Source organism: Rhinolophus hipposideros (genome assembly GCF_964194185.1).
Source record: "Rhinolophus hipposideros genome assembly, chromosome: 24".
In the NCBI taxonomy this organism is placed as follows: domain Eukaryota; kingdom Metazoa; phylum Chordata; class Mammalia; order Chiroptera; family Rhinolophidae; genus Rhinolophus; species Rhinolophus hipposideros.
This window is the reverse complement of record NC_138070.1, coordinates 24,992,484-25,064,572: the sequence shown is the minus strand read 5'-3', so window position 1 is coordinate 25,064,572 and position 72,089 is coordinate 24,992,484. Positions and strand designations below refer to the sequence as shown.

General features: G+C 38.9%; 3 protein-coding genes across 4 annotated transcripts in view; 1 reads left to right on the top strand and 2 right to left on the bottom strand.

Moving 5' to 3' along the window:
- Positions 1 to 23,053: 23,053 nt before the first annotated feature.
- Positions 23,054 to 29,854, top strand: ACRV1 (acrosomal vesicle protein 1; the record flags this gene model as incomplete). Its single annotated transcript, XM_081037118.1, has 4 exons — positions 23,054 to 23,102; positions 26,509 to 27,228; positions 28,852 to 28,971; positions 29,730 to 29,854. 4 exons carry the CDS (start codon positions 23,054 to 23,056, stop codon positions 29,852 to 29,854), a joined length of 1,014 nt encoding a protein of 337 aa, XP_080893244.1.
- A 10,945-nt stretch (positions 29,855 to 40,799) lies between these two features.
- CHEK1 (checkpoint kinase 1) lies at positions 40,800 to 69,167 on the bottom strand. 2 transcript variants are annotated; one of them, XM_081037348.1, is made up of 14 exons: positions 68,850 to 69,167; positions 68,175 to 68,259; positions 67,468 to 67,541; positions 67,143 to 67,366; positions 65,896 to 65,960; positions 65,738 to 65,807; positions 60,212 to 60,400; positions 59,677 to 59,781; positions 57,954 to 58,049; positions 53,589 to 53,697; positions 53,226 to 53,403; positions 52,836 to 52,967; positions 45,693 to 45,794; positions 40,800 to 44,461 (listed from the first exon to the last, which is right to left on the bottom strand). In XM_081037348.1, exons 4-14 carry the CDS (start codon positions 67,306 to 67,308, stop codon positions 44,366 to 44,368), a joined length of 1,308 nt encoding a protein of 435 aa, XP_080893474.1. In that variant the 5' UTR covers positions 67,309 to 67,366; positions 67,468 to 67,541; positions 68,175 to 68,259; positions 68,850 to 69,167; the 3' UTR covers positions 40,800 to 44,365. The 2 variants fall into 2 exon arrangements, with proteins under 2 accessions (XP_080893474.1, XP_080893473.1); XM_081037347.1 differs by lacking the exon at positions 67,468 to 67,541 and having other exon boundaries at positions 68,850 to 69,146.
- A 977-nt stretch (positions 69,168 to 70,144) lies between these two features.
- The window catches only part of STT3A (STT3 oligosaccharyltransferase complex catalytic subunit A), a 27,014-nt gene continuing 25,069 nt past the window's right edge, over positions 70,145 to 72,089 (bottom strand). The window contains exon 18 of the mRNA XM_081037176.1: positions 70,145 to 72,089. This exon is cut by the window's right edge and continues 486 nt beyond it. The gene's annotated coding sequence lies outside the window, so the exon portion shown is untranslated.

The window sequence follows — 72,089 nt, the reverse complement described above, 5'->3', positions numbered from 1 at the left end:
ATGGCAATTTACATCATCTCTGTATAACGTAATTTCCTTTATGAAGGAGAGATTTTCTCTACTAAGGAGAGATGATGATAATTGAACTTAAGTCATAGAATGGCGGTAATGAAAATGTCTGTGTGTGTGTGTGTGTGTGTATACTGAATGAATGTCAGGGTTTTTTTTAGCACAATATGCCATACAGACTGATAGACCCCTGCTCTGATGAGTCTTAGTGGGGCCAGGGAAAGTCCTGGAGTAGGATTCCTGACTCCTCCCAACCCTTCCTGTGGAGGAGAGACTGTTCCATGACGTGACCGCTGCCTGAACACTGCTGGACCCTCGCACTAGATCTGGTTAGACCCGGGATAGAATAGAGACTGCTTCCTGTAACCCCCTCAGAGACTATCTGACCCTACCTGCTGGTTCCTGGGACAGGCCCTTGTCCTTTTCCAGGCAAGCATCTAAGGCTTTTTCTTCCTATCTGGGGTAGGTCCCACCCCAGTACCCCCATCCACCCTGCCCTGTCCTGTATAACCCCTTTGCACCTGCCACTCAGTGGGTAGGATGTCTGTTTCACTGCCACTTGAGATAAGTCTCATATGTAAGTTCCCTTAATAAACTCATAATGTAATGCTGGAGTTGTCAGCCTCTTTCTTTGGTCTCTCACCCCGAGAAATTTAATGTAACCCCTCCCCTGAAGGAGATGATCTGTGAGAGAGCCTGAGAGGGCAGGCTGGAGCAGGATCCAAGCTGGTCTAAGATAAATCAGGAGTCTGAGGCTTTGTCTGTGGCTTTGTCCTGGCCATCAAAGAACAGTTGACATTTGATAGACAACATTCTATGTATGATCCGCTCTTGTAAAATATGTGTATAAAAAATTATGTATATGTATTTGTATTTATCTCCATGTATGCATGCATGCTTATGAGAAGTCCTGTACTATATACATAAAATTTAAAATGTTAATCTCTAAGAATTGGTTTAGTGGGGTTTTTTTTGATAATTATTTTAAGTTTGAAAATAGTTTTAGACTTACAGAAAAGTTATAAAGATATTACCGTTTCTCACCCAATTTCCTCTACTGCTAGCTGTTCACATTACGTTGGTACTTTTGTCATAACTAATGAAAAATATTGATTCATTATTATTAACTAAATTTTATATTGTACGAGTATTCAGATTTCCTTCTCTTCGTGCCGATTTTTTGTGTGTGTTTTTCTCTTCCAAGATACGGCATTTCGTTCACTCATCATGTCTGTTTGCTTCCTCTGGACTATGACAATTTCTTAGAATGTCCCTGATTTTTGTGATGTTGATCATTTTGAAGATTACTGTGCAGATGTTTTACAGAATGGGCCTCAGTTTGGGTTTGTGCAATGATTTTCTCATGATTAGACTAGGGTCATGGAGATGGGGGAGGAGGACCACAGTGATGAAGTGTCATTCTCATCACATCAGATCAGAGGTATGTGCTCAACCTGCCTTATCACTGTAGGTGTTGAGCTTGATTGCCTGGCTGATGTTCTGTTTGCCGGGTGACTTCACTGTAAAGTGAGTTTTCCCCTTTCCATGTCATACTTTTTGAAAGTAAATCATTAGGTGTAGCCATTAAGTCTGTTTTTTAATTTTTCTGTTACCTTATTAGTATTTTTTAAAAATTATGCAGTAGTTAGGGTTTACAGTGCTGATGAGAGTGTGGCTAATAAGGCAGTATTTAAGATAGAGAAGGCCCCTCACTGGCCCTGCCTCCATTACCCTAGCCCATCCATAGTTCTCTTCAGTACAGCAAGGCCTAACTAGACAACCTTAACGTGAGCTGGAATACTTGAGGTGGGTTTTATCACTACAGATGCTAACAGGGTTGTTCCTGAGTTTTAGAGTTTAATGACAAGGCTCTGGCTTAGACTCTGCAGTGCAATGGCTAATCCAACTGCCCTTACCTCTTATCTCCTATCTCACCTCAAGTTTAGGGAGGATATCCATGAAAAATATTTACGTTTGACATTCTGAAAATAAAGGTATATGTTTAAAAGATATTTTCATGAGTCCCCCAAAATTTTAATTCAATAAAAATCACGCAAAATGAATTCATTGTGCGTCACTACAAGAAAACAAAATATTCAAAAAAAGGAAAACAAAACATTCCTCTTACTTTGTTTTAATTTATAAATGTAAGATTATATTAAATAAGTAATTTAAGATGATGATAATATTTTCCATTTTAGCATCATGACTGATTAAGGAAACAGAATGGAGGAGAAAGATAAGGACAGAAGAAGTGTAATATAAAAGGGAAAAGAAAGAGAGGTCAAAAGAACACGAAAAATACACATAGAAGTGGTGATAAAAGTTTTAAAATACACATTGAGAAAGATAATATGATGGTAAGAGATATTCCTACAGTCATAATAAGAGAGGCATCGTACACTAAAGAGAAGACATAAAATTTCCTTTGCCTAAAAACATATTAAACTCTCTGTTCTTACAAGAGATATTATTCCACTTTCTCAATTCTTCCCTAACTTTGTGAAAGACTTGCCCACACTCACTACTCCCTCCTGTCATAGTCCACTCATTCCCCAACCCACAGTAATGTGGCTTCTGTGCCCCTTCTCCATTGATCCTGCTCTGCCAATAACCTCCACGTCGTCACAGAAAACAAATACTGACACACTTCTGTAACCATCACCCTTGAATCTTTTTGTAGAAGGACCTTCACACATTTTGTATTTTGATGGTCTCTCGTGTTTATGATTCATTCACTCTTGTTCCCTTCTTCTCTCATTGGACAACCTCTTTAAGTCTCAGAATGTAAGCTTCCAGGACATTCTGAATATGTATGCAACATCTAAAGCTGATGATCCCATTTTTGCCTCAGGCCTTAGAACCTCTTGGATTTTGAAGCTTCTCTATCCATCAGCCAGTTGGACACATTTTCCCAAGTTTTCCAGTGACCCCTCAAAACCCTGATGTATAAAATGGGACGCATCCCCTTTCTGGGCATATTCCAGTCACATCTGAGTTGGTGGGATTAGAAACCAGGCAGCCAGTCAGCCAGAGACATGTGGTGATTTTGAGGGAACAGGAAATGCAAGGAGACAAGGACTGATGGTTATTTGCAGATGTGCGTGAAGCAGAGACCTGAAACAAGGGTAAACTGAGAGTGTTTGGTGTCATGGGGAAGGAGCCAGTGACCAGGAGAGAAGTGAAGAGGGAAACATGGAGGAGATAGGAGGCCACTGCATGCTCTTTGGTAGCACACGTAGAAGGAGACAGGACCAGAGATGCCAGGGGCAGGAGAAGGAGAGTGGACACCACCACGGACAAAGGAATGAGCAGTTAGTGAGACTTCCACTGCAGTGATTTTCCTCTATATATATTGCAGAAATCTTGACCTTTGCAGCAAAAGCTTGAAACCTTCAGGCCCCCATGAAACAACTTCCAAGCCTTACACAGATTAGAACAGTCCAACTCAGTGTGGTTGTAGTGCCACCCATCTGGAAGAGAAGGATATTCATAATCATTGCCAGAGAACAATACATGGGGCTCCCGTACGAGGACCTTCCCCAACCACACCAGGCCTCATCTCCAGACATGCCCACCTCCCAGCAAGGGCTCCATCAAACAGGAAAGGCGCTGCACAGTGTCCAAAGTCAGGCGCCAGCTCGAGGCAGTAGAGCCTGGCTCAACAGCATTACCTCTCTCATTGAAAAAGTAGAGATCCCTGGTTCTGCACCCAGGGCCTTCCTCCATGGTGCAATTGCCATTGCCTTCCATACATTTCCCGTTCTTAAAAATCTTGCAGACCATACACAATGTAGCTGGAGCTGCAGAGAAACATGAAGGAGGAGCCCAGGGTTGAAGGGGCTGAGACCAAGGTGTGATAAGACACATTAGGACCCAGGAATTTAGGGACAAAGCATGACTCTAAATATTTCTACCACACATAATGTACTCTACCACTAGATTACATCCATCGGATAGTTACGGAAATGGGGTCTTTGACATGGGGATCAAAACCATTAAGAATAAATAATTTTGTGTACACTCTATGAGTGAATTACATGATGTATGAATTATATGTCAATAAAGCTGTTCTAAAACAATAACTTTGAACAAAAATATGAGCTGTTAACTGCCAGATGATATGGGAGATACTGGGCGGTGAGAGATAAGGGGAAAAGGTATGGGTTCTAACCAGGCAAGTGAAATTTCCAACTTTGTTCCTAGACAACACTGTTTCTTTAATTTTTGTTGCCTTAGAGCCTGGCTGAATTCCCCTAGTATTAGCTCTATACTCACATGCTCATAAAATCTGAGAGAGGTTCACAAAATAAATCGTCTCCCCTTAACTATGGAGCCATGTGCAGACCACAATGAGGGAATCTATTCATAGCCATGCCTGGGCCAGGATCTCTGGGGAAATGGATGGGGTATATGGACTACACAGCTTGAAGATGAGGAGGCACATTTTAGTCCCCAAAGATTTCCTAGCATAGCACCAGAAGATATCAAAACGACACACAGATCTAAGTGAAACGAATGCTATGAAAATATTGGTTCCAAATAAGCCCTTCAGTGACCTATTCCTGGTAGAGCACAGCCCCTAGGCTGCTTCTTTACAGAAAGTCTTGAGCAACCAGTGGCTCTGCCTCATAGGGCCATCTCAGCCAGCCCCAAAGCCCTAAATTGATAGGAGCCCCCAGCCTCAATCTGCCTCGAAAGAGAGATTTATTTGACATCTTGGGCAGGGACCTGATCCCTTCCTGTGGGACAGCAGAGAGAGACTCCAAACCCTGGCTGCTCAGATCATCTCAGAACCTCACCCTTGACCTCATTCCCTCCCAAGCTGGTCAGATCATCAGCCTGGGACTGTTCTCCCCTCCCTCCACGTGCTCACCCCTGCCCAGCTACCCAGGGCCTCACCCACTTCCTGGAAGAACTCGAAAGGGAAGACTCCCAGAAGCAGGAGCAGGAGCAGGAGCTTATCCATCTCCGTCTAGGATGGTGGGGGGATGCAGAGGGGGCTGAAGCAGGGGAGCAGAGTGCCCACGAAAAGCTAGGACAGGCTGTTCTAGCATGCAGAGGAGAGAAGCCTGGAGACCTGGATTCAGCTGCTCCTGGGCTGTGGGCAGAAGCTTCCTTTTACACACTTGTCAGTGGGTGTTTCACTGCCACCGGGGCCCAGGAAATGTTCCCATGGAACGACGCACTCCCACCCCATACTTCTGAAGATGGAGGATGTCCCCAGTGCCCCTTCCTGTTCCCTGGAGGCTGCCTCCTGATAAGGGGGTACACGATGCTTGACAGGATCAGCTGGACCCCTCAAAGTTCTACTCTCCAGACAGCCCACTTCCTAGGCCCAAGAACAGGGCCTCTAATGTGGGCAGGGCTGTGCTAACATGCCCACGTCCTCTGGGTCCAGTGCTGCTGTGACCACCTCCCCTCCAGTCCTGTGGCACAAGCCAGTCCACCAGCTGGGCTGACATCCTGCCTCCGGGCTCAGAATGCTTTCATCGCAGGCGCAGTCTGTGCCTCTTCTTCTCCTTCCCTGTCCCTGTGTTTGTGCGCGTAGTTAGGACAAGGCCTTCTTAATACTGAATCAGCGTTGACAACAGTGTGGGTAGTAACAATAGCAAGCATTTAGTTAGTATTTTATCTAAACAAGTATCCACAGCTGCTATCATGCGTAGCTTAATTTGGACATAACTTCACCTATCTTAAACACACCAAATATACAGCAAAAACTATTCAAACAAATAAGTAACAAAAGCACTATAGAGAACAAGCTTATTTTTCATGTTAAGAAACTATTCCCACTGCATTACTCTTATTTCTCTGGACCTTCAAAGGAAGCAAATGATTTTTTCTGATTTTTAAAAGAAATAGTCTTTCGATTCAGAGGACTACCTCCACCCCAATATCTCTGAAAATACAAGCCTGTAGTGTCCTGATTTCACACAACACAGTTAATAAAAATAGCCCAGCCCCTACCAGAGTGTTTATGCTTGGACATCCCGTCAAGGGAAGGAGAAAGGTCCTGGAGCAAGATCCCAGTATGCAGACTAGGGACTGGAGATAACGTTCTGGGGTGGGGAGACAGTCTCCCTTTCCTCTGTCTCCTTCTCCATTTACTCACCCCTTTCATGACCGAGACCTTGACAGTCACGTTCACCAGTAAACCAGAAGCACTGGGCACAATGCATGGTCAGGACAGGGACTCAGTAAATGTCTCCAGCTAAACAAAGAATAATGGGACAAATAAATGCATGCACGAGGTTCGGCCAGCCAGAAAGCATCTAGGGGAGGGAAAGGGCCAAGAACCCTCAGTCATCCTCAGACTGAGAACAGAGCTGCGGGGCTGCACCCCACACTAGAGAGCAGAGCTATCGTGCACGAGAGCTCCCCTTCACCACCTCCAGAAGACAAAGATCACGCACAGTAAACTCTGGAGGAGTGTGGCGTGCATGAATAAATCATTCCTTTTTTTTGTCCAGTCCCCAAGCTGAGTAACTTCGCTGAGTAAGCCATGGCCGCCTTTATGTTCAGCCTGCCTCCCTAACAGGGCCGTAGAATTCTAGGGGTGGTCACAGTTCCCCAAGGATGACATAACCCCCATCCTAATTGTGCAAGAAAAGTGGGGGAGGAAGGGTAAAATGAAGGAAACAGGAGATAAGCAAATTGAAGCTGCCAAAGAACAACTTTGTTCTTATTTTACTGATGATACGCTGTGCTGTGCAAACTTGAAGAATGTAATAATAATGATAACGCATCAGACATAATGTGATATTGGAAAGGGATGGTTCTCAGGACGGAACTTAGGAAAAGAGAGTGAATACCGATCTGGTCAACGCTTCCTGTGGGAATGTATGCTCCGCGAACATCCTGACGGTGTTTCCTAAGGAAAGCAGAGTGGTGGATTTTTTACTATGGAGTCTTCCAGCATGATGTACCTGTTCTATCGGTTGCTTACACCACACAAACCTTCTTTGAAAGATGTATGGGATGTGGCCTCACTAGAAAATGTCTGTGACAGCTATCGAATTACAGTAAAATAAAACTGAGATGCCGTATGACTGAAATAACTCCACTTGTATATCTGATAGCATACATGAATCATTTAGAGTCGTAAGTTCAAACTATACCCGCAAAGGCCGTGCTCACCTCACAGAAGAGTATACAGCCCCAGATTCCTGGTTGGTCTACCTTCATCCGCTCTTCCTTGTAAAGCTTAATAACCATTTTGTAAAGTATCTACATCAGGTTGTACAGGAAGATAATTGTCATTTTAAATGGTGGAGTTGTGCCGGATTCTACATGCATATCCCTGAATGATATGTGGTGGAAATTTTCTGGCTTTTCAGAAGAGGCTGGGGAAATCCATCAGGAATTGAGAGCTTGGAAGATGTAATATATTAAATTTGTCCTGGGCCCATAAAGGGCTCTCTCCAGACTCCTAGGAGAAATATAACAGTTCTAATTCATGACTTTAGTCCAAGCTTACTTATTAAATAAGCTTTTATTTAATAAGCTTATTTAAGTTAGCTTATTTTTTTTTACTCCTAAAATGCCCCAGTCTAGAGAATAAAGTATGTAGTCAGTCTACTTAGAGTTTGTCAGGTAAAATCTCCCTTTCAGAGCGGGAACCTCCTTCTCTGCAACATCAAGACAGTGGGCGTCCAGAATCAGCAGAAGTTTCTGGACCCACACCATCCCCATTGGATCTTCCAGTAATGCGTCTAGGCCTAGACCCAGCAAGGAAGTGCTCAGACTCAGATATCAGACAGATCTAAGTTTGAAGCCTGGTTCAAACATTTTAAGATTTTGAGGCCATGGCAATTTACATCATCTCTGTATAACGTAATTTCCTTTATGAAGGAGAGATTTCCTCTACTAAGGAGAGATGATGATAATTGAACTTAAGTCATAGAATGGCAGTAATGAAAGAAATGTATATATTGTTAGGTTTTTAGCACAATATTCAACTGAGAGTAAGAATATAATAAGTATGGGTTCAATTATTCATATTATTCTTCTGCTTCAATGTTAATAATCATGAATGTCAGATCAGAAAATTTGGAATTTAAACTGGGACTAGGAAATATCACAGGTTTATATTTAGTGACAACTATTCTCTGCCTAATCCGCAGTCCTACCTTCACCCAACACACACACATTGACAAACCCATCCTATCACTTGTTTATTTTAAACAAATAAAATCCTTTATATCTCCCTTTTAAACAAAGAATGACACATCCTCCATGAAAAAGTGCCTGTGGGTGTGTGCGCTCTAACACCATACACCAAGCGATGCAGGAGAAGTCTTGGCTACTTGTACATTCAGCAATAGACAGACAGACCTCGGTATGGGCTGCACATACCTGCCCAGATCCCTTTTGCCATGGTCAGGGAAAAGCCTGGAAAGTATTGACCTGAGCAGATTCCCATGCATAAGAAAGAATTTGCAGAAGTCCAGCCTTCCCTAGGGAGATTCTAGCATGGCATTGGAGCAAAAATAAATAAATAAAAATACAAATTTGGTCTCAGCAGAGTCAATAGTAAGGAAAACAAAGACAACGTTTCCAGTGTTCCCCTTCAAAGAAACACTTCTGGGACTGACCTATCTGGCAGTGTGACCTTTCCCAGAAGGAAAAGGAGATTGGTGAGTGAGTGCCCGGCTACCTCAGTTGTATGAGATATGACTGGAGAAATCCATTTTTCATCAGCAGCACTCAGAATACTGAGGCAGGACCCCCATGAATAGGGGGAGGGAAGATATTCGGAAAGTGGTAGATAAGAATTTCAAAGGGTCATAAAGGGATTGTGCTCAGCAAAATCTGCCCATGAGGCCCTGGGGGTACTGCACCCAGGGATCTCTCAACTGAAGTCTGGGGGCACCCCAACACCCAAGTGATAAACCCACATATACACCTACTCAGTGGCCAGCTCTTTGTGCCTGCTTCTGTGTCTGCCCAAGAGAGAACTCTGGTGGATGAGAAGCATTCAGAAAACAGGCCAGAAGAAGCTACAAACTTGAGCTTTAAGCGCCACCTTCTGGAAACCAAAGCCAGCTTGATGAGTTTAAGAACCAAAAATTAAAAAAGATTAAGAATTCTGCCTCAAGAGAGATCAAGAAACGTGGAGCAGGTATAGCAATAAAAAGAGAGAGGAAACTTCAGGTAATAACGACACCATCGAACAGAATGAAGTTAATTAGCAAAGAATGAGAGGTGTCTGCTACTTCAAACGTCAAAACAGCAACGCTAAACGACAAGAAACATGAAAAATCAAGGACACATGCCAGCCATCACAAAAAAGTAATAATTCCCCAATAACCAAGTTCAAAGGCACAGAATTCTGTGATCCAGCTGATAAAGAATTTAAAAATTCTGTTTTGAAGAACTCAACAAGCTACAAGAAAACTCAGAAAGACAATTCAATAAAATGTCAAAAAGAATACATGATCAAAATGAGATTTTTATCAAAGAGATAGAAATAATAAAAAAGAACAAAACAGACATTCTGGAGCTGAAGAACTCAATGAATGAAACAAATAAACAAAAAAAGCAATAGAGAGCATCTGCAATACAATGGAGAAATTATAAGACAGAATAAGTGAGTTAGAGGGTAGAAACTTTGAAATAACCCAGTTAAAGGGGAAAAAAAATTAAAAAATGAAAAAGAGCATAGGAAGACTATGTGATTTATATGATTCCATCAAAAGGACAGATATTAAGATAATTGAGGTTCCAGAAGAAAGGGAGGAGAAAGCAAATAATTTATTTAAAGAAATAATAGCTGAGAGTTTCCCAAACCTGGGGGAAGAATTGGAGTTCCAGATACATGAAACTAATAGTTCACCCTATATCTCATGCAAAAAGACTTTTTTTCAAGATACATTATCATGAAACTGTCAAAAATCAAGTATAAAGAAAGAATTCTAAAAGCAAGTAGGGAAAAAAATTGATAGTAACATACAAAGGAACCTCCATTAGGCTCTCAGTCGATTTCTTAGCAGAAATCCTACAGGCCAGGAGAGTTGAATGACATATTCAAAGTGCTCAAAGAAGAAAATTGCTAAGCAAGATACTCTGGCAGACAAAGTTATCCTTCAGATATTAAAACACACACACACACACACGCACACACACACACACACACACAATACATTCCTAGACAAGCAAAAGCTAAAGGAATACATCGCCACTAGACCTGCCTTGCAAGTAATGCTGAAAGGAGTTCTTCAGACTAAAATGAAGGATACTAATAATCAACATGAAAACATGTAAAAGCATGCAACCTCTCTGCCTCAAGTGTAACACAGGCAAAACAAAACCTACCCAGCGTCATCATTATGAAGATAACATAAGGCCCAGACAGACAGGAGGGGAGAGAGGACGATGCAATATCCCAGGACAGGTTTTCAAGGAGGGAGAGCAGAGCACAAATGCTTCAGGGGACTTAGGGGAGGGGGCTGACAATATTGGGTTCCATGTCCCGAACTTCCTGTGCTTTGTGGACCCATGAGGCTCAGGGCCGTGCAGCCTCTTGGAAGGCAGCCAGCCTCGATGGGGTCTGACCAGCTACACTTCCAGGTCCTATAAACAATGCTTTGAAGCTGTGTTGCTCATTCATAACTTAAAAAATAAAAGTATGCCAAACAGTAAATCCCTCAGAACCAGTTGGGATTTAGCTTTCCATACCTTCCCAAACTAAGCCAATGACCCAGAAGCTTCCTTAGGAGTCTATGTAAGTCCTCAATGACTCAGCAATCATGGGCTCAGCCAAGGGAGAATTCAAACCCTCTTCCTGCCCTTTGTCCCTGTAATGCTCCCACCCTCTGGCTGCAGCAGTCCCTGTGAGAGGAGGGGATCCCTGCTGGGCGTTCAGGTTGGGAAGTAGCTCCATCACGCAAGTCCTGGCTTATCCTCAGGGCTTGTTCCCCAGAGCACGTGAAGCCATTCTGTTACCTCTTTGGAGCATTTGGTAGTTGTCATGCAGGGTCTCAGCTCCTGCTCCCCACACAAGAACGCAAAATACGGTGAGGCCAAAAAGGAACACAGAGCCATAGATAGGGGAGTCATACCATTATATTCCCGCTGGCGGCTGGATGGGAGACACAGGAAGCAGGAGACACAGGAAGCAGGAGATCCGCAACCTGCCGTCCACTTCTGTGTCAACCAACCTCACTTGCTAGCTACAATCTGCCGTCCGCTTCTCTGCCAATCAACCCCTCAGCGTAGCCACAGCAGTTGTATTAGTGGCTAATGGCTAACCAGTAACAGCTGATGGCCACCCAGTCACCAGATGGCCATCTGATTACAGCTGATGGCCATCTAATAACCAAGCCAGCACCTTTCCACGTGAGGCCAAGAGCCTAAAAACTGCTCTCTGGGACTCTGTCCCCACAGTAGTTGTTCTCCTTTGAACAAGTTCCACTTTCTCCAGACCCTGACTGTTAATACAAGGACAGAGAAGGGCCTCTTTTTGGCTTGGTCTTTTTACCAACTTCATACAGGGGACCTAACTTTTCTGTTATTTCTCTGCAGTCTTAGACAGCACTGGCCTCACCTTGTGCTCACTCTTGGATTTCCCAACCCTGCCATTGAAACAGTTATCCCCTCACCACCTACCTACCCATCATGGACATATGCACATCTGCAGCCGGGAGGCCTCCATCAGCCTCTCCTTTAATGCAGAGTCCTTGGTCCTGTGAGGTCATTTTTTTACCAGGATATGATGTTGAACTTCAGCTCTTTGTCTTCTTAAAGGAATGAATTCAATCAAGAGACAGTTTTTCCAGCATGAACAGCAGAAGTTTAATAGTAAAAGAGAGTACACTCTGAGAGGGAAGCCGCCTTGCCTTACGTTGCGTGAAGGCTTTTATTTCTATGGATAAACTTACCTCCCCCTCTCTGATCTCTTACTTCTTTCTTCCCCTGTGGTTCCTAATCCTCCTTCTCTGGCATTTAGTAATGCATTTATTTGACTTAGTAGATGTGTAAACACATCCCTTTGGTTTTGGGGGCATGTGCAAACACATCCATTTGGGGGGGTGTGAAAACCTGGAATCCTATTGGGCAGTAAGGTTTTGGTGGTCCTGACAAACGGATGTGTTCCCTGCTACGCAGGATGTCTTCCTCTCTTAACAATGTATTTCTTTGATTTAGAGGCATGTGTAAACACATCCCTTTGGGGTACGTGTAAGCCTGGACTCCTGCTGGGTAGGTGCAAGGGGTCTTGACCTGAGTAGGAGCTTCAGCAAGGGCCTTCTAACTGGGGTTAAGTTTCTCCTTCTCCTGCCCATTTCTACCTATCTACCTACCCTGTCAATGTCGTGCCCCGCAAGGCGCCATCCCACCTCCGTCTCAGGCTTCTCTGTCTCCTTCAGGATCACCAACAGAACGTTTCTGCTTGGGCCCCTCTCAGATCTGTGTGAGTCCAGTGACCGGGCCTAGGAACACAGAAACCAACTCCACAAGGGAAGATCGCCCCACCATTGTCCCTCTGAGCTGTCCATACCCAGTAGGAACAGGGTGCAAGCCAGCGAGGAGCTGGGCTTCTGCTGCCTCCATGTCAGGTGCACGCTATGACCAACTATCACTGTCTACCGGTGGGTCCTTCCTCAGCGAGACACTCAGAGCCTCAGGCACTTTCTTGTCGGCCCCTCCTCTGGGCTGCAGTGGGCTCAACATCCCAAAGAACAGCTGGAACTTCTGGAAGCAGCTGACTTGGATGTGATGGGTGGCAGAATACTGACCCCAAAATATGCCACTTGGGCATGTGGATTATTTTGAGTTATAGGCAATCAAGGCCTAAGACCCAGGAAGGGTTTGTTTTTTACCTCTCCCTTAACTGCCTACAATAATTTAGGTGGTGTCTGTACCAGGAGGAGATCGATTACCAGATTCGACATTTTTAGGTCAGAAAGTGTTATTGTAAATGTTTGCTCTTCCTGTGAATTGTCTTCCTCCCCTTTGTAGTCCCAGGCCCCTCTCCCTTCTCTCTAGCTCAGGACAGTGTATGAACCTCAACTACCTGACTGTCTAGGAGCCTCATATCTTTGGGGCTCCCATACATATAAAATTAAATTTCTTTTTCCTCTGTTAATCTGTCTTATGTCAATTTAATTATTAGACCAGCTAAAAGAAGCAGAAGGGAATAAATGGAAAGTTTTCCTCCCCTACCTACCATCTTGGCGTCTAGCCTGGGACTCTTCGCTGGCTAGACACTGCTTGCTCTGGGGCTATTGCAGCTAGGAGACACTGGGAGTCTGACAAGAGCCAGCAGAAGGTAAAAATTCTTACTGTATCAATCTCTCAGATCTCTGTATACAGCGTCTGGGGGAGTAAGAGTAGTGAGAGTCCTTTTCTTTTCTAAACTATTTAAATTAGCAGGAGAAAATATTCGTGTGAATAGCTCCTTGGTTATAGTGACTTTGGTAAAGATTTGTTATGCGTACTGTTTTCTGTTGATCCCTTTCCTCCAAGAGATGGTCATGTGTTTTCCTTCATCTGTCTTGTTTGTTTGTTTGTTTGTTTGTTTGTTTGTTTGTTTGTCATAACGAGGAAAACCATAGGGTAGAATGCAGGCATGTTTGAGTCAGCCTCACTGACTAGTGAGTTCACAGTCCTCACCAGACTGTCGTCTGTTTAGACAAACTCTGCTGTGGGTCCCCTATTTAAAAACCAAATGAGATCATATGGTTCTCTGCTTTTTCTGTCTGACTTATTTCACTTAGCATTATACTCTCAAGGTCCATCCATGTTGTCACAAATGTTCCTATATCATCTTTTCTTACCGCCGAATAGTATTCCATGGTGTATATATACCACAACTTCTTTATCCATTCATCTATCGAAGGACATTTTGGTTGTTTCCATGTCTTGGCCACCATAAACAAAGCTGCAATGAACATTGGAGCACACATGTCTTTATGTGTAAATGTTTTCGGATTTTTTTGGTAGATACCCAGGACATGTGGTATATAAACCAAAAACAACAAAAGAACAAGACAAACAAATGAGAAAGAAAAACTCATAGACACAGACAATAGTTTAGTGGTTACCAGAGGGTAAAGGGGTGGAGGGGTGGGAGATGAGGGTAAGGGGGATCAAATATATAGTGATGGAAGGAGAACTGACTCTGGGTGGTGAACACACAATGGGATTTATAGACGATGTAATACAGAATTGTACACCTGAAATCTATGTAAATCTACTAACAATTGTCACCCCAATAAATTTAATAAAAATAAATAAATAAATAAATAAATAAATAAATAAATAAATAAACAAATGAGGTTTTCCTTTCATTCTGTTCTATGTCTTGAGAGCTTGGCTTTGTGACCAGAGAGAATATTCTCTCTGGTGTCTGCCATCTGAAAGGTGTATATACCAGAATCCATCTGGAGGCCAGACGAATTGGCTGGGATTCTGAGACCCGAGGTCATAGGCAACAATCTCTTTGTCTGGACATGCCAGCAGCTCTTAGGGAGTTCGTCTTAAGGAGCTTTAGTCATCTCTACCTCTATTGCTTTGTTAGTACTGGAGAAGTCCCATTTTCGTCACACCTGCACAGTGTCACATGTTAGTGGGTCTGTGACTGAAAGACTGGAGACACCATTTTTCGTATACAATTCTTACTGTCTGTGACAACGAAGGTCTTTGCTTTCTTGGGCTAACTCTTGGAGTGAACTTTCTGGATCTTGTAAGGGATGTGATTTTTACACTAAATAAGGCACACTAAGAGATTAACAACAATAACTAATAATAAAACAGAACAATTATAACAATAAACTGTAAAAAATACACGAATATTCTCTTTCTGTCTCTCAAAATATCTTATTGTACTATACTCGCCCTTCTTCTTGTGATGACGTGAGATAATATAATGCCTATTTGATGATATGAACTGAGGTAGATATTCTGGAGAAAAAGATGCTTCATGTCCCGGAAAGGACAGAGCAAGACAGGCATGAGATTTTATCACACTACTCAGGACAATGCACAATTTAAAACTTATGAATTGTTTATTTCGGGAATTTTCCATCTAATCTTTCCAGACTATGGTTGACCACAGGTAACTGGAACTACAGAAAGAAAAACCGTGGATAAGGAAAAGACTACTGTACCTGATTGCCTGACTGAAATTAGTTTAACTGAACTGACCTATTGTCAGGGCAGAGACTGGACGGGTTCAGTGAGATAGAGAAATCTACCAACTCAACTTCTGGACTGTGAAACATCTTGGGGAAATTTCAAAGTCAGGATTGAGGCGGAGCAGAATTCATGATTGCTAAATATGCCACTTTGGCACATGGATTATTTTGAGCTGAAGGCAATCCAAACCTAACAGACTCCAAAAGAGGTTTTTGTTCTGTTTTGTTTTTTACCTCTCCCTCAAGAATTTAGGATAAGGGGCATGTATGTACCAAGAGAGTTATTACCAGAGACAACTTTTTACATCAGAAAGAGTTATCTGCATACATTTGCTCTTCCCATCTTCCTGTGAATTGTCTTCCTTCCCTTTGAACTCCCAGATCCCTACCCCTTTCTCTATAAACCTCAATTGTCTCACTGTCAAGGAACTTCATTTCTTTGGGGTTCCTGTAGGCACAAAATTAAAATTTGTTTCTCTCCTGTTAATCTGTTTTATATCAATTTAATCATTCGACCAGCTAAAGAAAATAGGAGGAAACAAAGGAAAAAATTTCCTCCCCTATAGATGATATTTATCTTTGGTGGGTTCCCTGGGAAGAAGAATCACTCAGCAGTCTGCACTGTGCATGAGTCCAGGCTTGGCATGTCTCTGAGTGTGGGGGAGGGAGGACAGTGGACACTCACTAATGAGTATATATGTGCTCCCCTGGCTACCCACATAATCCAAAGGCCTCAGGGCTAATCCAAAAAAAGGACACATCTTATTATGCTTCTTACTTCCCCGGGTATGGTTTGAGTTGCATACAAAGTCAGGAGAAAGTTTCTACCCTGTCCCCATGCTTTTCCACATACCCATCATATTAACCTGTTTAACAGAAAAGACTTTCAATGTCTAGTCTGAGGATAGGACCAGGCATGGCCTGGGGTAATGTGAGGCCTTAGTTTCCCAAACATTCAAGTGAGACATGAAAAGACAAAGATCTAAGAAACCAGCAGGGAACTCATACTCAAACTAAATCTAACTTCCCTGATGCATGATTTTTGAGGGCTCTCTGAAGGCTCACCTGTGATAGTAAGTATAAGGGTAGTTGGTATGGTTTTGCCATGACTATATGCTTGTGGTCAAGAATGCCACATTTTCTATTTTCTTCACTCAACTTTAATCTGACTCCGAGCCTGATTGGCAGATAATTCAATCTCTGTCATTACGGGGGCTTTTCCCACTCTCATCTCCTGAAAAAAGTGTGTCCAAAAGAGAAACACACCAATGGAAACCTGTCAATATTTTTCCAAATGTAAGGTGGAGATGTCCATGCTACAGCTCCTTGGTCCATTTTTGTTTCATGCTTGGGTCTGTGGGGGCATAAAAAAAAATTTCCTTTCATTTTCTAAGTTCTTTAGCTAAGCTAATAATCAAATTAATGTAACACAGATTAACAGGTAAAATGTCCAAAATTTATTATAGATGTACGTTCAGGGGTATCATAAGAAACAAGACCTGAAGACACAATGGGCAGTTAAGGTTTATATACTATTTTCGATAAAGGAGAAGGAGACAGGGGACCGGGACTTCAAAGAACAAGTAGGCAATTCACAGGTAGATGAGAAAGAGCAAACATATGGTAAGCACCTTTTTGCTGGGCCACCCAGAAACAACGGACACAGAAGGAAGTTTTTTTTTTTATTTTATTTCAATTTATTAGTTTCAGGTGTACAAGACAAGGTAATACTTAGACGTTCATCATTTATATCCCTCACACTGGGAACCCCTCTCCCCCCATCCACTATCCCTCCGACCTCACACCGAGCCATCACATTATATATATAAAATTATAGTTGGCATTCATTAATGTTTAGCTTCTGGTGTACAATGCCATGATCAGGCAGCTTTAACAAACAGGCTTTGCTAGATTTCTTCCCATACACCACATTTAGTTTATATTATAATGTTAACATGAAGCTTCCTTCTGTGAACCTGAGGAGAAATATGTCTGTCAAAATGGACTCTTTATGGTTAACTGGGCCCAAATTAATAACCAGGCCCTAATGTCCATTCTTGACAGAAGCCTCTTACACTCTGCATTTTGGGAAAAGCCACAGACTGAGCTCCTGTACTATGTCCCCACCTGTTCATGCTGCTTGAGTCAACCACTGTAGGGAAGCCCTGGTTTTGTCTTTTGACTAATAGATCGCGACCTGCCTCGTCCAATCAGAACTACACAAATTGTATCTTAATTTGCATATTATATCGAGCAAGCAGAACTTCATGATTTGGACCAATCAGAACTGCACTACTTGGAAACTTCATTTGCATAAAATTGAACACTTGGGTGGGAATTTGCTCTATAAAAGATGGCTTCCCCTTTGCCTTGGTGGAGCACAATTTAGGTTGCTTCCTGAATCTATGTCTCCTGGGCTACAGTTCCTTGTGTTCAAATAAATACTTTTTATTCTTTATTACGTCTAAAATTAACTTTCGTTTACTCTTTGTTTAAGCAAGTTTTTTCTATCTGAATTCTTTTAGGCGGGAAGGAGGAGGGTCAAAGGTTTTTTTCTGAGTCTTTTGTTTCTTAATAACCAGTGTTGGGACAGAGTCCCAGAGAGCAGTTTCCAGGCTCTCAGCCTCATGTGGAAAGGTACTGGTTTGGTTATATAACCCACTCGGTTATGTAACTAGTTGACCATCAGCCGTAATCAATTAGACATCAGCTGCTATTGTTCTGTATGCTATATAACTGCCATGGCTACGTTAGCAAACATGGATGTTGCAGACCTTGCAGACCCTACTTCCTGTGTCTCAGCCGGCTGCCTTCGAGACTGTGGTGCAGGAAGGCTCTTTGTTAGGGTACTGGCAGATGTTTGCTTCATGTGTCTCGACCAGCCGCCATCAAGAATATAGTGGTATGAACCCCTATCCATGGCTCCATTGTTGTTCCTTTTCGTCCTCACCGTATCCTGCGTTCACCTGCTGGGAGCTGAGCCCCTGCGTGACAACCAACTTAAAATCAATATCCCAAAAGGCATACTTTGGGGTGGCAAAGCTTTGGTCCCTCAGGGCCTGGTTCCTGACGAGTCTGAAATCCATGGAGATGAGGGGCCACTTTCTTAAGTGTACCACCAGCCATACCGCTGTGAGGTCCCTTGCTCCTTCAGGCACTGTCAAAATCTAGAATGGCACCTAGGACTCCCAGCTAGTTCCCTTCCCCTTCTGGGAGAAATGCATTTATTGTCCCAAATATTTATAGAGTAGATGCCATGTGCCAGGTTAATAATGTTCTTGATATTCTGGGATACTTAGTGAATTAAACAGAGAAAAAAACAATTTGTAACCCTTGTTTTTTTTTAATTGGAGTGACAGATACATTAAATATAATAAATAAATAAGTAGTTTTTTGACAAGGTGATAAGAATTATGGGGGGAAAGCAGCCCCTGCTAAAGGGATTGGTGAACGCGGAAGTATAGATGCATTTTTAAATAGGTGGCAGCTTAGGTCTCTTTGAGGAGGAAATATTTGCAGGATTGACTCATCCAGTGGGAATCTGTAGTAGTCTTTCCCTGCATTCCCATAGACAAGGGTTAGGTCACGTATCATGTTTTACCTTCTGTAGTTTGTTACGACAGCTCTTAATATTAATTCCTTTATCAAAATAATTACTTCACAGGCATCAGACTTTGATATCCAGGGTTCAGCCATCAATCTCTCATAATCTGGAGGGTAAGCACTATGAACTGGGAGCTGGGAGAGTCCTCGAGATTTTTTGTAGAGAGAATCAGAGAGGAGTTCTAAGAGAATGTATGTAGGTAGGGTCTCTGACTCTCTCATGTATGTGGGGTTCCCATATACATGTATGCATTGAATTTGGTTATTTTCTCTTCCTAATCTACCTCAAGTCTATTTGATTATTAGACCAGCCAGAAGTACCTTGAGGGTAGAGAAAAGTTTGTTCCTCCTTCAAATCTGGAAGGAACAGGATCAATAGAAAATAACAGTACTCTAAACAAGTCTTTACCAGAGTCACGTTTACCCAACAAACTAGGTTTACAAATATTTTCTCCTGCCAATCTAAATTTAGAAGAGAGCAAAAGATTCTCACTACTTCCAAATTCCATCGAACCTGCAGAGTAGAGACCAGAGAGGCTAACAGAGTAAAACGCTTACCCTTTCTGCAGGCTGATGGTCAGATGACTGTGGTCTCCTAGCTGCAGCTGTCCAGGGAGCTGGCAGTGTCCCAGCCAGTGAATTCTTCTGGCTGGCTTGCCAAAACTGTGGGGGCTAAAAAAATTAATACCTTTCCTCCCACCTTCTAAGTTCCTCTATTTGGGCTAATAATCAAATTAACAGACAGTAGTTAACTGGAGAAAATGAAAGTTTATTATTTGTGCACGGGGAATTCACGTAAGCATGAAAATTCCAAAAACAGTGAGGTAAAATTGGGTATATATGTTAGTTTGGACAAAGGAGAAAGGCGGGGATGAGGTCTTAGATTCAAAAGTGAAATTGGGCAATTTGCAGGTGATTGAAGAAGAGCAGAATACATTTGGCAGGTAAATTTTTGCTAGGCAACTTGGAAACAATGGGACAAGGGGGTGGTGGATGTATTTAGTCAACAGGCTCCTGCTTGAAGTCTTTCTGGCTAATGGTAAGGTGATTATGTTAAGTTTCCCTTCCTGAAGCAGGTTTTTCCATCTGAATTTCTTAGTCAAGAAAGGGGGGAAGTTCAAAGGTTCTTTCTGAGTCTTTTCTTAATAACCAGCTTAAAAATCATATCCCAAAAGGCAAAACTTTTGGTCCCCTTCAGTTGCAACCTCTATTCTCAGTCCTAAGGAGATAGATTGGGGGCAAGGCAGGAGACCAGATGAAGCCCTACCCTCTATTTCATCTCCCACCTCACCCCAACAGCTTGGCAAAGCCTGTGAATAAAACATGTCTACTCTGCCTTCGGCTCCACACATCTTCCTCCAGTTCCCCAAGTCACAGACACCTTACCCCCAGGACTCTACCCACTTGGACATCTGTGTATCTCCCACGTAAATAGGAGGTATCCATTTTATTAAACTTCTGTTTGTTTTTCTGTTTTCTGTCTTTTGTTAAGGGGAGGTGGGGAGTGTCTACACCAAGAACCTAGAGGGATAGAAGAAAAATTATTTTCTCCCTCTCACAGGAGCATAAATTTGGTGACTTTTTCTGTTGTTCAGGGATGCAGGGATTTGTAAAAGCTGAGTAGGGTCATGAACACAAAGAAAAAACCCTCCAGTATCGCTGACACACTCCTAAGCACGAGGAAACAGCAGCCCATCACTAGGGGAATTTGAAGCCCATGGCACATGGAAAGCAATGATAGCAACAATAAAAAGTGACATCACAATTCCTGACACTAATGGCCTAGCACAGAAAAAGGAATGTATGGACATCAGTACTACTTATCTCATTCTCTACTCTTCTACCCACAATGTCAAGCATTTGATTAAAAAAAATTACAAGCACAAAAAAGCGAAACAACCCATTGTCAAGAAATAAAATAATCATCATAACTAAACTGAGTGATGGCCCAGATGTTGGAATTATTAATCAGGGACATTAAAATAACTGTTAATGAACAAAATTCAACTCAGTAAATTTGAAGGCCTAATTGGTTTTATTAAGTGATTCATGAATCACACAGCATCCCATCTAGCAAATGGAAGGTGTACATTATGGAAGGTTTTTACAGACAGAAATAGGGTGGGACAAGAAAGTTAAGAGTGGATTATTTCAGGGAGATGGTCTTATCAGGCAGATTATCTCATTAGTGCTGACCAGGAAATTCCAGGCTGATTAGTTAAAATTCCACTCCTATAAGAGGCTGAAACTAAAATTAGGTTATGTAGAAATTCTTGGTGAGGCTTAGCAAAAGTTACCCCTTTTAGGTCTGTTGTTTCTTTTTAATATGATGAATTAATTGAGTTAAAAAATTGGAAAAGTAGACAACATGCATGAACAGATGAAGAAATTGAAAGGAGAAATAAAATTTGTAAGAAAAAGTTCAATGAAGATGTTAGAAATAAAATAGCACAATATCAGAAGTAAAGAATTCCTGCAACGGGCTATTCAGTAGACTCAATACAGCCGAGGAAAGAATTAGTGAACTTGAAGATTGAGCAACAAAAATTACTCACACTGAAACATGAAGAGATATATCAATAATAGTGATAAACCAGCACACAGCCTCCAAGAGCTGCTGCCAAACTTTAAACAACTGGTGGGTGGTGTTAATAGCACCTCTTTCTTTCCACCAATTTCCACTGCTTCTATCAACAGAAGTCTGACTCAATGTGATCCCATAGCCGTGTCTCCAAACTCACGTCATATGAAGGAAATGAACTATTGACAGCATGCTTTTTCATGCTTTTCTCTACTCCAGAGGAGCCCAGCCTCAGACCCAGAAATCCTAGTTTTATCCTAAAACTAGGGCCAAGTAGAGTAGGCCTCCTGTGCAGCTTTTAACTCTTGGTGACCCTGCTTTCTCCAGCTGACCCAGAATCTTCAGCCAGCTCATAGAGGGACTCTCTATAGATTTTTGTCCATGAGGCAGAAAGAGGCCCAGAAAAGGCAATTCCTTTTTTCCTTCATTCAGGAACATTTTAGTATGTATCTATTATGTGGCAAACCTGCTGCTAGGTCTTGGGAATACAACAGTGACCAAACCAGACATGGACCCTGCTTTCAAGGAACTTAGAGTTTAATGGGGGAGACAAACATCAAACATAGTTACAAGAATGATAAATACATCTATTGAAACCCAGCATGCCATGGTGCATGTAATACAGTGGTCCAAGACAGACAGGCAGGGAAGAAGTAGATGGAGGCTAGGGCCCCTCTGCCACCCAATCCCCCCCAAAGTTCCGGGTGTATGCCAGGTAGATATCTCACCACGTCCATCTCCGCAGCTTGGCTACCCTCTGGATGGAAGATACAGATCAAGGCTTTCGACTATCCCTCCTTGATCTCTTTTCTGTGCCCATATCCTATAAATTCTCCTCAGTTACCCATCTGTTTCCTACTGTAACTATGATTGATATAGACTCTTTATGAAAAGACTATTTACAGAAGTGGGCATGGTTAAAGAAACAAAAACAACAAAAAAAGGAAAGTTGGGGCATCCAGATTTTAGCAACAGCAAGAAATCATCATCCTTAGGCCTAAGTCGACAGGGGAAGGAAAACACCTTACCACAGCCTGGCTGAGAGCTGGAGCTGTGAAGGAGAAAACACTCGACAGAAGCTTCATCATGGAAAGACCCAGCCAGTGTCAGAGTCTCAGAGTAGGAAGGGAATAGAAAGAACAAGTACTTCCCTCTCCGGCCCCCCACCATCTGTGTGTGTGTGTGTGTGTGTGTGTGTGTGTGTGTGTGTGTTTCCTCCTCCAATCTTCCACTGGTTAAATCCAACCTGAAGCCAAACCCAACCACCACTTACGGGAACAAGTCAACAGAAGTCAGCCTTCTGGGGATACAGGACCAAAAACAGGCTAATTTAGAGAGCCAAACAGAAAATAACCAGCCAGTCACAGCTCACTGTCAAGAATACTTTAAGAAGAGAGCAGATAGCTTTTAAAATTTATTACAAAGAGTATATATTATTTTGGTAGTAAGATTTTTTTTAGTAGGGCAGAGAGCCCCGAGACACATCTTGCACGTGGCAAACACACAGCCTGCACTGGTGGTTTGATATGGGTTGTTGGAGGGCCAACCTACCTGACTGGTTACATGAAAACCTCAGAGCACAATCCATTGTGAGCCAATATGGGTTGTTTCTGAGGTTCTAGAATTCCCGGAGGCTGTGACTCAGCATTGGGAACTTCTGCTCAGTTTTTCTTCACGGCTCTTGGGGGCCCCACACAAGGGTCCCCTCTTTCTTAAAATCCAGATGAAGTTTCTCTTATTAATGAGCTTTTACCTGCTTAGATCTGCCAGAGGTAAGTCCTTTACCTTGGCTAACAGGCCTCTTTAAGTTGTTACAGCCCTTGAAGAAGGAAGACCAGTATCTTAGTTACCCAAACCAATGTAACTCAGAATCAGGGAGAGCTAAACAAATTCAACTGTGAGCTGCTGCACCAGCTGATTCCTCCTAGTAATGACTTCACTCTCAGAAGAGCCCACTGGCTTGGCACAGTCCCATTCCTACTTCTTTCAGTCATTCAACACTTGGACCTGATGCTCTGTGAGATGAGAAGCTAGGTCTAGGGGTTCTGTGGAAGTCCAGTGAAGGCTTGTTCCAATGAACTGAGCTCGACATCCTATGTAGTTAATGTGGCAAGGAAAGACATAAGGAGATAGGAATGCATTGTGCCCAGAAAGCCATCTCAGAACCCAGCAGGGCTTGGGCCAGAGACCTTACATTCCTCTCCTTCACAACTATGTTCTGTCCCTCCACTTGTCTGTATTTCCTCTTTCAGGACCCCCATTCGTGGTGGGCTATGTTCCCTCTTTCCTCCTGTGGATGAGAAAGGTCGTGAGCTCAGAGATGTTGGTTAAACAATAGTGTTTTCTGTAATGTTGGTTCTCAGACATACTCTTTTTGGCTTTCTTAGATATTCAAAGATTGACTCAGAAGCGTAGATATGTAGTTACCAGAAGATAGTATGTACCAGCCACAGGGTGAAGCAGTGAGTTATAAACTATAAGAATGACTAAGAAATTAGTGTTCCTTTTTCAAGCTTCCTACCAGAGATATTGTATTAAAGCTTCTGCTAACTATTGAAGAATCAGTCAAGCAGATGTTTCTGCAACTTTTTAAAAATAAAAACCTCCTAAAAGCCTTACTAAGTCCTACCTTTCCTTTATCAATATATTCTAATCCTAGTCGTTCAGAAAGTCATAGACTGTAAGGACTGCAAATCACCCAGAATGAATATATGAATATATATATGACAAATAAGTTCACAAACTTGCCACCGTGCGCTTACATTGGCAGCACTGTACAAACAGCTCGATAAGGTTTCATAACCTTGGTGTATCAGGGTCTCACAGCTGTGCTCATGTCGATGTGTGGCGGTGTCTTGCTGAGTGGCTTTCATTATTGTTGCACGTTTTTGCGTGCCATCGTGAGAATGTCTGAGCTTGAATTAAAGCAACAAACATTAAATTTCTTGTTAAACTTGGCAAGACTGGAAGTGAAATCAGGGACATGTTAGTCCAAGTTTATGGGGATAATGCCATGAAGAAACAGCAGTGTACAAATGGATTCAACATTTTTCTGAGGGGAGAGAACGCATCACTGATGAAAAGAGGTCAATGTGGCCAGTAACGAATAGAACTGACGAAAACATTGCAAAAATGTGTCAAATTGTGCGTCAAAATTGTCAGCTAACTGTGAGGAGCATAACAGACCAAATAAAACATCGGTAGAGAAACAAGAAAATCTTAACTGAAAATCTTGGCATGAAAAAGGTGTGTGGAAAAATGGTCTCGAATGAGCTCACCGATGAACAAAAGCTAAGGAAAGTCAAAGACTGCCACAGCCTTTTAAGGATAGACGATGTTTTGGGCCATGTTATCACTGGTCATGAAACATGGGTGTATCAATATGCTCCTGAAACAAAGCATCAACGTGCATAATGGAAGTCAGCCAATTCTTGACGACCAAAAATTCTGTGAGTCCAAATCAAGAGTCAAAATGATGTGGCTAACGTTTTTTGATATCAGAGGGATTATTCATTATGAATTTGTAACAACTGGACAAACAGTTAACCAAGTTTACTATTTGGAAGTGCTGAAAAGGCTGCATGACAAAAAGTTAGACAACCTGAACTTTTCGCCAACAATTCATGGCTCTTGCATCACGACAATGCACCAGCTCACAGGGCGCTGTCTGTGAGGGAGTTTTTAGCCAGTAAACAAATAACTGTATTGGAACAGCCTCCCTATTCCCTACTCCCCTGATCTGGCCCTCAATGACTTTTTTCTTTACTCAAATATAAAGGAAATATTGACAGGAAGCCATTTTGATGACATTCAGGACATCTAGGGTAATACAGTGACAGCTCTAATAGCCGTTCCAGAAAAAGAGTTCCAGAACTGCTTTGAAGGGTGGACTAGGCTCTGGCATCGGTGCATAGCTTCCCAAGGAAAGTACTTTGAAGGTGACTGTAGTGATATTCAGCAATGAGGTATGTAGCACTTTTTCTAGGATGAGTTCGTGCACTTAGTTGTCAGACCTCGCATGCACAGGTATACATATTCATATATGTATAACTCTTATAGAACTAAAGTACTTTAGGGACTTACTCTACCTCAGCCTCGAAGATCTTGTAATTCCTCTCAGCTTGGCTAGGATTAATAACTCAGTTGTAGTTATTTGCCTTCCTTTAGGTTACTCAGTTGAATTAAAGCGTAATCATCAAATTCTGTTTGTGCTACAGTCAATGAAATTCATACTTAAGGAATATTTGTTTGACAGTTGTTGACGAGATGGATTACTGGTAGAAGAGACTGTCCAGAAGAGAATGCCCAGCTAAGACTTTTGTAATTTCCAATGTAAGGTGGGGAGGAGAGAAAACTAAAGTTAATTGAACACTTAGGCAATGGATTAGGCACTTCACATTTATCTTATTGAACACTCATGACAACTCCATGAAGTGGGTGTAAATGTTATATCACAAAGAATCTCAAATCAGAGATATACAAGCAAATAATTTTTTATCTTAAAAATTAATAGCAACCTTGCTTTGAGTCCCCAGCCCACATGGATTGGGGATTGAGTGTGGGAAAACTTGAAATTGCCAAATTAAGGTGTCTTATTCCCTTCTGATAATCTTTGTGTTCGTGAGATATTTGTCGTTTCTAGTTTAAAATTTATCCTGTCCAAAGGTAAAAATCTTCCACCCTTAATTTCAGCTACCATTACCCAGCTATTGAAAAAACTTAATTTTTCTCTCCCTCTTGTTATCTCTATTCTCTTGCCTTTCACTCACAGAGGAACTGGAGGGAGGGTTTGTGGTGAATTGCTGGTTACATGAGTGATGGTATGTTGATTTCCTGATGGCTTTGTCAGGGAGACACAGCCATTTCCCTCCAGGTGCTTTTGGTGCATGGGCAAGTGTATTTCTCCTGTGTATTTCTTAATACTGTGGATCTTTAAAGTCTTCCCTTTAATCCCAGAGGTAGACTCTGTGCGTTTCATTAACACCTCTATCTTCATTGTCTCTTTGGTAATTAACTGACTTCCTCCAACATATGTAACATCTTCATGTGCCTGATCTAGGCCCACAGGAAACATAGGAATCCAATACCATTAGCCTTACTCCATAGGAAATTAGTCTTTATTCCAGAAATGCTTTCTCTCCCCTTGACAATCTCTCTTCTGTTTCTTCTCCATCCTAGGAGCATCAGGTCTGCCTGATGACCCTCCTGGCTTGATGGATCATCAAGCTTCCATTCAGCAACTTTCAGGTGAGTACTTTTCACTTGCAAACCCTTCAGCCAGTGAGGCTTTATATGAGGCTTCTTCGGGCAAGAACACTTTAAATGAGCACGCTTCAGGTGAGCACGCTTTAGTTGGAGGTGCTTCAGGTGAGCATGGTTCCGGTGAAGCTGCTTCAGGTGATCCCAAATCGGGTGTGAGTGAACATGCTTCAGGTGAACAACCTTCAGGTGAACAGCCTTCAGGAGAACAGCCTTCGGTAGAACAGCCTTCAGATGAACAGCCTGCGGGTGAACAGCCTTCAGGTGGACAGCCTTCAGGTGAACAGCCTTCGGGTGGACAGCCTTCAGGTGAACAACCTTCGGGTGAACAGCCTTCGGGTGGACAGCCTTCGGGTGGACAGCCTTCGGGTGAACAGCCTTCGGGTGGACAGCCTTCAGGTGAACAGCCTTCAGGTGAACAGCCTTCGGGTGAACAGCCTTCGGGTGGACAGCCTTCAGGTGAACAGCCTTCAGGCGAACAGCCTTCAGGTGAACAGCCTTCGGGTGGACAGCCTTCAGGTGAACAGCCTTCAGGTGGACAGCCTTCTGCTGAACAGCCTTCAGGTGAACAGCCTTCGGGTGGACAGCCTTCTGCTGAACAGCCTTCGGGAGAACAGCCTTCAGGTGAACAAGCTTCAGGTGAACACCCTACAGGTGACCAGATCTCAGGTGACAAGTCATTGGTTGAACAGCCTTCAGGCAGTCCATCTTCAAGCACAGGTGAGCCACCTTTGGATGAGTGCCAGTCCTTAACTTGTGGTGGGAAAGAGGCAACACATCAAAACACCCAATTTTAAAGAAAGAGTGTAGAAGAAAGAATAGTTCACAAACAGCTATCCCCAAAACTCTCTTGACAATAATACCAGGAGGCAGGAGGCAAGGTTTTGTGGGGCCCTGAAGGCTAAAAAATTTGGAAGGCCCTCTTTAAGAAAAATAACAGAAATACAAAATGCCAGTAGTCCCTTGAGTTTTACTCTACATATGGAATTATGGATACAAATGGCCACAGCTCCCCTTGGAAAGGGGTTCCTGGAAGACTAACTTTCATGAGCTTCATGCTAAATCTGTTCCTTAATAAACTATGTTAGAATGCTTTGCAAACTCTGTAAAGACATATCTAGCTCTAGAACTGGTGGCTCTTTGTTCTTGTTTGTTTGAACATAGAAAGTAAAATGTGAAGAGACTGTTACATCCAGAATTAAGTTCCTAGGACAACTACAATTCTTTGGCTCTTACAAAAAAGGGGTTATTTGCAGAAGGAAAACGAGATCCAAGGTTTGATGCCTCAAGTTACTACCAGACATAAATACTTCATATTTCACCCCATTGCATAAGTAGCAGTCTTCCAAATTTCCAGGTGAGAGAAGTGAGGTTAACATCACATGGCTAGAAACTGGCAAACCTTGGATTCAGATGCAGGTCTGACTCCAAAGCCCATAGTCTTTCCACTTCTTATGCTTCCTTAACTAGGGCATTGGCAGTGGAGATCGTAAAAGAGGAAATATGGAAGCATTTCAAAGAGAATGCCCTTGTGAAAGGCCCTCTGTGACCTTATTGAAGGCCAATTTGAAACTGGAGAATGATATAGACTCTTTATGGGGTTTGCAACATTAGAGCATTTTAACAAAGCTTATTCATCAAATTTTACTTTGTGCTTTTGGGTAAGAATATGGCGAGGAGTGCAAAAGGGCGCCAGTCATGTAATAAGTTCTTTGCTCCTATTGAGTTAGACAGGGCAGAAGGGCATCTCATTATAAATGTCCAGGAAGTCAGCACATGGGGTTATGAATTGGAGTAAAAGTCAGCATTAGAAAGATAAATCTGGTAGTGGTTACCAGAGGGTAAGGAGAGGTGGGGGGTAGAAGAGGAGGGTAAGGGGGATCAAATATATGGTGATGGAAGGAGAACTGATACTGTAAACACACAATGGGATTTATAGATGATGTAATACAGAATTGTACACCTGAAATCTATGTAATTTTACTAACAAATGTCACGCCAATAAATTTTTAAAAAAAGATAAATTTTGGATTCATCAATGAAGATCATAGTTGAAGCAGTAAGAATGGAGGAATTTCCTCTGTTATGGGAGAAAGAATATGCTCTATTCGACACAGGGCCTTCAGGTCCCCAAGAAGAACCAATAAATGCAATGTGTTACATCCAGCCTACTTGTTGCCCATCATCCCTCCCCAGATATGTGACTCAAGACTACACACCTGATCCACAAAGGAATTTCATCAGGCTTTATTAAATTTTCAGACCCAGTATTAAATTGCCACACATGCTCTTATATGAATGATCAAGGAAAATGTCTTCGTGGAGAGGGAATTTGTGCCACTCAGAAGTCCCAGCAGTGCATGTTAAAAAAGATCTTTGAAGGTATGTGGGGACTTCATGAGGCAATCTTTGCCAGAGAATACATCAACTGAGTACTAATGGGGAGCAGTGTGGTGGGGGACAGGGGCCTGAGCAGGGATCAAGCTGTGGTTCCCAGAAACTTGGAGATTCAGGAGAACTTACTTTACCCTTTCAAAATTAAGAATGGAATTCCAGCTATTGATGGAGAGGTAGAGCCCCTTCCCAGCAGGCCTATGATATCTTAAAAAGAGGCAGGGAGACTGGCTGTCTCTTCCTATTAAAGAAATATGAATTGCCCTTTGAGCCATTGAGACATTTACTATAAGCTCTGGACTGTGTCTAGCTTGTTCATGGCTATGTATTCCTAGCACTTAGCACCATGTCCAGTACATGGGAGGGAGGCATTTAAGTAAATACTGAATACATGAATAAACAATTGTCTGTCTGTGTCCACAGATTGCCAGACCTGAGTATATACTCACGCCTCTTTACCCTCCTACTCACTCCTCATCCCCCAAATAAGGGATTTTGGTTACTTCCATCCCATGAACCACACTGCCTGAATTCCCTTGTGGTTTTTCTGGTCCCTTATTAGAGGAAGTGGGCATCTGATGGGGAAAAGCGCCCAGATGAGGCAGATGGAAAGGGACAGGGAGGAAGAATATATAAATTGGAGGTCTTGGTAGTGCCTGCATGGGGACGCTGGGGACCATGGGATGAAGGCTAAGGTTGGAGGACAAAACCTGCTGCTCACTACAGTCTGTCCCTGCTTCTTTCAGGTGGAAAACTCCAATTCATGGTTCAGGGGTGTGAGAACATGTGTCCATCTATGAACCTCTTCTCCCATGGAACCAGGATGCAAATTGTATGCTGTCGGAATCAACCTTTCTGCAACAAGATCTAGAAGCCTGTGCCTTTGCTACCAGTTCTGACTGAGGCAGCAAAAATCCTCCATCAACCTCCTGGGCTCAATTTATATTTCGTTTCTTTACAGGTCAACAACTAGTCAATCGCATGTCCTCTGAGTGTCAGATGAGGTGCTCAGATATCTTCCCTCTCCTATCCATGCCATCCCCCATACTTCTCTGTCCTCTGTCTTCCCTGTTCCCCAAACCCATCTCTCAACATTCTTTTCTTTTCAAATAAATTCCACATGGTTAAAGAATATAGACTCCAGACACACTTCTTTTCCTGTCAGCCAGTTGCAGGATCAGCCTGAGTGTCCTTCCACTCTACACATTAAAGTGGTGCACGCTTAAACCATTCCATATTCATCAAAGTGAAGGGGTTCTCAGGGCAGAGATCACAAGAAGGAATACAAAGTAGGCATTAACCTTTGATGAGCTTAAACAATACTAAGGGTCCTTCTCTCTGACTCCCCACTTTTCCATCCCTATAGAAATCTCATTCCCTTGTACTTATCATGGGGTCCAAAACTCACCCTTTCTTTGGCTCTTGAGACTTTTACTCTTAACATAATTATAATAATAAAATTACTCCTTTAAAAATTTATTTGCTATATAAATATATAGTAGGTCATAATGCTTCAATCTTTTTCACATACACGATGTTATTGGATCTTCTCAGCATAGAGGGGCAGGTGGAAATACTATAATAGTCCCTCTCGTCTTGCACTAGTGGTATATTCTTCAGAGTGTTTCACCTCCATTGCTGGCTTTGAAGTTAGAAAAAGAGGACTATGAGCCACGGGACATGGGCAATCCATAGGAGCTGGGAAAGGCAAGGCAATGCCTCCAGAAAAGACAAGGCCGGCCAATACTTTTATCTCAACCCACTGAGACATGTCAGATTTATGATTCACAGAAGTGTCTGATAATAATTTTGTGTTGTTTTAAGACACCCAGTTTGTGGTAATTTGTTACAGCAGCAATAAACAACAAACAACTAGATAGAAATTTAGCAAAAATACAGAACTCAAAACACCATAAACCGAAAAGATCTAATCAACCTTTATACAACACCCTACCTAACAACAGATCATACATTCTTTTCAAATGGCCATAGAAAATATACAATAGACCACATCATGGGCCATAAACATACTTAACAATAAAAGAATTGAAAAGGAATCTTGAGAAAGGAATTTTATGTATACAACCCAATTAGGGAACATATTGGATAATAACCCAACAAGGACTAATCATGTTAATTCAGGTGGAAGCTGAAGTGGCTATGAAAAAAAATGGCCCTCGATAAGCGCTGCTGGGGAACAGGAAATTTACTTACGAAACATTTACTGTCCTCCTGGCCTCTGGAAATTTTTTGATGGTAATTGTAATTTACACCATTCTGTTCTTACAGTCTTGCCCCGATTCAATCTTAAGAGTTACAGTTCCCAATTGCACAACTAGAAAGAATGAGATTAATAATGAATGATACTTGAGTGCTTCCAATGGGAAGTAGATGGACCATGTTAAATAATAATAACACCAGTAAACGGGAACCCATCTCATGGTCAGATTGTGAAAACCAAAGACGTGTATGGTTGTGTCCTCAAACTATAACTAAATGTTATACTGGCTGCAAAATAAAGTGAGACAGATAGCAAAACTTGAACCATGATAGCTTGCAGGTTAGAAATGATCCAGAGTGTTTATTTTCTTAATGAATGCCTATAAGCTAACTACCTCCTATTTACCTTTTGAGAAAAATTAGGCCTTGACTTCCATTCAATGTTACGGTCTTGCCCCATCCCCAATGGTCCACCATTTCAAATAGCCAACACCAACACTTCCTAGGAATGAGCTTTGCTAGCACCATGGACCACATTATCCAACCAAGAGGTTGGTCATTAACGCATCTTTCAGATTGATTTATGACCAAAAGGGGTAATTGTGGATGAAAAAGGGGCCACATACTAAACCTGATAAGCTCAGGGGAAGACTGCACAGTGGGCCTTACAAACTCAGACTGAAAGTAACCACATAGGATGGTCTGAACATAAAAATTCCTAACTAAAAAGGGGTCATGGCGAGGAGTCATGTACTAGGCTTGTAGCTTCCTTGACGTACGTCAGTCTTTAAATGACACATCTATTTTTTCTTTTCTTTTTTTTTTTTTTTTTTTGCATCTAAGATATCAGACCTTTGAAATGTCAAAGCAATCTCCTTTTCCAAACCCTTCAGGGCACAACCATGGCACTACAGCATTGAGAGCACAGAACCCCGCATTGGTATCTTGTTCCCCACATACCATCTCTATGTACTATAAATGTTAATTATTAACTGTTTTGTACCCAGCAATGTAAAAAAAGTGTAAATCTCTCCGTTTTACTTTTTATCGATTCCCAGAGATTTTCCTGCTTTGCTTTCTCCTGCCCCCTTAATCTACCACCAATGGATTTCATGTAAACCTCCTTATGTCTCCTCCTTTTATTCTAATGTATAAAAAGCTGCAAAACTGCCATCCTCTGAAGCATTTTCTCAATCCATTGAGATTTTGCTTCCCAGCAATTGTCATCAGTTTGGCTCAAATAAACTCATAAAAATCCTCAATCAATCAATCAACAAATCAAAGAACTGAAATCATATAGATTGTGTTAACCAAACACAATGGAATCAAATTAGAAATCAGTAACAGAAAGATAACAGGAAAATATCCAAATACATAGAAATTAAAGAACATATTTCTGAATAATCCATAGATCAAAGAAAACGTAGCAAAGGAAATAAAAACTATATTGAACTGAATGAGAAGGAAAATGCAACATATCAAAATTTGTGGGAAACAGCTAATGCAGTGACGAGAGGGAAATTTATAGCAGTAAATGCACACTTCAAAAAAATTGAGCTTAAAAAAAAAATTGAGCTTATAGAAAAGGCTCAAATCAATTAAGTTCCATCCTCAAGAACCCAAAAAATGAAAAGCAAAATAAACCCAAAGTAAGCAGAAGAAAGTAAGTAATAAAGATAAAAGCAGAAATCAATAAAACTGAAAACAGAAAAATAGAGAAAATCAATAAAACAAAGAGCTGGTTCTTTGAAAAGATCAATTAAAACTGACAAACCTCTAACAAGACTGACAAAGAAAGAAGATACAAATTACTGGTATCTAAATGAAGTGGAATATCACTAGAGACCAGGAAGATATCAAAAAGATACTAAGGGAATAAAACAAAAAACTCTACACACAAAAACTTGACAACTTTGTTAAATGAACCAATTCCTTGAAAAAACCAAACTACCACAACTTGCTCATTATGAAATGGATAATTTAAAGAGCTTTATAACTATTAAGGATATTGAATTTATAATCTAACAATTCCCCCCAAAAGAAATCTCCAGGTCATGATGGTTTTACTGGAAAAGTCTACCAAATATTTAAAGAAAAATTAACACCAATTCTACAGAATCTCATCCAGAAAACAGAAGCAGAGGGAACACTTCTCTTTTTAAGAAACTAATGTTACTCTAATACCAAAACCAGACAAAGACAGTACCAAAAAAAAAAGAAATAAAGAAAAGAAACTATAGACCACTATCTCTTGTGAATATAGGAAAAAAAATCCTGAACAAAATATTATCAAATAGAATTCAGAAATATGTAAAAAGAATTATACACTATGATCATGAGGTTTATTCTGTAGGTGCAAATATGGCTCAATATTTGAAAATCAATGTAATCCATCATATTCGCAGGCTAAAGAAAAAAGTGGCATTATCATATTAATTCATACAGAAAAAAACATTTAGCAAAATTCAACAACTATTCATGTTAAACTCAGAAAAAGAGAGAGTTTACTCAACTTCAAAAAAAAGAAAACAAAAACCTATAGATAACATTATCCTTAATGATAAAAGACTGGATGATTTCCCTTTAAGATTGGGAACAATCTTATTCAACATAATGCTGGAAGTTCCAGTCAGTGCAGTAAGGGAAGAAAAGGAAGTAAGAGGCATAAAGATCAGAAAGGAAGAAATACAACTGTCTCTATTTGCAGATGACATGATGCTCCATGTAGAATTTCAAGGAATCTACAAAACCACTTTTAGAAGTAATTAGTGAGTTCAGCAAAGTCATAGAATATCAACATACAAAATCAATCGTACTTCTACACTAGCAATGAACACTTAAACACCCAAACTAAAAATACATGTAATTTCCAATGGCTAAAAAAAAGAAATACTGGGGGTGCCGGAAAAATGCATACAAGTGGACACTTTGGTCAACATTGCTCAAACAGTCGTTCGCCGTAATCAGAAGTGTCTGGGAGCTGTTGGTAACCACTTTGAGCACCTCTTGTAATTGCAGAAGTCAAATGTGACTTATATTCATCTTTTGTTATCGGTATATATTGAGTATTACAATTTTAATAGTTTTTTCCTTTCTTAAAATGTGTATATATTTTTTTGGCACCCTCTGTATTTAGATATAAATCTAACAAAATATGCATAGACCGTATAAGCTGAAAACTACACACCGCTGATGAAAGAAATCAAAGATCTTTTTTAAAATGGAGAGAACTACTGTGTTCATGAATTGGGAGATTCACCATAGGAAATATGTCTCAGTCTCTCTAAATTCATAGACCAGGTTTATTAGAATTTGAATCAAAAGCCCAGCAACAAGGAGTGACTTCAGCAAGATGATGGACAAGGTAACTCCAGGCGCTCTTTTCCCCATAGAAACATTAAAAACGAAAAAAAAAATAGACTGGTTAAAATTATTTAATAGGGGCTCTGGAAAACAATCAAAAGTCTACAACGAACAAGTGAACATCCAATTAAGAAAAAAACCACATTACACATGGTAGGAAATTTCATGGCATTTTTACTCATCCTTGCTCCATTCCTTTTCCCACATGGTACAGTGAGGAGGCGGCAGTGGTCCAGCTGCCAATACACTGCCTCCAACCTGATTTGCAACGTTCTACCCTGTATGGGGGCTGCCTGAAGAACTGCTCTGTTTCAGTCAACTCCAGAGCTCAGGTAAAGCAAAGCAGAATAGCTCAGACCTTAGGCTTGAAAAAACCATAAGCAGCAGTGGGCACCGCCTATGAAAGCTGCAGGGAAACCACAGACTAACAGACACCTGGGCAAGAGATTATGGGTAGGTGGAGAGAATGTAAAATAGTGCAGCGGCTGTGGCAAACAATATAATGGTTTCTCAAAAAAATTAAAAATAGAATCACTATATGACTCAGTAATTCCACTTCTAGGAATATAACCAAAAGAACTGAAAGCAGAGACTCAAAATAGATACTTGCACACCCATGTTCATAGCAGCATTAGTCACAACAGCCAACAGGTAGAAGCAATACAAATGTCCATCACAGGATAAATGAACCAGACACCAAAGGACAAGAATTGTATGATTCTACTTATATGAGGGACTGGAAGTATTCAAATTCATAGAAACAGAAAGTAGAATGGCAGGTGCCAGAGGCTGGGGGGAAGGATAAATAGGGAGTTACTGTTTAATAGGTACAGAGCTTCAGTTTGGGAAGATGAAAAAGTTCTGGAGATGGATGGTTATGATGATGGCACAACGTGAATGTATTGACTATTCCTGAACTGGACACTTAAAAATGGTTAAAATGATCAATTTTATTTCTATCACAATTAAAAATAAACCCAACAAGATATTCTATAGATACAGAGATTATTATTCTGAAATCGATATGAAAAGGCAAAGGACTAGAACAGCTAAAACAATTTTGAAAAAGACAAACTGGAAGGAAATCAGTCTACCCACATTTGTACCGCATAGGTATAATAATCACGACTATACAGGATTATTGGAGAGACGGATTGTACATCGATGGAACCAAACAGAGAACCTAGGAACAAACCTACAAACACACCCAAATGATTTTTTACCAAAGTGCAAAAGCAATTCAATGAAGAAAAAATAACCTTTTCAACAAATGGCAGTGAAATAACAGGATAGTCAGAGGCAAAAAAATTAAACTCAATGTAAGAATCATACCTTATACAAAAATTAACTCAAAATACATCACAGTCTTATATGTAAAAAGAAAGAACATAAAACTTTCAGACATAACACAGGAGAGAAAAAAAACCATTGAGATCTAGGCCTAGACAAAGGATTATTAGACTAATAGACACCAAAAACATTATCCAAAGGAGGAAAAATTAATAATTGGACTTCATCAAAATAAAAAACTTTTGCTGTTTTTAGACCTGTAAAAGAGGATAAAAAGGCAAGCTACTTAATATATGGTGATGGAAAGAGAACTGACTCTGGGTGGTGAACACACAATGAGATGTAGATAATTACAGAATTGTACACCTGAAATCTATGTAACTTTCCTAACAATTGTCACCCCAATCAACTTTAATTTTTTAAAAGACAAGCTACCGAATAGGAAAATATATTTGCAAACCACATATTTGACAAAGAACTAGTATTTAGAATATATAAAGAACTTCCAAAACTTAATATTAAAAAATCCAATCAGGTGAACACATAATGTGAGATACAGATGATGTATTACAGAATTATACACCTGAAATCTATGTAACTTTACTAACAATTGTCACCCCAATAAACTTTAATTAAAAAAAAATCCAATCAGAACATGAATGAAAGACATGAAGCAATATTTCACCAAAAAAACACAGATGGAAAATAAGCACATGAAACGATGCTCAGCTTTTCACAAAGATGGCACTGAAAGCGAAGAAGGAAGCCCCTGCCCCTCTCAAAGCCAAAGCCAAAGCAAAGTTTTGATGACAAAGAAAGCAGTGCTGAAAGGCGTCCACGGCCACAAAAAGATCCAAACATCACCCATCTCCTAAAGGCCCACGACACTGCGAGTCCAAAGGCAGCCCAAATACCCTCGGAAGAGCGCCCCCTGGAGAAACAAGCTTGACCACTCCACCACCAAGTTCCCCTAACGGCCCAGTCAGCCACCAAGACAGAAGACAATACACGTGTGTCATTGTGGATATCAAAGCCAACAAGCACCAGATCAAACAGGCTGTGAAGAAGCTCTGTGACATTGGCGTGGCCAACGTCATTACCCTGATCAGCGGGCTAATCCTAAATATAAAAATTTTTCACTAAGAAAACAAATGTTCAACATCATTAGCCACCAGATTAGCCCCTAGCCACTGGAATTTAAAATCACACCTATCAAAGCACCACACACCTATCAAACAGAATGACTAAAATAAAAAAATAGTGACGCCACCAAATGCTGATGAGGATGTGAAGAAACTGGATTTCTTACATAGTGATGGCTGAAATATACAAATGGTATAGCCACTCTGGAAAAGTTTGGAAGTTTCTTCAAAAATCAAACATGCAGCTATCATGTGACCCAGCAGTTGCACTCCTCAGCATTTATCCCAGAGAAATGAAGACTACGTTCACACAAAGTGAACACAAAGTGCATACACAAGTGTTTACAGCAACTTTATTCATTAAGAGCCAAAAAAGAAATAACCCAGATGTCCTTCAACAGGTGAAAGGTTGAACAAACGTGGTACATCAATACTCTGGAATACTAAAGAGCCATTAAAGGGCCATTAAACTTGATATATGGTAACAACCTTGGTGAATCTCCAGAGAATTATGTTGAATGAAAAAAGCAATACCAAAAGGTTAAAATATTGATTCCATTTATATAACATCACTATAATGAAAAAATTATAGAAATGGAGAATAGATTAGAGGCTGCTAGAGAATGGGAGAGAAGTTGAGCATAGCTATAAAAGGGCAACATGAAGGATTCCTGTGGTGATGGAATATTCTATGTTGATCATATCAATACTCGTATTCTGGTTATGATACTGTTTTACAAGGTGTCACCACTGGGAGAAACTGGGTAAAGATACACAGGATCCCTCTGTATTATTTCTTACACCGGTATGTGAATTGACAATTTTCTTAAAAACATTTGTAAAGACATTATTTACACACACACACACACACACACACATTAAAATACACAACAGTACATAAACTAGAAAAGTGTAAGGTCCCCTTGATTGTACAGAAAGAGTACAAAGGATTAACTTCAGCCTTTGATTATATGTATATGGTAAATTCTAGAGAACCCCCCCCCAATATAAGTTATAGTTCAAACTAGGAGAGGAGGAGTAAATAAAATTATTTTTAAAGAAAATACCAAGAAAGACAACAGAGAACAAAAGAATATAAATCCAGTGGGACCAACATAAGATGGTAAAAATAAATCCAAACATATTGGGAATTATACTGAGTATAAATAGAATAAGTGCTCCAGTGAAAAGACAAAGACTGTCAGACTAGATTTAAAAAATAATTAAAAGAGCTACATTTTCCATATGATTTAGGAAAATTAAAAGGATAAAAAAGATGCCATGCAAAGAAAGCCTGTGATGCTGTGTTTCTTTCTTATTTTTTAAAATTAGCATCAAAAACAAAAACAAAAAAGAAAGCTTGTAGAGCTGTATTAATTAATAGGCAAAAGCATTACAATATTTATAAAGAGGGTCACTGCTAAATAAATAAATGGTTTAATTCACTGAAAAGAGATAACAACTTTACACCTGTATGCAACCTAAGGATATAGCCCTAAAATACATAAAGCAAAATTAACAGAAGCACGAAGAGAAATACATAAATCTATAATCTGGGTGGATTTTTACTTCTTCAGTAATTCATTGCCTAAGCAGTAAGGTGATAGAAAATGTAAACATGATTACCCGAGTGGATTCCAGATATATACCTAGAGGCGGTACCCAGTACCTGTACACACCGCATTCTTTTTAAGCACACATAGAATACTTAAGCACACATGGAGGATTCTGAACCACCAAGCAAGACTCTACAAATTTCAAAATACTGAAACCATACAAAGCATGCTTCAGGACAATATTATTAAACTAAAATCAAGTTTAAAATATTCATAAAACTACTACCACCCAGCAATTCTAATCTAGGGTATATACCCAAGACAACGGAAAAGTATAGACACACAAAAATATGTACAATAATGCCCACAGCCACCTTTTCCATAATAGCCAAAAAGCAGAAACCCAGATGTCCATCAACTGATGAACACATAAAAAATATAGTATACACATACAATGGAATATTATTCAACCATAAACAGGACTGTTGATACATACCACAACATAAATGAACCTTGAAAACATTAAGTAAAAGAAGCAAGACACAAAAGGCCACGTTATACAATTCTATTTTTATTCCGTGTCCAGAACAAGCAAATCCATTCAGACAGAAAGTAGTTTAGTGTTTCCTAGGGCTGAGGGAGGGGGAAAAATGGGGAGTCACTACTAACGGGTAAAACGTTTCCTTCTGGAGTGATGTGAATGTTCTGGAATTAGATAGTGGTGCTGGGTGCAACTTTGTGAACACACTAAAATCCACTGAAGGGCACACTTTAAAGAGGAAATTCTATGGTATATAAATTATTTCAATAAATGTTTTTAAGTAAAAACAATTCCCAAAGGTTTGGAAATTCAGAAACGTAATTCTAAATAATCCATGGGTCAAAAAAATAAATCATAAATTTGAAAAATATTTGAGCCAGGTAACAAAAACATAACACATGAACATTTGTGGTACGAAGTGGTACTTAGTGGGAAATTTATGATTTTAAATGCTTATATGCAGCACATATAATTGGAACAGGATTAGTATCCTGACTATGTCTTTACAAGAAATACAGAAGATAGAGGAAACATATGAAACTGTACCACAGTGATACAATCAGCAAATTCAGACGAAAGAAAATTATAGGATAAACCAGCTGGATTCTTTTACTAATAAACTGCAAGAGGGAAAAATCAGAGAGAGGGTGAAGGCAGGAACTTACAGACCAAAAGCAACTTAAAAGACATCAGTCAATTGCTAATGTGGACTTGGATTCTGATTCAAAACAATGTAAAAAGTAAGAAAATCTAAACACTGAACGGATATCAATGAAGAACAGTAGGAAAAGGATAATCTTTCCAATAACCAGTACTAAATCAGATATCCATATGGAAGTGAAAATGAAACGATCTCTCAGATTATCCACAAAAAAATTTTCAAGTGTATTGTAGATCTGTGAAAGCCAAAACTTTTAGAATAAACAAGAAAATGTTCATGATCTTGAAGTAGGAAATGAGTCCTTAAATAAGAAACAAAAACTTAGTCATAGGAAGATCTTAATTGGGCTACATTAAAATCACAAACTTCCATGAAGTGTGAACCAATAAGCCACAGAATGGGAAAGTAGGCATGTAACACTAAATACTGACAAAGAATTAGTATGCTGAACACATAAAGAAATGAAATCATTAAGAAAAAGAAAGAACAATACAAAAATGAGCAAAAGTCTGGAACAGACATAAGATACTCAACCGCATTTAAACTTAGAAACAAGCAAATTAACACACAGAGTACACACCAACAACTTGGCAAAAAATTAGACTGACATCAAATGTAGGTAAAAATTGGGAATACTGGAAACATGTCCTGCTATAAAAATTCTTACACTTTAGTAGATCATTTCAAACTATTTTTCTAGTAATTGCTTAATCTTTACAAAGGCAGTATAAATTGGTACAATCACATTAGAAACCAGTTTGCCATTATTCTATGAACGTTAAAATTATATATAATTCCAGCAATTCCACTCCTAGGTATATACCTCGGTCTCTATGGCCTAGAGAACCTCATGGACATGTACAAGAGTGTTCTTTGCAGGACCGTTAATGACAGCGTCAAACTGCGCAAACAATCCAAACATCCATTAACAGTAGAATGAATAAATAATTAGAGGTATATAAATGGCACTCTATATAGTAATTAAAATCAATGAATTCGATACATCCAACAGTGTGAATATAAAGAAAAAAAACCACAAAACTACAGACAGCATAATTTCATTTATATAAAGTTCAAAACCAGGCAAAACTATATTATTTAAAGATGCACAAACAACTAAGACAACTAAAGAAAACCAAGGAAAGGATTATTACAAAAATAAATTTTGTGATTACTGGGTGGGGAGTAGTTTGGGGTTGTAAAGGGGCTCGTGCACAGGAAGGCTTCTGAGGGTCTGGAAATGATCTTACTTCAATTGAGTTGTGGTTAAACAGATGCTAATTTTATAATTGCTTGTTAAACTGTACATATTTTACGTATATAAATTTACCTCAACAATCACACACACCGCACTACACACACACACACACACACAATACACATACACCCTGTAGGTTGATCTTTCCATCAAAATTTTAGCTGTTATAAATTGCTCTCCCTCCATTTCTACATTTTGCAAATTTTCATAAGCAGGTATTACTTTTAATAATGGGGGCAAAAAATTCCAATAGCATCATGAACAGGGCAGAAAAATTATGGCAGGTTATGTTTATAGAATGCCTTTCTGTGCAACACAGTATACTATCCTCTTCATATATATTACCACGTTTACAATTAAAAACAATTCTGAAAGAATTACAGAGGCAATTGTCAGTGTTCATATAATTATAAATGTCAGCTAGTCTGTCCAAATCTGAATTCAACTTTTCCCACCATTCTACACAAATTCCAATAGCTGACAGTTTACTATCCAACTATTCACCTTCCCCTTACAACATATATGGCATTTTCCTCATCTGATATTTATTCACCATTTATTAATTCAACATATATTTTATTTAGCACCTACTATATCTCAGGTACTACTCTATACAGGATATACAAAGGTAAAAAGGAATGACAAAGTCTAAGCTTACATTTTGGTGGGAGAGACAGACAATAAATAATAATATCAGATGGTGATCAGTTCTATGAGGAGGACAGAAAAATGAGAGAGCAACTGGGGGAAGAAGAACCAAGAACGGGCTGGGAGTTGAATGCCAAATCAGCCATGCAAAGGGGTTCCTGGCAGAGGAAGCTATAAACATCAAAGTCCAGAAGTGGATGAGCCTCGGCTTAGTAACAGAAAGAAGCCAACAGTGAGCAGAAGACAAGCGTGATGCTGGGCCAGGTCAGTCAGAGCAAAGAATTTAGATTCCATTCTTGATGCAATGGGAAGCCATCGGAGGTTGTTAAGCAAGGGATTGTCGCAGTACAATTTACCTTTAAAAACAATAACTTAAGAGTTATGTAAAGAACAGATTGTTGGGGGTAGGGGAAAAACAGCAAAAGCGGAAGTGAGACATTCATTTTTATTAAGAAATCCAGGGAGATGGAGGAGAGAAGTGTTCAGCTTCCAGATATATTTTGGGGGTAGTTCAGATCAAATGGGTGTCTATTTCTTCAATAAATAAACATTTATTGCACTCTGGCATGTATGAGGCACTGTTCTAGGTACTGAGGATACAGAATGAACAGGACAGATAAGGCCCCTGACCTCAAGGAGTTTATACATTATATAATTCTTGTGGGGGAAACAGACATTTACTAGACAAATGAAAATATCCTATAGTAACAGGTAAGTGTTATGATAAAAAAACAAGAGTGACAGAGGTGGGGTCATAGTTTAGGTAAGTCAAGGAAAGACTGCACAGGAGGTGACATTTAAGCAGACTTAAGAGTGAAGCACAAGCCACACAAATATTCGGGAATCAAGTACTCCAGGTGGAGGGAACAGCCAATGAAAAGACCGTGAGGTGAGAATGTGCTTCCATGTGCTGTGAGCAGCACAGCAGAACCAACGTGGCCAGAGCAGGACGAGCAAGTAGGCGGGTGGCAGATGAAGCCAACCGAGTGGCTGAAGGACAGACCCGATAAAGCCAGGCCAGTCGTACAGCAAGTTTTGAATTTTATTTGAAGTGTGATGTCAAGTGTGAGAATTCAGAGCAGGGGAGGACAGTGATTCACATTTTAGAAGGATCTCCCTGTTTTCCTGAACTGTTGAAGAATAGGAATACGAAAAGATAAGAGTGTCTTCAGCGACTGTGCTGCTAGTAGGGGAGTGAAGTGGGATATAGTTTGAATATTATTTGTTGAACTGAATAGGATTTGCTGAAATCAATGTAGTATATCAAAATCATGTCAAGGATAACTTCTAGGGTTTTGGCGTATACAGAGAGATAGGGAAACTAAGGAAGAACAGGGTGGAGCACAGAGATCAAAAATTATTTTTAGTCATAAGATGACTGTTAGTCAAATGGAAATGTTAGATAGGCTGCAGCTATAAAAGTCTGGGAACTCAGGGGAGAGGTCAAAGCCAGAGATAACTGTTTTTGAGTTACCGATGGCTAGCAGACAATTCTGAAGAATAAAATTTCTTCATGTTTGAGAATCTACAGGCTAAATTCTTAGGAGCCCATCAGTTCAAATTTATTCCTCCTATGTGTACACTACAGTAGCACAATTTACCTGTATGTACACACACTAATATATGTTGTTAAACTCTAACCATTAAATTTCTTAAGATCTTGGCTTCAAACTAAGATAATTTGATTCTTGTAAATTACCAAGAAAAAGGAATACAGGGTCCCAACCTAATACATTCAAAAGTTAATATAAATTTTATTAGAAGAACAAAGTCTTAGTAAATCTAACAGATAAAAGAACCAGGAATCATATCTATGTTTACGGATACTATTGCTTCCTTATTTCTCCCTTCCCTTTTATTCCTTACAACCTAGTTTAGTCACCAATAAGTTCACAGAGTTAGCTATTCATTTTCAAAATAGAATTTATTTCTGTAATGAAAAATTAAAATATGGCTGTGAAAGCAGAAAATAATATAGAAAAATATTTAAAATGTGCAACAGTAATTTTAGAGTAAAGATAGTTAAGCACTAGAGTTTATGCTCAACTTCTACTTGAAAGACCACCCAGCCAGTGTTTTATATTTATATTTTATTAACTACACCAGAAAAACATACCTACTTGCAATTTTAATAATTATAGTTCAAAAATGGGTTTATATATCTGGTCAGGCCCTTTTCAAAATATGAATACAAAAGTCTTGGGGATATATTTTTTGAAGTTGGCTTGACTTCACAGACTGATAAATCTACTGTCCAAAAGTCACAGGGATTGTTTTAACTAATTCATCCACTTAAATCTGTGTGAAAGTGGTATGTACTTTTTGGATAAAACCAAATGTTTTGATAAAAATGGGACTAGGACTAGTGTCATCTTTCATTATGTTAGTATAAAAACTAGTAAACTTATATTTCCCCAAAGCTTGCTTTCCACCAGGTGGGTCTCAAATTCAGACATTAAACACAGATGAAGAAATAACTAATGAATTCTATCCATCCCTTCCCCAAAGTTTTATTTACAATTAAAATATAGGTATTATTTATATGCAGAAAATACAAAAAAATTGGAAGATGTTGGCTAATGGGAAGACAACTCTTCAGAGACTATTGTTTGCAGTTTGCAGAATAGAATAATCTTCTCTAGGAAGAAAAATGTCCACATAGCAGCACTATATTCATCAGGAATCCCAGAGCCAATGGATCTATCATGTGGCAGGAAGCCAAACCTTCTGGCTGCTCACAACATCACTCAGCTTCCCTTTAATCTTCAGGAAGTGTCTCTTGAATTCCAATCCATCACCCTATATTAGGAATAATATCCAAAAACAATGTAAAAAAAAAGAAAAAAAAAAGACTATGCCATAAAATCAAACTCTCTAGTAGAGATAAGTATCTACAGATACACCCAGCTACAATTTCCTTCAGGTCCTCTTATGAAGACCAAATATCTTGGGAGAAGAAATGGCTACATAAATGATTCTGACTTGATTTTGGGCCCATCACTGTTCCCACCACATTGCGCTCAGAGAGCAGATATAACAGCATCCTGTCGGTTTCGAGTGTTGGTATTTTCGGACTTAAGTCACTGCTTTCCATAGGTACTGAAGGTTTGTAAACTAAAAATAAGCTACGTGACTACACTGAAGTCTTGCCAAAATACTGTGGAGACAAAGCCAGTGTTTCAGTTATAAGAAAGATTTTACTACACTAGGATCCTAATAATTTAATTCCATACCAAGCATCTGGACAACAATATTGCAGTGAATCTCTAATATAAAGAATGTGACCTCCTCTAACCTTCTTTGGAGCTAGGTACAATCTCTCAGGAAATAGAGAAGATACTATTTTATCAAGGGCTTTAAAACTATAACCTCAGAAGCAATAACTTCTAAAGAAAGAATCAGAAATATGAACAAAACTCTATATATATGAATATTTATCACAGAATTACTTGCAACAGATAAAGTTTCATTAATTATAATGTGCAAACATGTTTGACATAATTTTCATAAAAAAGATACATATATGAACTCAATAAGAAAAAATTTAGAATGCTTCAAAACTATTAGGGGTAATTCAGAGTAATTATTTTAAGGGTAAAAATAACTTACAATTGTTTTTATTTTCTTATTTGTTACTTACATTTTCTATAAAACCAGTAAGTTATGTAAAGAAAATGGCATTTGAAAAAACTACGTTTTAGGAGAATAGATAACGACAGGAACAAATGTTCATAATATTAAATGAAAAAAGCAAGTTATTATATATTTATAAATTCCAAGTATATACAAATATGCCATTTAAAAATCTCCACATAAGAGTTATCTCCATAGTATATACTATTAATAGTAGCAAGGCTACTATGATGAAATATATCAAAAGCAAATCTGCATTCTCTCTGGAATGATAAGATTAAACTTGATTTTTATTTTCTTTATACTTTTTTGTTATTTCTAAAATTTCTACAATGAATATGTGATACTTCTTTAATAGCAAAACAAAGCTTTTTTAAAAAAGTGCTGTTCTACATACCTTAGAAAGCCGGAAGTCAACCAATATCTTCTCATCCATTTCTACCAAATTCACTTTGAAAATCAGTTTATTGTTTCTTCTATCAGTTGTTGATACAGTAACCTAAGGCAATCAAAAAAAGATTAAGCCAGATGTGTGGGTAGAGAACACTCTACACAAAAACTACAATCTCAGGTCAGTGATGACACTACCGGGATAAAACTTTGAGATGCACTTCTATAACAGGAGCAGTGCTAACTGAGGAATTTTCCTCTCCCCATGGGTGTGTATGCCCTACCCAGACCAACTGTAACTAGAGTGCAGCTCCATTACCAGGGTCTCTGTGAATTCTCAGCAACAAAATAAAGTAGTATTTTACCAAAAAACAATTGAAAGAAACAAGTGAAGAGACTAAAAATAGAATCAGAGGGAAAACAAGATTATTAAAACATAAAAGAGAGGCCAGATTTATGGCTGAAAAGCTACCACAGCAATCAGAAGATGATAAAAATCTTGAGAATTGAGAAGCCGTGCAACGTTCACTTTCAGTGTTTGAGAATGTTTCTATGATCTGTAAAGAAGCCATGGAAAGAAAGAGCCAGCCAAAAAGGCCACAAATGTGCATGAGGCCATCTTAGACAACCAGCCACAGTAAAGCCATGAAACGACTGCAGCTGGATAAATGAGCCCAAGCAAGATCAGCAGACTGGCCCAGCTAAGCCCAGCCCAAATTACAGAACATTGGTAATAATTCTCACTTCCAGGAATGACTATGAAAAATACACAGGTGTACCAGAATCGTGTGACACTGGAACAACACATTACATTCTAGGAAAATACAGGATACTCTACACATCTGAATTAGGCTATTCCACTTCAAAGACAAAGAAAATTCTTCAAGGATTCAGGCAGAAAGAGTGAATCAAGGAGTGATGTCGGTGAAAATGGTGGAGTAAGGAACTTTAAAAGCCCACTAATTATACAAAGCAAAAACTGGCAAAAATTGTCAGAACCAACTTTTCATAACACTGGAAACTAAACGAAAGCTTGCAGCAACACAGGTACACTCAGACAAAACAGTTGAAAGTTAGTAAGAACGGTGAGGCTTCTCACATTACAACCTACTTTATCCCCATCCCCACTCCTCAGCTCAGTAGTAGCCTTGAAAACAAGTCTGCATTTCAGGTGCAGGTACAAGTGGCAGCAGAAGAAACTTTATTCACAAATTGTCTTAAGCTGATCTGGCTCTCTGGAAGACATGCTCAGCACACTTGCCTTTATTTTGCCTGACCACCGTGTTTCCCCGAAAATAAGACCTAACCGGAAAATAAGCCCTGGCATGATTTTTCAGGATGACATCCCCTGCACATAAGTCCTACTGCATCTTTTGAAGCAAACCTTAATATAAGACCCAGTCTTATTTTAAGGGAAACATGGTAGACAGAACTTGTCTTATGCCAAAGCTGCCACCTGGGAGGCATTTGTCAAACGTATTTACAGGCAAATGCTTTAGCCTCTGCTTACTGAGGCAACGGATAACCGCTGGGGCAAACACAGATAACCACAAAGGTTAAAAGGAAACGCTGGGGAGTGAGATGTTTGTGAGGGATAAGGGCTTTGAAATTCCCTTACATAGGCCTTGGTAATCTATCAGGCCATGCTCATGCACAGGGCAGTGTACATGCTCAGGAAAGGTCCGAGAAGGCCCTAAGCCCTGCCTCTGGCTAACCATGAGGCACTGCACAGTGAAAAGTGAAGTCTGAGGCAGAGTTGTAAACTCTCACTGAGTTCTGGAGGCAGGCCTAACACACACAGAAACCGTATGCAAAAACTAGAAGATGTTTTAGTGTCAGGAATTTTAGGAACTCTCTGTCCAGTTATTTTAGAAACTCTGTCTAATCATCAGCTAACCATTAAGCTAACAGAACAGAGATTTCACAGGCCACACGTGACAACGAGTACAGACTTTACAAAAAAATCAGAAAAATCACCACACAGTCAACAACTACATCAAGCATCAACAACAAATCCTGGGGAGGGAGGGAAAATCTGATTTCTGGAGTTGTCATATTGTAATATTCCAAGTGTCCAGTTTTCAACAAAAAAGGATAAAGCATACAGAAACAAGAAACAAGAAAACAAGAAACAAGAAAATATAGCCCATACATAGGAAATAAGCAATCAAGAGAAAGTATCCCTAAGGAACAGAAAGAAATGGAGAAAAACGAAAGCCTAAGAGAACTGTGGGACATCAAGTGCATCGGCATATGTACAATGTGAGTCTTAGAGGGAGAGGAGAGAAAGGGGCAGAACATATATTTGACAAAATAATGGCCGAAAATTTCCCCAATTTTATAAAAAACAATTTATACATCAGGAACCTTAATAAACTCCAAGTAGGATAAAATGAAAGAGCTCCACACTAAGATAACATCACATTCAAACTGTTGGAAAGGCAATGACAAAGAATCTTGAAATCAGCCAGAAAAAAGTGACACATCGTGTACAAAGGATCCTCAATAATATTAACAGCTGATTTCTCATCAGAAACCATGGAAGCCAGAAGGCAGTGGGATGACATATTCAAAGTGCTGAAAGGAAAAAACTGTCAAGCAAGAATTACATATCTGGCAAAATTATCCATCAAAAATGAAGAAATTAAGACAGTCCCAGTTAAAACCTGAAAGAGTTTGAAACTATCAGAACCGCCCAAAAGGAAATGCTGTAGGATTTCCTACATGCTGTAGGAAAGTCCATCAAGCTGAAGTAAAAGGACACTAATAGTAATTCAAATCTACGCAAAGAAATAAAGAACACTGGTACAGGTAATTTACACAGGTAAATACAAAAAAACATGAATGAATTTGTAACTTCTTTAAAAAAAAAAAAATTTTATTGGGGAATTGTGTGTTTTTCCAGGACCCATCAGCTCCAAATCAAGTCACTGTCCTTCAATCTAGTTGCGGGGGCGGGGAGGGGGGGAGTGCAGCCCACCATCTCATGCAGGAATTGAACCGGCAAGCTTGTTGTTAAGAGCTCACGCTCTAACCAACTGAGCTATCTGGTCGCCCATCCTATTTTTTTTTTTTTACTTGATCTAAAAGACAACTAAATAGAGCAGTAAATATAAATCTATGTTGTGGGTACACAATGCAGAATGTCGTAATTTGTGACAAACAGCATAAAGAGAAAGCAGAATGATATATAGGAGCAAAGTTTTATGTACAACTGGCATTAAGTTAGTATTAATCTTAACTAGATTGTTAAAAACTAAGATATTAATTGAATCCTCAGGGCAACCCCTAAGAAAACAAAAAAGAGTGAAAGAAACGGAAAGGATTTGAAGTGGTACACTAGAAACTGTCTACAGAAAACCAAGAGAAAGAAAACTGTCTACTGAAAACAAAAGAAGAGTAATGGGAAAAACTGAGGCACAAAGATATAAGATATGTAGAAAACATAGCAAAAAAGCAGAAATAAGTCATTCCTTTCAAAAAATTTAAAATGATTGAAATAATACTAAGTATTTTCTCTGACCACAATGGAATAGAGGCAATGGATAAGTAATTTTAGAAAATTCACAGATATGTGGAAATTAACCATGCCCAAATGACCAGTGGGTCAAAGAAGAAATCACAAGGAAAATTAGAAAATAGTTTAAATGAAAACTCAACATGCTAAAACTGATGGGAAGCACCAAAAGCAGTACCCAAGGCTACATTTATCAGTATTTACATTAAAAGAGAATGATCTCTAATCGATAACTTAGCCTTCCAACTTAAAAAACTAGGGGAGAAAAAGCAATGTAAATCAAAAAGAAAGAAATAATAAAGATAATAATAAAGTTAAAAGATAAATTAAATCTAGAACAGAAAAACCAAACAATCAATGAAACCAAAAGTTAGTTCTTTGAAAAGATAAATAAAATTTACAAACCTTTAGCCAGACTGATTAAGAAAAAAAACTCAAATTACTAAAATCAGAAATAAAAATGAGAAGTAAAACCATCTCTAATTGCAAATATGTAACATGATTTTATATACAGAATACCAATGAATCTGCAAAAATAACTACTAGAGCTAATAAATGAGTTCAGCAAATTAGCAGGATGTAAGTTCAATTTACAAAAATCAGTTGCATATCTACACACTAGCAACAAACAACTTGAAAATAAAATTTAGAAAAATTTCATTTACAATAACATCAAAAATAATAAAAATCTTAGGAGTAAATTTACCCAAGGAGATACAAGACTTGAACACTAAAAACTACAAAATATTCTACAAAAAAAATAAATCAATGGAATGACAACTCATGTTAACGTAGCAGAAGACTTATTATTATTAAAATGGGAATCTCCCCAAATTAATCTACAGATTCAATGTAATCCCCATCAAGATTCCAAATGCCTTTTTGCAGAAATCGACAAACTGATTCTAAAATTCAGAAATGCAAGGGACCACAAATAGTCATAACAATCTCGAAAAAGACAAACTTAGAAGATTCACATTTTCCAATTTCAAAATTTACCACAAAGCTACAATAATCAAAATGGTATGGTACCGTAATAAGCAAAGACATATAGATCAATGCAATAGAACTGAGAATCTGGAAATACATCTCTCTATGCATACGCATACATCTATGGCCAATTTATTTGCAACATAGTGCCAAGACCATCCGTCTAGTATGGAAAGAATAGTCTTTTCATCAAAATGGATGAAAGAACTAAATAAATGTAAGAGCTAATCCTAATAAAACTGTTAGAAAGAAATAAAAGTGTACATTTTCATTATCTTGGAATAACAAACAGTTTTAAAAATTCGGCTTCAAGAGCACAAACAACAAAAGAAAACAATAAAGCATTTTGTGGGTCAAAGGACACTAACAAAAAAGTGAAAATGGGAGAATTTTCTTTATAGAATGGGAGGAAATATTAACGTATCAGATGTCTGACAAAGGTCTAGTGTCCAAAATACATAAAGAACTCTTACAACTCAACCGTAAAAAGAAAAACAACCAGTTAAAATATGGTCAGAAATATTTGAACAGCTATTTCTCTAAAAGATATGTAAATGACCAATAAGTGTATGAGAAAATGGTCATCATTATTCATTAGGGAAATGCAAATCAAAAGCACAATGAGATAACACTACACACACAAGGAAAGCTATAATGTAGAAAACAGACAATCACAAGTACTGACAAAGATGTAGAGAAATTGGAACCCTCATACATTGTTGGTGGGAATACAAAATGGTACAGCTGCTTTGGGAAACCTCTTAGCAATTCCCCAAAAAGTTATATATAGTTACCACATGCCCTAGCAATTCTTTTTTTAGCTATATACCTAACAAACTGAAAAAACTGTCATGGGCTCAACTATGTCCCCTCAAAATGTGGTTGAAGCCCTATCATCCAATACCTCCAAACGTGACTCTATTTGGACATATGGCTTTTAAAGAGGTAATTAAGTAAAAATGAGACCATTAGGTGGACCATAACACAATTTGACCAGTGTCTGAAAAAAAAGAAAATTAGGATTCAGAGAAACAGATACCAGAAATCCATGTACAAGAGAAAAGGCCACAGGAGGCAGCAAGTGTGGTGGCCATCTAAAAGCCACTGAGAGAGGCCTCAGACGAAAATCAACCTTGCTGGCACCTTGATCTTGGGACTTAAGTTTCTAGAACTGTGAGAAAATAAATTTCTGTTGTTTAAGCCACCCAGTTTGCAGTATTTTTGTTATAACAGCCTTTGCAAACTAAAACACTTATGTTCACAAAGAAACTTGTACAAGAATGGTCATAGCAGCATTATTCTTAACAGCCAAACAGTAGAAACACTCAGATAAATGGATAAACAAAATGTAGTCTAGTCAGACAATGGAATATTATCTACCCATAAAAAGGATAAATGCAGCAACATGGATTAACCTTGAAAACATTATAAGTAAAAGAAGACAGACACAAAGGGCCACATAAGCTTTTGATTCCATTTATAAGAAATATCGAGAATAGGTAGTCCGTAGTGACAGAAAGAAAATTAGTAGTTGCCAGGGAATGAAGGAGGTAAGAATGAGAAGTGACTGCTAATGGAGTTTATGAAATGTTCTGGTAAATGATGATGATGATGATGATGGTTGTACAATCTTGTGAATATACTAAAAGCCACTGAATTATACACTTTAAAATGGTTAAAGTGATGATTTTCATCTTATGTGAATTTTATCTCAATAAATCTACCTTTAAAAAAAATGAATTTTCTATACAAGTAGAAGGAAAAATCAGGCTAGCCTCCGATTTCTGCAGAGTCACATTTTCTCCTAACTTTTAATTTTTAAAGCTTACAAATATACAGAAAAAAACTGAAAGAAGCATACAATAAATAACCCTATACCCTTCATTGGCTTTATTGACCTAGATAAATATATGCTTACTTATTTTTTTTAATGTGGTTGTTTGCTTTCTTTTTTTTTTAGTTTTTAAATGAAGTTATAGGTGGCATACTCATATACTTCACTTCAATATGCTTCTCCTACAAACCACAATATTATGATCATACCCAAGAAATTTGACAGATACAAAAACATTACCCATATTCAAATTTCCCCAATTGTTCCAATAACATCCTTTATAGCTTTTTTTTCTTTAAATCCATGATCTAGTGAAAGATCATGCATTGCATTCATTATCAGGCCTCTTTAGTTTCATTTAATACTAGAAAATATTCCCCTTTATTTGTTTTTCATGATGTTAAGACTTTTGAAAAGCCTAAAGACATTATTAGAATGTCAATGTTATAAATATGCTATAATAATATAAACAAAAATTGGTAGGTGGGAGTAGAGGAGGTGGAGGAAAGATGGGATTGTTAATGTATTCACCTTCATAGAAGGGAGTTAATTCCTACTGTTACAATTTAAGTATATATAGTTTTAAAGAAAATAATGACTTGAGTCTTAATATTTTTAAAAACTTAGAGAAGTCTTTTAAGAAATATTATTTCTTAAAGAACATTCTATTTAAATGCCTTCAATTTCAATTGTTTCTTTTTCAAACTAAACTGATTACATTTTAAAAGTATTCTGCTAACGATAATTTTTTACTCAAACATTTATATTATTCTTTAAGAAAAGATACAATGAAAATCAAAAAAATATACCTGATTCATACAACTCTTCTTCCATTGATAGCCCAATTTCTCACAAGTCTCTTTCAGGCATTGATAAGATTTGTCTGCATCCAATTTGGTAAAAAATCGTGTCATTCTTTTGACCAAGCGCTGCCAGGGGTTCTACATGTCAAATAAAGGAAAGCAGAATAAATCACCAAAAGCAGTCACATCATAGCTATTTTGTCTGAAAATTCTTTTCTGTGATTTAAGATTCTTAGCCATGAAGGTCTCTTCTAATTCTCTTTTCCTTGTCAAAAAATATTTATCTGTATGAATTAAAAGGTTAATACTGTTAAGATTTATACGTTGAAAAAAGACTTTAAGACAATAAAACATAAAGGGCTTCCATTATTTATTTGAAAAACTAAATTTCCTTACCTGTGAGGACCCTGGGGTGCCAAGTAACTGACTGTTCAGAAGCATGTGATCCGGACATGTGGGTTGGGAAAAACTGATCCCTTGTACCACTTTATCAATGTACGAAGGGCTGGTGTCCCACACGGACAGGCCTGTTCGTGGTTCTGGCTGTGAACTGGAGCACTTCACATTTTCTTCACTGAGGCATTCAGATGGGGGGGGGAAATATATCTTTAAATAAAATCTGTCAGGCCTTTCTGATATCACATGACTATTCTCACCCAATAAAAATGACATTCATTAACAAAAGTATATATACATGTATTATTCTCCATGGGAAATATTACATTCAACGACTACTTGATCTTTATTAATTAATCTTACCTAGAAGCACTGTTTACTGGAGAGAAGTCCAAATTGGATTGAATGTGCTTAGAGAATCCACTAGGAGACTCTCCTACACCACCTGAAGTGACTCGGGGCCTCTTTGCCCCTTAAAGACAAAACAAAACAAAACACCTATAAATACAAATGCTTTCAAATCTTCTATGCAGATAATTTTTAATTAACCCAACTAGCAACCTGAAGGAGTGAAACTACATCTAAATTCATTTATTTAACACAAAATACTTATACAATAAATAGTGGCTTTTTCTACATGGTTTTATGAGAAATGTGGTCATTATGAACTTACTTGGACTTACTTGTCAAATTACACAAATCCTGACCTGCAAGTATATTCTAAATGTGGGGTACAAGGCCATCAAATGTTCATCCCTCTACTTGAGCCAATACTTTCCTAATTTCTCCGAGATTTAAATGCTCTTTTACTCCCTCTCTCTTAGACTTTTAGCCTCTTCCTCTCAGCTGGATCTGTCCCCAAACCATTTAAACGTGTTTAAGTCTAGCCAACCTTTTTACTTGTTAATCCATTCATTCAAATATTTTATGCCTATCATGTACCAGGAAGTAAGATGGGAGAAACCGCATGTTGATATACTGATCAGAAAGATCCAGTAGAGAGGGAAAAATTAATGATACAGGAGAAAGAGAGAAGAATTGCTAGACAATGTCCCCGAGTAGGCAAAAGCGAACTGGGTCTAGTGTAGAAGAGAAAAGGTGACTTACGTCTGGAGCAGACAATTCATCCACAGAAACCAGGGAGAAAGCGAAGTATACGAGTAAAAAGGTACTTAGGTGGACGGAGGTGGCAGTGAGTGTGTGGAAGTTCCCTTGTGATTGCTTTTATTTCCCAGTGAAATAGGAAATACTGTCACCAATGGAGAGTGAGGATGGGGAAGAGGTATTGGAAGTTGAAGAGAAAAGAAAAGGTATAAAAATGTGACTTAAGAGAGTGGGCTGTCAAAGAAGGGGGGAAATGCACTAAGATTGCCTAGTAGAATTAAGGGCCTGTTCGAGATTAGTGATCCTGAATTTAAAGTGAACATTGTTTTATATTTTTCTCCAGCTGCAATGAGCTGTGCAGGTATTAAGTGTAGTTAGAAAACTGGATTAAACTTGTGTTAGGTTTTGCCAAGTATGATAAAGAGAGAATGGGGCAAGAAAGTTGAATATAAACGTAAAGAAGTATTATAATGACTGATCTTGGGATTTAAAATAGTGAGGATGGAACTCAGGACCCAGAGAGGGTGCAGATAAGAGACAGTGAAAAGGTAACAGAATTAAGGGATTGCAAGTTCAAGTGAAGTCAAAGGATAGTTGGAGTCAGGGTGCTAGAGAGAGGAAGCCAGAAAAAAATACCCTGGTGGTCAGAGCAGGATGCTTAAAGACAAAATCACTAGAAGAGAGGTCAAAGAAATGTGAGGTCATTCAGATCCTATTGGAAGGATCGTCCAGATAAATATTTAAATCACCAAGAACCATGATAAAAATTATATGGAATTGTGTTGGAGAGAGTGACAATGTGGCAGGAATTTTAATTTGGGGTTTAGAAGTTGATTATGACAAGGAGGTAGAGTGGGTGGTAGAGTCTAATAACATGAAATTTGAAATGAAAGGGGGAGGAATGTGGGAAAAAGGGAGAAAGTGATAATGAAGAACAAAGAGGATACCTGCCATACTCTCAGACCAAAGGTACGAGAGAATATAGAAAAGAAAACATGCACCATTTGAGAGGAAGCACTGTCCTCAGGGGAGAGATGGATTTCAACTATAAAAAGGTGAAAGGTAAAAGAAACATTCAGAGAAGAGTTAAAAATGACTCACTTGTCTCCAGCTATTGTCCTGTCTCAGTCGAACTTCTTGAATGAGCTGTTTATACTCTGCTTCTTTACCTCTCTTTTAGATTACAATCGCTGTACAAACACTGCACTCTAGAACTTACTCCCAACTCTCCTGCAGAACTGTTCTGCTAAGGTCTTGAATAACTGCCATATCATGAAATCCACTGGACAAATTTTTAGGCTTTATGTTATTAATTCACTTAACAGGATCTGCCACCATCATTCATTTTCTTCTCTTAGCAACATTCTCCTGAGGTTCCTCCCATCTCTTTGGCTACTTATCTGTCCCCCTGGCCTCCACCCACCACTTAAAAGTTGGCATTCCTTAGAATTTCATACACTCAATTTCATCTATCAGTGTAAATTACCATCCATTTGAAGAAAACACCTAAATTGACATCTCAAGCCTAGTCCTGAGTTTCACACACACACCTATAAGACAATTTTACTTAACTTCTTAAATTCAACATGTCCAAAATCAAATAAAATTTCCTGCCAAATCTGTTTTGCCTCGTGAGCTACATCCCAGTAAATGGTACCACCATTTACACAGTTGTTCAAACTAGAAAGGAATCATCCTTAATTCCTCATTCTCCTTCCTTTCTACATATAAACAACCAGCAGTTCTATCAATTCTAGTTCTTAAATTTCTCTGGAATCTATCTCTTCTTTCCAATTCCATTGTCACTAACCTAGTCCAGGCTACCATCTCCTTACATCTAGGATCAAAAATATCAAAAACAATGAAAAATAGTAGTCAGAAAGAAAGCTCTTTTAAACACTAATTCAAAAAAATGTATTTACCTCTATATTTACTGCAGTGCTATTCATAATAGCCAAGATATGGAAACAACCGAAATGCCCATTGATAAACAACTGGATAAAGAAACTGTGGTACATCTATACAATGGAGTATTACTTGGCCATAAAAAAAGAATGAAATCTTACCATTTGCAACAACATGGATGGATCTAGAGGGTATTATGCTAAGTGAAATAAGTCAGACAGAGAAAGCCAAATACCATACGATCTCATTTATATGTGGAATCTAAAAAACAGAATAAATAAGCAAACAAAACAGAAACAGACCCAGAGATATAGAAAAAAAAAACTGTTGGTTGCTAGATGGGAGGAGGTGGGGATGGGGGAGAAGGTGAAGTGATTAGAAAGTACAAATTAGTAGTCACAATATAGTCATGGGGATATGAAATACAGTATGAGGAATATAATCAACAATGTTGTAAAGATTATGTAGGGTGTCAGACGGGCACTGGACTTATCAGGGGGATCACTTTATAGACTGTGTAGATGCCTGACCACTGTGCTGTACACCTGAAGCTGAAGTAGAATATATTGTATGTCAACTGTAAGTAAACATTTATATATATATGCATATATATACATATATGCATATATATATAAATGTTTACTTTTATATACACATGCATATGTGTATATATGGTCACAGGAGGTGGAGTATAGCATAAGGAAGATAACCAATGGTATTGTTAACAGTCATAAGATATCAACGGGGTAGTACCTTGAGGGAGGGGGGTTATCACTTTGTGAGGGTTATAAATGTCTAACTATTATGTTGCTTTGTACACCTGAAACTAATAAAATAAAATAAAAGACAAAAAACAAATACTGTGTTTCCCCGAAAATAAGACTCAGCCGGACAATCAGCTCTTATGTATCTTTTGGAGCAAAAATTAATATAAGACCCGGTCTTTTATATTATGTGGTGTGGGGTGGGGTGTTATTATACCCAGTCTTATATTATAGATTCATTAGAGCTGATTGTCCGGCTAGGTCTTATTTTCAGAGACACACGGTATATGTGATCGTGTCATTTCCTTGCTTAAAATCTCTCAAAAAGATTTCCCCAATAGCCTTAAGCTAAAGCCCACAATTCTTAATGTAGCTTACAAGGCCCTCCTCCACAACTTGGTTACTATCAACCTCTGTGTTCTCATCTCAAACCTCTCTCCTTCTCCTGCTCTCTCTGTTCACTCATTTACTCCACAAACATTTGCTGAGTGCCTACAATGGATCACACACTGTGCTAACCACCCCTGATACCATAATCAACAAGCCAGCATGACCCATGTCACACCGGCCTTCTTTCAAGTTCCTCAAATGCACCACATTCTAAACTCCAGGACACTGAAAAGGTTGCTTCCTATGTCCAGAATCTGCCACTCCTCTTGCTAGTGCTCATCTGGTCAGCTCCCCTTTTAATCTTCAAATCTTAGATTTCCTCGAGAAAATAAGTTTTCTCTGTCACTTAAGACTTTTGTCAAACACTTAGCTATAGTACTCTGATTTTCGACTTTATGTGTTTTAATAAACTTAAAATTATTTTTTGTTTGTTTTTGCTACTAGACATTATAATCTCCATCAGGGCAGAGACCACAGCTATCTTGCATTGTTGACTTGTGATACTGACTTTGCAAATACCTTTCCTTTCACAGAAAAAAATACTTGTATTTTAAGGATATATTACCTTTCTTGAGTGGTTTATTGTACCATCTATCTTTTTTGATGTCTGGGATGGCAATCCTTACTGATGGATTCTCAACTAGGATTTTATGCAGCAGAGCTGAAAACAAAACATTATGACAATGTTTACAAAAGAAGCATGCAGATTAGAAAAGCCTATACCTTTTGGTACAGAACATATTCTCCCTTGGTTTCCTTATGTTCAAATATTATTTCTGGCTAAGAGAAAAAAATAAAGCTACTAAATTATTGCTTTGATTCACGCAATTATTCTTTGCTACTGTCTATATCTTAGAATATTCTTCCTAGATCCTATTCTTACTTATTTGCAAACAAGTAGCAAAGAGCCAGGTGGAAATGTTTCTCCCCAGGTGACAACATTAACAAAAGGATACAAAAACCCTCTTATCCATTTTCAATACCAAACTTCATTGTTCCAAATCAAGTCCACATTCACACAGTTTTACAAGGAAAATTTACTTTCCAGCATCTCAAGATATCTTAATTATCTTGATAAAGAATTCATAAATCCCTGACACTAAAATCATTTTCTAATGGGCAAAAGGTTTAAATGAAAAAAAGGAAGCCAGAAAAAAACAAATGAAAATGTATATAAGTTTTTCTAATATTAGAGGTGGAAAAAACCTTTCCAAACCTGACAACACAGTCAGGAACTACAAAGGACAAGATAATAGATTAAAATAAATAAAAATATAAAATCTTTGTATGTCAAAATAGCACAAACAAAATTAAAATACATGACAAATTGTGAGAAATATTTGTAACAAATGCAAAGATCTAATGACATTAATGTGTTAAAAATACATAATGGACATACAACCTCATTAATACCAAATTAAAATAAAAACAAAAAAACAGTAAAGAGGGGCAGCCAGATGGCTCAGTTGGTTAGCACGAGCGCTCTGAACAAGGTTGCCAGTTCAATTTCCCCATGGGATGGTGGGCTGCGCCCCCTGCAACTAAAGATTGAAAACGGCGACTGGACTTGGAGCTGAGCTGCGCCCTCCACAACTAGACTGAAGGACATCGACTTGGAACTAATGGGCGCTGGAGAGACACACTGTTCCCCAATATTCCCCAATAAAAAATTTAAAAATAAACAAACAAAAAACAGTGAATATATTTTTATAGATCTATTAGATTAATCAAGTATTTTTTTAAATGTAAATTAATGAGATTGTGATGAAATTGTACAAACTTTCTGAAAAGCAATTTGGCAAAGTAAACCATAATAATTAAAAACTGCATAGATCCTTAACCCTACAATTCCACTTCTGGGTTTTTATTTTAATTACATAATTTTTTTAAAATTTTAATTACATAATTTAAAGGTATGTACAAAGATTAAGTTATACGGATGATCATCACATTTCTTTCTTAACAGAAAAATTAGAAAAAAATCTAAATCTCAAAGTGAATTAGATAAGTATAGTAAGGCATGTTATGCCCATATAACAGATTACCTTCATAGCCTTTAAAAACAGATGTAGACCTACTATTATAGTCGTGGAAAAAGTTCAAAAAGCATTAACACGAAACAACAAAATAGCATGTATAGCGTGATCTCATTTTTTGTAAAAACACACATACTTAAGGATCATGGTTTACTTACGTGATTATTTAAAAGTTAAAAGAAAAAGAAATCAACTATTACTAGGCTTCATTATCCAAGAAATCAGTACTTTCAACCAAGATAACCCACTTACCCAGAGGAGCAGAATCGATTTTTTTCCAAGGGTTGAGGTATGTCTTTTTTTCTTTCCAATCAGAATATTCCTGACAATTGTCACTGGGCTGGTCCCATGGTAATTCTAAAACAGAAACAAGTCTCAGTTTTCTGAGTGTTCTTATCATTATGTAGTAAAGATTTTAAGGGAAAATAAACAACAATACAAATCCATTTCCTCCAAATTAATTCAATATGGTTTTCAAACTAAGAACACCAACTCAAAAATTTTAGAGGCCCTCAAAAATGGATGAACCATCATTTCCTGCCTAACTCTTTCCAAAAGTATTCACAGGAATCTTAAAAATGAGAGCTACTATGACATTTCATTTAATAGCTATACATACTTCACTTTTAAAAATGTTTGGGATTAAAAGTTCCAACTTAGTTATAAGTAACTTACTATTAAAATTTTATCATATAAGTATGGATTCCCTTGGTTTATTTAATTTATTTTGCTATAACAAATCTGGCTTTCCACAGGATAGTTTTATCATGATTAAAATAGCTCTTACCTCCAGCCAACATCGCAGTAAGTACTATTCCACAGGACCAAACATCAACGGGTTCTGCATGAAATTCTTTCCTCTTTAGAAGTTCTGGAGCAACGTAAGGTAAAGTACCACACATCTTGTTCAATAAACGCTCACGATTATTATGCCGAAACACTGTTGCCAAGCCAAAGTCAGAGATTTTGAGGTTATCTAAAACAAAGGAAAAAACAGATGGCGCTGGATAAAAATGTTTTGTAACAAGATAAACTGAAAGGAATTAAGTTTTATTGAAAAATCACTGGTGTTATTTAAGGTTTGTACAACTTCTCTACCTTAAAATGACCAAAAAAGAAATTTTTAAAAAGAAGAAATAAAAGATAGCACCACCTAGCCAAAATTTAAAAAACAAAAAAAGGCCTTGTCACTTATATTAATTTCAAAGAAATATCAATACACAAAAAACAGTTTGGACCTGGTTCAAGATGGATACTGAAGTCAAAAGGGTTGCCTTTCTGGGAATGGGCACTCCAGACAGGCTAAAAGCAGAGCCAGGCCCTTCATCGGGGTGTGCAGAGTGCAGCAAGGAGACATCGGTAATAAATTAGGCATAACTTTCCCAGCAGCAAGAAGAAAATATTTTACAACACACCAAAACTGAAGATCCACAAACTATCAGAACTTCTTGTCAAAGTGCCTAAGCTGAGAAAAGGAGGAACTCTGTATAAAAACAAACCAGAAAAGCATATATTTCCTCTCTGACTTCCCATCATCAACACACATCAATTCAGGAAGAACTTTCAATGTAACTTATACTTGGTGAATATCTGCTGTGACTGCCTGCCACTGTACTAGCAAATGTAGGCAGATAAATTATTGGAGAAGACTAAGAACAGAAAACTGTTGGGAAGGTTATGAAAATATAGAACATTACAAGATCTTATAGCAAAGGAATCTAACCTAGTCTTAGGAGTTAGGCAAGATTCCCTATTTTCAACCTTTTTAGAGGGCAATCTGGCAAAAGATATCACAATTCGAAATATTCACACTCTTTGAACTAGTAATTTTTATAGGATGATATCCATAGAAATACTCCCATAAATTCACAAGCATAAGGATATTCATAGCAATATTACTTGTAGATAACTTAAATGTCCATAAAGAAATAATTAAATCTCATAATACATGTACACAATGAAACTATGTAGGTAATTGTTAGAAAAGGTATATCTATATGTATTGACAAGGAATCAGGTTTAAGTGGGAAAAAAAGATACGTATCATAAAAAATATTCATTATAACATGACCAATTTTTATATTGGGTCTGTGCACAAATTTATAGTCATCACTGTTCTATTTTTTTTAAAGCTAGAAACAACTGTCCCAAAAGATGGAATTCTTTAAAAATCAATTACATCTGCATAATATAACATGTAAGCCACTGATGTTTACCTGTATTTGACTTGGGAGGTAGCTACTGTAATTATCTATATGTGACACATATATACGTGTCTACATATATATGTGTATACATACACATATGTACTGTAATTATCTATATGTGACACCGATTTTAATATCTATATGTGACACAATCTTGATAAACCACTGAGATTAGAATTCCAAGTTACTTAAAAGTAGTAATCACTGAATATACTAATGGGTGACCATACAGTTTCTTGGATTTTGTTTCATAAAGTCTGCAACATAATACTCAGGTAGAGAACTGTATACAGTGGTACCTCGGTTTTCAAACATAATCCATTCCAAAGACTGTTCGAGTTCTGAAACGTTTGAAAACAGCCGACAGCTAGGCCTCAGGATCTTGCACTCAGCAGAAGCTGCGTGACATGTTCGACTTCCGAGGTGTGTTCGAAAACCGAAGCGTTTACAGCCGGGCTTATGACATTCGTAAACTGAAATGTTCGTCGATAGAGACGTTCGAAAACCGAGGTACTACTGTATAATAAATTCTAAATTGAGGAGTGTGGTTACTTCTGAGAAAAAGAAAGAGAAATATATTTGTGAAGGAATACACGGGAGGACTTCAACTATATTGGTAATGTTTCATTTTTTGTATCATTATTAATGAATAGAAACAAAATATGCAAGATATGAACAATACAATGTACATCTGCTCATCCAAAACCCAGTTTAAGAACATTCTATTATGTTTGAAATCCCCTATAAAAACTTCCCTAAATATATTCTTTCTTACCTTCTCAGAAATAACTACCATTCTGAGTTTTGTTATATTATGCCCTTTCTTTTGTGTTTTTTTTAATGTGTGTATCTCCAAATAACATACTTGATTTTATATATTTTTGAACTTCATATAAACAGAAGCATCATACTTGTAAATTCTTCTGTAACCTTCTTTTTTGCTCTATGTCATATTCCAGAAATTCATCCATGTCATTACTTATAGCTATAAATCCATTTCATAATTTATCCATTCTATTGTTGGACTGTTTCCAGTTTTTGCTATGATAAACACCACTGCTGTCAGCTGTGTATATATGTGTAAAGTTTTTATTTTTTTATTTTTTAATAATTTCCTACCAACTGATTATTTTTTTAATTTTATTGGGGAAACAGTGTGTTTTTACAGGACCCATCAGCTCCAAGTCAAGTTGTTGGCTTCAATCTAGTGGAGGGCACAGCTGAGCTCTAAGTCAAGTCATTGTTTTCAACTTAGTTGTGGAGGGCGCAGTTCACTGGCCCATGCGAGAATTGAACCGGTGACCCTGGTGTTATGAGCATTGCGCTCTAATCAACTGAGCCAACCGGCCACCCCTAAGGTTTATTTTTTAAGCCAGATAGGTACACAGGTGTTTATATAGATCTTTATACTCACAACCCAAGTAGTTTCTCTTATTATCCCCATGTTATAGATGAGGAAAGTAAGGCAGAGAGAAGTTAAGTAACTTACCCAAGGCCACACACCTACTATGAGGCAGCCTAGATTAAACCTAGGTTCAAAGGACTCTAAAGCTCAAGCTCTTAACACTATGCGATACTGTCTTTATATTTACAGACATGGAATCGCTCTTTTCTAAAGGATTTTATGTAGCTTGAAACCTGCATTTACTCAAAAAAGGATTTAATTTGTAGACAAGGAAAGAGAGGAATGGATTATAATACCATCAAGCTATTAGCATTCACAAAGTAATGGAAACAGAATGAAAAATAGAAGCAAAAGGAATTGTCCCAGCTTGTGCTCACTTCTCAGGACGCATCAAAAAGCCATTCTGCAATTCCTTTTTTCCTATACGCCAATTTCTGAACAACTAAAATTTTGCTATGTGCCTTATGAAACAACTTGCAGAAAGCTAAATAACCAAGGGAGGATCTTAAAAAGTTAGGTTAGTAGATGAGCTAATAAAAGAATATCTAAAAGATATTCACCAAAACATTAATAGTGGTTGTAACTAATTCGTGGGTTTCTCATGGTTTTTTACTTTCTTCTTTACACTTTTGATCATATTTCGTGACCATCTTTTATCTTTATAAAGAAAAAAAAAACACTATTTTTAGTTTGGGAACAAAGTTTTCATGTTCTAGATATTATTACATATTCACATCTCCATTGTTTACATAAGAACCTTTTGTTAATTTATCCCCTTGTCTGATCAATTATAGGTTCAGGAAGAAATTAGAAGGATGCTGGTAAGATAGTACACTATTGTCCTGAGGAATAACACTGCCAGAAACAGTAAACTTCAAGGTTGAATATGATCTTAAAAGTACTTTGGTCCAACTATCCAAGCAATGTGTAAATGCCCTTTGCAAAGTCCCTGATAATTAATAATCCAGTGTTTGACCCTCATGTTATAATCTCGCTATTTTCCAAAGCAACCTATTCAGTTTTCGGACAGACCCATTAATAAGGGTCATCCTTGTACTAATTCAAGTTGCTTCCGTCCAGTTTTCACCCAAGTGTTTTGAAGTACTGTGTTTAACAATTAGCAGGTTTCCCAAGTTCCTTCAATTATTCCTTATTTTAGTTTCTAGTCCTTCCATCATTCTGGTCACTGTCCTATAAACTTCAGTGATCTACACACTTTCTACAGTATTATCCCCGGATACCCATTATTTCCAGTGTGGCCTCACCACAGAAGTGCTAGACTGCTATCTTCCATTCTCAATAATATCACCTTAGTTTTCTAATGACCAAATTACACTGGAGACTATTATTAGACTACTATTAAGTTTGCTGCCTAGTAAAAGTCTTTTTTAACCTGCTTTACTGGCAAAGATAGGCCACTCAACTGTACTTATTTGGTTAGTTTTTCCAATCCAAATACTAGACTTTAGATTTTTCCCTACTGGAAAACTTGTAGGGAATCTAACCCACCTCTCCGATCTGCTAAATTCATTCATTCAATAAATATTTTTGAATGCCTATTATTTTCCAGACACGATTCTAATGCATTAAATAGAACATTAAACAAAACAGATAAAAATTACTACCCCATGCAGCTAACATTGCTGTCATCTTTTTTTTTTGCACTGCCAACATGTTTTTTTGGGGGAAAAAACCACAAACTTTTTTTTCCAATTACAGTTGACATTAAATATTAGTTTTAGGTGTACAGCAGTGGTTAGACATTTATATAACTTACGCAGTGATCCCACTAATTAGTCTAGTATCTACCTAGCACTATACACAGTTGTTGCAACATTATTGACTATATTCTCTGTACTATACTTCACATCCCCATGACTATTTTGTAACTACTAATTTGTATTTTTTAACCCCTTCACCTTTTTCACCCAGCTCCCCAACCCCCGTACCCTCTGGCAACCACCAGTTTGTTCTCTGTACCTATGAGTCGGTTTCTGTTTTATTTGTTCGTTTATTTTTTTCTTTAGATTCCACATACATATAAGTGAGATCATACGTGATTTGTCTTTCTCAGTCTGATTTATTTCACTTAGACTAATAAGACAGACCCTCTAGGTCCATCCATGTTACAAATGGTAAGATTTCATTCTTTTTTACAGCCGAGTAATATTCCATTACATACAGGGGATGCCCCAAAAAATGTATACAGTTTAAGAAAGGAAAAAAACTGTATTAACAAAAGATAAATACAAGTCATGCATATACATGTTTTTTGGCACCCCCATATATGTACCACATTTCTGTCATCTTTTTTATACTGATTCTATAAGCTAAGACTTTCACTATTCATTCCTCTCAGTTTTCATGACACCCATAAAATATAAACTCCTTGCATCTTTACCAAGTCATAGATTAAAAAGCACAAATAGGACAAGGCTAAAGTCCAGGCTATTCCAACAGAAACTTTCCTTTATAACTTCATTAAAGAGTTGTTTAAGACTGTTGATACTCAGATTTGTCTATCACATCTACAACTATAACATGAAGGACTTGTGAAATCTGAATATGCCATAAGTCTCCAAATTTCATAAATTTTTCAAATTTTTTTGCCCTGAAATTTCAGTAATGTAAAAGTCTTGAAACAGTCTTGCATGGCTGTATTAAAATAATTTAGGTAGCAGTGACAAAATGTTAAACTTACCCCTTTCATCTAACAGGAGGTTTTCGGGCTTAATATCCCTGTGAGTTATTCCAATACCATGCAGATAAATCTAAGAAGAAAGCAGAAAGAAGCATACCCGAATTTAGTAACTTACATCATCCATACTAATTTTAAGTAAAAGAGACAAGTGTACTGACCACGCCTGCCATGAGTTGATGGAAGAACCTCTGAGCATCTTGTTCAGGCATGCCTATGTCTGGCTCTATAAGATTATGAAAGTTAGTATATCAGGTAAATATAATCAGATATCAACCACACAGACTCCTAATTCTAAGATTAACCACTTGTGATTGTAGTTTAGCAGAGTCCTATGCTAACAATTAAGACTCTGGAGTCCATTTATATATAATACTTAATAACTTACATTTCCCCATCTGGTATGTGGCAAAAATAAATGAACATCACAGGAAAATTAGACAGAAATAACAAACTATCATCCAAATGAAGAATGAAAGCCAGAACTTGAAAGCCCCTGCTTATCTACTAACCATGATTTATTTGGTATCTTTCAAATCCTCCCCTAATTTCTTCAAAATGCCATGTCAATATTGTTCTCATTCCTGAAATGTAACTGCCAAAGTGGAAGCTTGGGCAAATCTAAGCTAATTTCACGAAATATTTCACAACAGATTTAAACTTCATATAACCTCTCACACTACAAAATCATGAATGCCTGTGAAGTTCCTTCGGTTTTATTAAGAAATGTTCTATTGCCAGTTGTCTTTTTATATCTTGATCTCCCTTAACTCTTGCTTTTACATTCAATTCTCTCCTGACATACACACCAGAGATTCTTATAATCGGTTTTAACTGTTAATTCAATATATTAAATAATAAATTTAGAACCACAAAATATATTTTATGTACTTCTCAGTGTTCTGTAACATCAAGCCTTTGAATCTACGTAGAACATGTAATTAGCAGAAACAGAATTTACTTAATATATGTATATATATATACAAAGCAATCCTAGAAAATTCTAAATTATTTCACTTAAATAAAGAGGAAACAACATGCTATTATTTCGAATCTGTAAATGTATGCAATGATTTCATGTAACTAGAATGTCTACAAAAAAAAGTTGTATAGGCAAACAATGCTGTGCACTTATATTTCACCACGTGATTAGTTTATCATTCTTAAATTCTACAAAACAGCAATACCAACCAAAATCACTTATACAACTTGAGAAAAACCTTCTTTGATGACTCTATATATGCTTTCACGTGTTAATATAAGTTGTAAAATCAAAACAACTTATATTAATAACACTCTGTTGCATAAGCAATTATGAATGTATAATGACCAAACAGCAGACTCAAGATTAAAAAACAAATTTAGAAACGTGTTTAGTAGAATAGTTATCTTAAATCTTTCTCCATACCTATTCGATCAAAAAGTTCTCCCCCACTACAATACTCCAGAAATAGATATTGGATATTGCCTTCTCTCCTGTGACCATAGAATTTCACTACATTCTCATGATTTAACATTTTATTGATACAGATCTCTTTCTTAATATTTTCTGGACAGTCTATGGCACGTTTCATGTCTACAATCTTTACTGCAACTGCTTCTTCAGTTCTTCTATTCACAGCAAGCTGAACTCTAGAAAACGAAAAGGAAAAGTTGTAACATTCCAGACGTTTGAATTCTATTTCTTTTAAAACTTCAAAAGATTAAACATGACCCATCCCAAACTATTTTACCTTTATTACTCTCTCCACCAAGAAGAAACCATGGAAATAGTTTCTGCCATGCTCTCAACATATACTACTCCCTTCTGAAATATGAAGTACAATAGCCAATGTTCCAAAGAAGTCATGCTGAACAACCACAGTCATTTAATAAATACTTAAGAAAATAAATGAAAATAGGATAATAGCAATTGTAGGCCACATCACACACGCTCTGTTCACTTAATTTTAATAACATCTCCTAACATTTCTACACCTGACACTATAAATGCCCGTGGTTTAATTGTGCTAAGCACCTATGGGGTAAGTACCATTATCGCCATCTCACAGCTAAGAAGACAGGCGCACGGCGACACCGAGGAGTCTGCCTAAGAACAAAACAATGACCAGCATGTGGCAGGCGGATGGCCTGACACACCGGGCAGCCTGACCCGGAGTCTGTTCAGTTGTTCATGTAGTGACTGTGACTAAAGCCCAAGGAGGAACACGTGGGAGGAGAAACTGACTTCCGCGGTCCCTCTCAGCTCTTCACAAGGGAAATGGAAAAGAAACGCCCTTACGAAAGCCTGTACAGCTTCAGTTCCCACCAAGTCTCGGGGCGCAATGCAGCGAGCTGCTCTCTAAGGCCCGCTCCGCTGTAATGAACAACTCCCAAACACCGCTTGTGTACCGAGGGAGAGAAAGAGGGAGGGGAAGGCAGGGCGACAGGGAGGACTCACTCTCCGTAGGCTCCTTCTCCCAGCGTTTGCACCAAGTCCCAGTCTTCCACGAAGGGCACTGCCATGACTCCACCGGGCACCGCGGCTGCAAGAGGCAGGACCCAGGGAGGTGGGGGATGACCACGAGCGCCAGGCAGCGGTGAAGCCACCGAGCTCTGCGTCCTGCCTGCAGTCCTTAACACACGTGCCTGTTTCTCCCGACACCTCAGCACCCACATTTTATCCGAGTCGGGGCTGCACACAAGTACCCTAAGTTGTGGCGTCTGCTTCTGCAAACCTCCGTGCGCACAGCGAAGGCTGCGACTGTCCTGCTAAGTAAGCCTCGCCGGGAACGTGACAGTCGTGACGAGGGGCTGGGAACCACGCCGCACGGCGGACACGGGGAAGGGCTGCGGGACGAGGCTCCGCGCCGGACGGTGAAGGGGAGCGACCCCCACCGGGTTCCCGGGGCCGGGAGGGGCCCGGGGCGGAGCCAAACTGCCCCGGGCGGCGGCGGGACGAGCGGGTGGCAGGCAGCCCGGCCGAGGGATGCTCTCCGCGGCCCCCGACCCCGGGACCCCTCGCCCCGCCCGCCTCCGCCCTCCGCGGCCCCCGCCCGTCGCCTGCCCCCGGGCTGATGCGGACCCGGGACTGCTCTCCAGGCTCCCCTGCCACCCTACCCGCCGCCTTCCTCACCAAGCCGTCCTCTGCCCGCCGCCACAGGAATCCAAGTGCGCCGCTTTTCCCGCCAAAACTGGCGGCGTCCCACTGTCGCAAGGCCGCGCGCCCTGGCCGTAAAGCAGGCCGGCGCGCCTCCCCGTTCCCGAGCCTCGGAGGGGATCCCGGCGCCGCCGTCCGCGGGCTCCCGCCAGCCGGGCCGCGCTGGTGCGGACTCGAAGGGCGGTCCCGGTGCCGAGCGGGCCCGCACAGCTCGCGGAGCGCAGACGCGTCGTGGTCCCGGGCGGCGCCGGAGCCGTGGGACGAGCGCGCACTCGCGACGCTGCGTTCCCGCCCGTGCGCGCCGCCGCCCGGGCCCCGCGGCTCCCGGCACCTGCCCGGCGGCCGGCCGGGGCTACGGGGTCAAGCGCAGTCCGTCACCTTCAAGTGCGGGCGGCACCGGCCGAGCCGCAGCCGAGGAGCGGGGAAGGGCTGCCGAGAACCGGGCCGGGAACGACGGGGGAGCTCTGCGGGGAGCGGCAGCCGCGGGGCCGGCCCGCTGGTCGGGGGCTGGGGAGGCCTCCGGTGCCCGCTGTCGTCTCCACCAGCTCCGAAGAGGACCTTAGCCCCACCGTTGTCAAGGACGAGCAGCTTCGTTCGCTAGTCCTGTCTTCTCCTCCTCCATGTGGAAGGAACGGGCAGGCAGAACAAGGCCGCTTCGCCTCCTTTTACAATGCAGATTTTAAGAAGAGCGTAACCAGCGTAAATGGGAAATTCTGGGGAAGGGGACCTGCCTGAGCACAAAGTAATGGGGAGAACTTAAATAGGTATTCTCCATGGACAGCAAACTAGACTGGGAACTCGGCGCAGGTTAGATCATCGCCACTAATTTCTCCAGTTCTTAAAACTGGGCCCCAGCCACTGAGCAGGCCGAGCTCTAGATTGTGTTCCTGATAATGGAATAAAATAAGTGTAAACTTTTACACAAAAATGCACGCGTTTTAAAACAAGACGAGAGCACTTTAAAATGCTGATGAGAATTTTTAACCGTATCACAAATTTAGGCTTCACGTAATAAAGTTTAGAGGTCATTTAACTCCATTTTCTCTACAGTGTGTGCTGCAAACAGTATTAAGAAAGGAAGATCCTAAGACGTCTGCGGTGGGAGTGAGAGGGAAAGGACACATGCAAAAAATTAATAATCAGAATCGCACTTAGCACTTAGAAGAAACAAGGGGCCAATGCCTTCAACATAATTCTAAGGAAAAGTTACTCACAACTTGGAACTCTATCCCTAGCCAATCTATTTATTAATCAAGTGTGACAAGAGACATGCAAGATTTCAAGAAATTTATCTCCCATACTTTCTTCAGGAAGGTAGTTAGAGGTGACAAATCAAGAAAGAAATTGGGATTAACACACATATATGAAAGTGAGAAGATAACCAACCCAAGAGATGTGTAGTAAACCTGGAGAATAAACCAAGTTGGACACTGAATACCTAATGAGTCTGAACACATTAAAAGGAAGTTGACACAAATGAGAGTTTGGGGAGAAATTCGTGATAAGTACAAATGAAAAAACTCCAAGTTATGCAGAAGGAAAAAAAAAAGTAGACAGTCTATCGCATGGCCTAGTTGTGAAAAGCCGCAAGGTAAAATCTACTGAGCCGACCTAAATTATAGTAGAACCGTAAGATGGTAAGAATGTTTGTGGTCCATGGGAATGTATATAAGGATGGTGAAAAAGAGCTTAATCATCAATTTCCATACCACAAAGTCAACAGATACCTAAAATCGAAAAATCAACACATAGCCAAATAAAGCAAGTTATTTAATGAGATGGAAGTATGTGAGAATCAGCAGAGTTGAAAGTGGTTACCTTTGGGGAGTGGAAAACACTGTTGTGTTAGAATTACTAGATTTTTTTTTTTACGCTAAGTGAACTGTAACAATGAAAATGAAAAGTAAATTTTTTAAAAGTTGGCTTCATGTAGCCTAGAAAGTAACAAAATTAAAATCATCAGAGCAACACCTACAGTGAAAAGTTATAGGGTTATCCCATATATACTACGGAGGAAGTCCACTAATAATCTTTAACTGGTATTATTCATATTGGTAAAAAAAAATTTTTTTTTAAATAAAACCTCAGAATAACTTCTTCCACTAGGGAGGAATTCTGTATATAAATCAAGTCATGTATTTACATATAGTAAATCAAATCGTATACCACATCTAAGTCTCACCCACAGTTGAAGCACTTGGTATACAAATTGGTTTAGAAGGTTAAGTTTCCTGGATAAACAAGTACACCTGAGCATACTGAACTAGGAGCACCATTTTGACTTACATAAAAGCCATATAATCGCTCCCATTTCTTAAACAGGTAACACTAAACAGTTAACCTTATATGTATTTTTTAATGATTTAGGGTTTATATACATCACTGATATGTCTAATGTTGTAAAATACAATGTCCTACTATACTGAACATAAGACTGTTTATCTTGATATTAAATAACCATGGGACTACTGTGCTTTAAAATTTTTTTTAGTTACTCGTCCCCATTACTGCACTTTACGTCCCCTTTACTGCACTACCCCTTTACTGCGTCTAGCACTGCGCTCTGTGTACCGGCTAATAGCACTTCTTCCTTCTAATTTGTAGCTTATTTGACAACGACTTCAAAACGGGACCATGGAGATTGTTAGTGGTATATAACAACAACAAAAAGGCTGAGACTAAGGGATAAAGAAGCTCACCTTTAAACAACCGCAGTAGTTTTAGGGCACAAGTGAAAGGAAATGAACAAAGAAACATTTGCTGTATCATGGTGAGAGTACTGAAAAGCTGGCTTTCAAATAATTATGCATGATTGTATTTCACTTGAATCAAAAACACCTACTGACCATCAAGTTCTATACATAATGTTGGAGGTGTTCCTTCCTCCACTGAGAATGAGAATAATTTCAGTTTGCCTTGAGTCTTCAAAACTGCTGATTTAGTTTCACTTGATTTATTCCTGCTCGAAAAATAAACAAAACAAAAAAAAACCCCATCTAACTAGTCCCAAAGAATACTGAGATCATGTCTGGCTAGCCACCTTTTCTCCCTCATAAAATCACAGAGCCTCTACAGACAAGATATGTTCAGAACAGAGACATGACGGCAACACAGCTGCCTTTCCTGCCCATAAATGGCAACTCCTCTGGTCCCACAAATATTTATTCATTCAATAAAAGTTTATTGAGCACCCACCATGTGCAAGGCATTGTGCTA

Coding starts and splice junctions, on each gene's coding strand:
- CHEK1 (XM_081037347.1), bottom strand. CDS start 68,239: ATGGCAGTGCCCTTCGTGGAAGACTGGGACTTGGTGCAAACGCTGGGA. Junction 59,782..60,211: donor TACTGCGATGTTGGCTGGAG/GTAAGAGCTATT, acceptor TTTCTGTTTTAG/AATTACCATGGGACCAGCCC. Junction 52,968..53,225: donor GCACCCCAGGGTCCTCACAG/GTAAGGAAATTT, acceptor TTTGACATGTAG/AACCCCTGGCAGCGCTTGGT.